Source organism: Notolabrus celidotus, chromosome 12 (genome assembly GCF_009762535.1).
Source record: "Notolabrus celidotus isolate fNotCel1 chromosome 12, fNotCel1.pri, whole genome shotgun sequence".
NCBI lineage: Eukaryota > Metazoa > Chordata > Actinopteri > Labriformes > Labridae > Notolabrus > Notolabrus celidotus.
This window is the reverse complement of record NC_048283.1, coordinates 21,873,847-21,945,935: the sequence shown is the minus strand read 5'-3', so window position 1 is coordinate 21,945,935 and position 72,089 is coordinate 21,873,847. Positions and strand designations below refer to the sequence as shown.

The 72,089-nt window shown below is 37.9% G+C and overlaps 3 protein-coding genes across 6 annotated transcripts in view; 2 read left to right on the top strand and 1 right to left on the bottom strand.

The window, feature by feature from the left end:
• Nucleotides 1–14,458, bottom strand: part of LOC117822922 (F-actin-uncapping protein LRRC16A-like) — a 90,217-nt gene extending 75,759 nt beyond the window's left edge. For 2 of the 3 annotated variants that reach the window (XM_034697878.1, XM_034697880.1), the window contains exons 1-2: nt 13,936–14,458; nt 5,894–5,991 (exon numbers count right to left, since the gene is read on the bottom strand). In XM_034697878.1, the coding sequence (XP_034553769.1) occupies nt 5,894–5,991; nt 13,936–13,975 (138 nt within the window). In that variant the 5' untranslated portion in view covers nt 13,976–14,458. The remainder of the gene's footprint in view (nt 1–5,893; nt 5,992–13,935) is intronic. The other variant, XM_034697879.1, reaches the window with a different exon arrangement.
• Nucleotides 14,459–18,692: 4,234 nt separating this feature from the next.
• Nucleotides 18,693–43,478, top strand: LOC117822370 (protein spire homolog 1-like). 2 transcript variants are annotated; one of them, XM_034697064.1, is made up of 17 exons: nt 18,693–19,243; nt 23,233–23,261; nt 26,380–26,613; nt 28,963–29,088; nt 32,077–32,145; nt 32,287–32,451; nt 33,141–33,227; nt 33,506–33,635; nt 36,608–36,658; nt 37,645–37,811; nt 37,902–37,995; nt 38,208–38,350; nt 39,665–39,802; nt 40,184–40,254; nt 40,359–40,386; nt 41,751–42,025; nt 42,139–43,478. In XM_034697064.1, the coding sequence occupies exons 1-17, from the start codon at nt 18,898–18,900 to the stop codon at nt 42,392–42,394; spliced, it is 2,409 nt and encodes an 802-aa protein (XP_034552955.1). In that variant the 5' UTR covers nt 18,693–18,897; the 3' UTR covers nt 42,395–43,478. The 2 variants fall into 2 exon arrangements, with proteins under 2 accessions (XP_034552955.1, XP_034552956.1); XM_034697065.1 differs by lacking the exon at nt 36,608–36,658.
• Nucleotides 43,479–50,659: 7,181 nt separating this feature from the next.
• LOC117823104 (CCN family member 3-like) lies at nt 50,660–61,614 on the top strand. The gene is made up of 6 exons (XM_034698168.1): nt 50,660–50,850; nt 57,947–58,236; nt 58,725–58,953; nt 59,102–59,356; nt 59,888–60,117; nt 60,313–61,614. The coding sequence occupies exons 2-6, from the start codon at nt 58,189–58,191 to the stop codon at nt 60,604–60,606; spliced, it is 1,056 nt and encodes a 351-aa protein (XP_034554059.1). The 5' UTR covers nt 50,660–50,850; nt 57,947–58,188; the 3' UTR covers nt 60,607–61,614.
• Nucleotides 61,615–72,089: the final 10,475 nt, after the last annotated feature.

Here is a 72,089-nt window from a genome sequence, read left to right as displayed (position 1 = left end):
GCCATTGCTCCCTTTCCATCCCTTCTTCCATCTACCCCTCCCCTTCTCCTTCCCCTGAGTGTGTTTCATGGACTGATGTTATTATCTCTACCTCCTTCATCCTTCCATCTTCAAAAGAGGTGGATGACTATCTATTAAGCTGTAGTGTGCTTAAGAGATGCCTGGGGCGTTGTCGTGCTCCACTCCCAGTCAAAGAGAAGCTAGGTGGGAAAAGGGGGGGAAGCCTTGAGTATGTTTGACAGACTGATACAGAAATCCCCATACTCCTTCTTTTATTAGATGTGTATTTTACAGTTCAGGAAGCTGCTCTGTGCTGTCAGCAGTCAATTAAGTGCATTATTTTATGTGAATGTAGTCAGTAGTAAGTTCAATAAAAGTAAACTAATAACATTGGGCCTCATTCACCCACCCTTCTTTAAAAGACATTTTTTTATTAAAAAAAAGAAAACCAACCTAACTCCTGTACTCTGAAGCTAAACCTGAATATTTGAAATCATCATCATTTGTTATGTTATGGTGAAATGTACTAATTTCAGAAAAAAAACATTCTGGAAGACATCTCACGACCCTCCATTTGTGTCTTGCGACCCCCCAGGAGGTCCCGACCCACACTTTGGGAACCCCTGACTTAGATGGTTAGACCCTCTGGCTGTTGAACATCCAACTCCATGCCTCCAGTTTGTACCTCGTGTTTTCTCTCAAATATTTGAGGTTTTAAACCCAAGCTGGGGATGTCACCAGGGTTACTTTGAAAATATGTAAAGCCCTATCCAATGCTTTAGAGGACATCAAACAGCTGACAGGACAGTGATCTCCATATGTGAGATCTCTGGAGTGATCTTTTAACATTTTTTAGAAACACTTTATTCTGTTTTATTTAACAGCTGACATTTCTTTTATTGCAGCATTCAAACTCAAATCAGTCTGTAAATATATACCAGATACAGTTTTGTTCTTTCAACATGTCTAACATGAATACTACAACATTCACAGGCTACAAGTCCCTGACATGTTTGTGTTCTCTCTCAGCCATTTCCTCTATAATCGGTTACTCAAACCCTGTTTCTCTGCAGAACAACAAACAGAGGTTTATTTGTCTAGTGCGGTCAAGTGGAGCGTTGATACAAAGTCACCGAGTCATTCTCATGCTCTGGATGAAATACCAGAACCACTCTACTGGAATTCCTCACTCCCCAGTACTGACTCCCACTACTTTGCATTGTTTTATATGAATTTGAGAACTACCAGCCCTTGTTTCCAGTTCCTACATTGGCATCATTGTTGTTATAACCACGACGAGTTAATAGTGATTTAGTCCCAAAGTGGGCTTTACTTGCAGTGCAATTGTGTTATTTTTCTGCCCATGTCTTAATGTATTCCTTTTATTGTATCTGTGTTAAATATGGGTCACTTGTAAGGAATACAGCAAGCAGTATACTGGCAGGTTGCCCAGAACAATATCCACATGCAATTTGCTAGGCTATTTTTCAATTTCTTTAGATTGGATTAAAAGACACGATTTTGCAGTGATATATGTAAAATGCAAGTTTATCTGGAAGATATTTAGTGGCTTACAATGCTTTCCCTGTCTGTTTTGAATTTACAACATTTCAAAACAAAGATGTGAGTAATAAGACTAGTTTAAATATACTTGAATACCCTTTTTGATCAATGCTTTGCTAAATTATATTTGAGTACAACAAAATAAACATTAGGTAGTAACATGTCTCCAATGAATAAACTACATCAAAAGAAAGGCAGTGATATTGATAGCTTTTCAATGTAGCCCAGGGGCAGTGATTTTAGTAGGTCCATGGGAAATGTATTGGTCCCCAATAAAATGTATGCTTCTTGAGAAATTGTAGGGTTAAAATATGTATAATTAACATATTCAGATATGTTCAAAATGTAACTGAAATTTAGAAAATAATATGGTATTCTAAATAACAATAGCAATATGTTCAATTTTTCTCCGTTGGCCTTTGAAAGTTGCCTTTCACTACTTACTGAAGAAACACTTTGGATTTTAAAATGGAAAATGTTGTCTGAGCATCAGATAGCATCTGCAATTGTTAGCACTATTCTGAAAGCCATACAAGTATTGACAATGAATTCTAAAAAATGATAGCTTCCACCAAGAAAAATCTGCCTTTGGAGAAGGAAAACTGTCTGATGCTTTAGTTTAGTTACATGACTTGGACACTGACTTACTATCTATCACAATATCCAGCAGCAACAAACCGGCGAACGGTTGCAAAAACTGGTTTTGTTGTCCCTGTGATGAACATCAAACAATCACTTATTTTCCCACCATGATCACCTCATTGTCTCTCTGCTGCAAGCTTATTCACAAACCTTAAACAAATGCCCGTGGTTCACTGGATCCAATTGTCGTGATCTAGTATCCCTGGATGGTTTTGAGGTCATGCCCTCAAAAATGTAACATTTCTTACATCAGTCCTTCAGTTAATTAGCTATCTATCATACATACTGAGGTGAAATGTCAGTATGTAATTGAACACACACACAAGAGACTGAGGGGGCATTGACATCAAGTTATAGCTTTAATAATAAGCTGAATGCTTCTTAGCCTTTGAGAATACATTCAATGCTTGAGCCTAAGCAGCCACACCCCTGCTCAATGCCAGTACTGCAAATGTATTGTCCTCAAGTGACAACCTCCGATCTTAAAATATGAAGCCCATGCGGAAGTGCTAAAAACTGCAGTTCAACGAGCGTCCGCTTGAGGCTGGCTGCAGAAACAGTGGAAACCACACACACACCCTTCAAAAAAGACGACCTTTACAGTAATAATAAACATGTTTACAGCCTGGTTCAAAAACAGTTTAGGTCTGAGTGGCTAATTTCTCTATAGGCACACACTACAGGGGTGAATTATTTTTATAACTAGGTATTTTTGAAGATATTAAACTTACAAGTTTTGCTCAAATAAGGACATGGCTGACTTGATTGACAGGCGGGCAAACTGTAGCTGTTAGCGAAAAGGCTAAAGGCCCGCCTCTTTACCTCACACTAGCTTGGACAAAGTTTGGTTGTGTTCAGAATTTCCAATATTGCACAAGCTGAAGACTGGCTTCAAAACAGCGCTCAGGAACAGATGGGTAACGTCACAGATACTACATCCATTTTTATACATTCTATGGTTGACACCGAGTTATAGTTTTAATAAGCTGAAGTAAGCTAAGTCCGTGGGATGCATTGGTGATGAGTTTACTGTTTAATGAGTCAGAGACTCAGGACGCTTACCTAGCAACATCACTGGAAAGGTACAGTTTCTTTGCATAAAAGTTTGCTTTCTTCTTGCCTTCCACCTCTAAGTGCTCCCCGATCATTTAGTGAGAATAGGAGGTGCAACAGTGAAGCTCAACATTTTGTCTCTCACCTCTCCTCTGCTTATGATATATGGAAGCAGGTATAAATTAATATAAAAGTCTGGAGATAAAAGTTAAACATGCCCACAGGCCTAGCTGGTGCAAAAACAAAATCTCTTTTTAGGCCCATTCACAAAGCTTTTCTGTCTTTTCTTTGGTGTATTCCTCACTGCGCTGTAGAGGTAAAAGCTTCATTCCACAGAGAGTTGCGTGACTAAAAGGCTTCTGTCAATCACACATACACACATCATTCAGATTCATTAACAGCAAATACATCAAACTCTATGGACCCTTCTTAGACACAGATTTACATGAGGGACTGTTCTGTCTCAACTATCTCTAGCTTCTGATCTGTTTTAAGCCTAGAAAAAGCTCATATGCATTTTTAATGATCTACCAGGTATCAATTATTCAGTATTCATTGGATTTACCGCTCAGTGGCCAGCAGATAATGATCTGAGCTGCTATTTCCTCCTGGTCACTAGACACAGTCAGAGATGACAAGATTTGTAATGCATGAGGAACAAAATTCAGTGAAATCCCTTAGGAATCAATAGAAAATGTCAGAAATAACTTCATCATCACATCTTAATTTTTACTTCAGTATGGCAGTAATTTTGTGATCAGTTAGTCCAATGGTATACTTAAAACATACCTAATTCTTCATAATAGCTAATTTCTCCTTCCACTTAGACTGATGAAATATATATATATATATATATATATATATATATATATATATATATATATATATATATATATATATATATATATATATATACAATAGCTAATTTCTCCTTCCACTTAGACTGATGAAATATATATATATATATATATATATATATATATATATATATATATATATATATATATATATATATGTATATATATATATATAATAGCTAATTTCTCCTTCCACTTGGACTGATGAAATATATATATATAATTTTTTATTATAATTATTATTTAAAAAGCAAAGCAAAGCTAAGCAAATCTTACAAATAAGAACAAGCTGGTTGCAGAAAAAAAATACTTGGATCAAAACCTTAATTTTTGTGATTTTCAGTTTTTGATATCTAAGTTTAAAACATGTTTAATGTTGTTTCCTAAAGCCTAACTTACTTAGGTGCTGTGTCCACAGCCATCATTTTTTGCTAAAAACAGCGGCAGTGGACACAGCGTTACATTTACTCTGTTACATGTACGTGAGAGTATTTGTTTTGCAGAGCACTTTTTATACTTACTCAAGTACATTTGTGTTGAAAAATATGTACTTTTACTTCGTTACATTGGGCTGTGCATTTGCTACTTTTCCCATTCCTTTATTTTGTTTACACTCAGCTGATCTCTCACACAGCTCCTTCTGTCCCAGAGCTATAAATAGTCTCAACACTGAATGAACAGAGAAGTAGCTTCGCCCCCTCCTCCACCAACTGCGTTATACCTGCGTCGCCTTTGGAGGAACATGTAAACTCTGTGCCCAACATCCAGACTCTCTTATAACTTCCAAATGACGAGGAGCAACTGTCACATTATGCGCTGTTTACTTTGTTCTGAAAGGTGGAAATCTTGAGCTTCAACATAAAACAATGAAATCTTAAAAAGCAAGTTATGGTCAGTAATCAGCCAGGCAAGCTAAGGATAGTTCTGGTTAATATTAAATCTTAAAAAGCATGTCATGGTGAGGAATCAGTGAGGTAAGCTAAGGATAGTGCTGGTTAACATTACATCTTAAAAACATGTTAGAAATGTTGGAAAGTAATCTAAAGTAACTTATAAGAGCAGTAAGGTAGCATGCTAATAAAAACAGCTCCTTCTGAAGCTCAACAGTCACCTCAAAGATTCTTCCTGACTGAATTCATGGTCTTTTTAAACACTTTAGTGTTCAATGTTTTAGTACTTTCAAGTTTTTAAGTAAGATGTACTGAAAAAGTGAAAAAGTCAGAAAAGAAAGTTTGGAAGGCAAAGATATCTGTTTTATTGGAATGATGGAATATTAAAGATTTATAGATCATTAAATGCCTCATGTTCTGATGACATCTCAGACACAGTTTGAAGTTTCAGCTTGTTTTAAAAAATGAAAGTGAGTACATAAGTTTGTGCACAGTGCAACTCCTCTTTTTTTAATGTTTGAAAGTAAACCATGCCTAACAGCATTCATTTTGGCATTTTCCTGGTTATGTCACTTTATTAAAGGCAGTATGCTCTTCACGTTGTTATTACTTGAGTCATCATCATTGTAAAGTAACAATACTTTTACTTGAGTACTGTTTCGGTTTACTCTACCAACCACTGGACACGGCACCTTAATCATTCACATATTTTCTAATCTAAGTCAGATTCATTATACTGCAATAAATCATTCAGATCCAGAGAAATACTTTCTTTTTCAATGTGTATGGGAGTCTTAACTGTACATATCAAAAGCACAGAAATGTGTGACAAAATGACTGACATCCCCCTTTAATGAAGAAGTAGCTTAAAAGCAAGGGTTGACTCACCAACACTCTGTTCTCTGTCTTATCTCCTTTGATCTCCAGTTTGACTCTTTTCCTCAAAGACAGCTTCACCTTCCTCCCCACTGCATCCCTCACGCTCTCTGCACACAGAACAGGAAAAGAAGATGAAGAAAGGAGACACACTGCAGTTTAGAAAATACTTGGGAATTTAGTTGTGATGAGTAACATTGTTAAAACAACAAATAAGATATTATCTTGGAAGCTACATCGCACAACCCTGGACAGTGTTATAAACCATGATAATCTGTCTTCTATAATTCATTGAAGCTGTGGTGTGTATCATGAATTCTTTCAATAGGTAAGCTATTTCTGCTCTTTGTAACTGATCTGGGATCTCTTCTTGTTTCTGCTGGGATGTGATACTGAACAGTGGTTCTGACATGAAATAAACATACATATACAAAATAGGGATGGGCATTTCAGGCCAAAATACTATTCAATAATCACTGGCATTTATTCAGCGATTATTTTTGTTGTGCTGCAGGTGTAGACAGTAAAAGAAAACACTCCACTACACACCTGTCCCGTTAACGGTCCGTTTGTGTGGAAGTCGCGTTAACCAGCACCGGGACAAGGTGCTGCTAAGTGAGCACTGTCCCCAGCTTTATGTCTGTGTTTCTGTGACGCAGCAGCGTTGCATATGTGTTTACATTTTACAGCCATGCTTAGTGTCTGCTAGTGTCTGTTTCTGAATCTCACACCACTACACACATATTTCCAGCAACTGTCGCTAATGTTTTCTTCTTCTTTTGCTATTTAATGCAGTTAGAATTCTTCTTCATAGATAGATAGATAGATAGATAGATAGATAGATAGATAGATAGATAGATAGATAGATAGATAGATAGATAGATAGATAGATAGATAGATAGATAGATAGATAGATAGATAGATAGATAGATAGATAGATAGATAGATAGATAGATCTTTATTTGTCCTTAATAAGGAAATTTGTTATCACTGTCTGTACAAAAAATACATATATAAAACACAAATAAACAATAAACATGTGTGAAAACTGAGTAGATGGGTGTGTTGGAGGTCCAGTGATATGTTGCATGCTCTGCTTATGATGGCTCTGTTGTTGAGGTCAGACAGGTTTGGGTGTGGGGAGGTGAATGATTTTTGTGGCAGTGTTTGTGGTCTGTGGTTCTTCTGTTACTTAATGCTGTTAGTATACAGCTTTAAGACGCTCTTAAGCCACCGTCTGGCAGGGATACCCTATTACATTCAGGCACCAGTGAAAATGATGAAAATTTGAATTTCAAAAGGAGATAATACTCACAATAATGCTTAATAAGTGAACACATTTTCAAGCATTAAATAATCATGACCCCTCTCTAATACAAAAATCCAAAATATGCGAATAATGTTAATAATAATGATGGGACAAAATATCAATATTGCCAACATATTGTGTTCCTGACTTGTTTGATACAATTATCAGTATTCCAGCACTAAATATCAATCAACACGTAGATCTCAATATTTTATTTGAATGACCACAGTGCTCTAAACAGACTCCCCTGCCAATTTGATATACAGCACCACTACTTCCTGACTCCGAGCGGTGGTAGTAATGGATGGACTTCACAGCCATGGTCATTATATTATTGTCCTGCAATAAATCAGTTATCACAGTGCTGTAGTATTCTGATATGAATTGTTATCATGGGCTATGTATCACATGTTGTATCCTATTGTATCATATAGTATCCTATCATGAATCATCAGGCAATTCCTGCCCACAGTTCATATCCAAACATTTTAGTAAAATAGCAGTTAGATCTACAAAAATGAACAACACCACAATTCTGATAATCATCCAAAACATCAATCAAGCATAAAAACTAGAGGACTTGTGAACTGATGCGGCTCTTAAGTAATCATACAGTGAAAGAAAGCCTAGGACTGATGCTCAAAACAACAAAGCTGCAGAAGGATTTTTTGCAAGAATATATACAATCATTGACTTACTCACAGACCTTGAATTAATACAAACTTCATAAGTAAAATTGCACTTTCAGGCTTGCCTTAGCTTATTTTATTTGCTGTTTTTTTTTTTTTTTACCGTTGCTATCATTGCTGAATGTTTTCCAGAAACCACATACATACATACACATTCAAAAAAGATGATCTTTACAGTAAAAATAAACATATTTACAGCCTGGTTCAAAAACAGTTTAGGTCTGAGTAGCTAATTTCTCTATTGGCACACACTATACAAGGGGAGAATGTTTTCCAAAACTCATTATTTTTTAAAAGATATTAAACTTACGAGTTTTGCCCAAATAAGGACATGGCGGACTTGATTGACAGGCTTAGCTGTTAGCGAAAAAGCTAAAGGCCCGTCTTTTTACCTTACACTAGCTCGGACAAAGTTTGGTTGTGTTCAACATTTTCAATATTGCACCCGCTGATGATTGGCGCTAATTTTTTATACAGTCTATGGTTATACACTATTTTTACTATGCATCGTGTGACTCGAGTCCCTTTATAGGGTACAGTGTTACTCATTACAGTATCACTAGTGGACTATCGCCCACCTCTACTCACTGCAAAAGTTGAACTTGTGTTGAAAATGAACAAAAACTTGGTCATTTTTGTTTAATAGTTTGAGTCTTGTGAGCGCCATCTTTGCAGCCTATTCTCAAGGGCTGATTCAGCTGAAACCAAACCTTGAATGAGAGCCAAGAGAGTCATCACAGGCACACAGGATGCAGCGAGAAACATATATCATTTTGTGATAGCACTTATGAATGTATGTTCACATGTAGCTCCCCTTAAAGAAGCCTGTGATTCAATAAATCACTATCTGTTGATGACAGCAGATAAAGATGTTTTAATAGTCACTGTAAGTTCAGTTCTCAGTACATTGTAGCTTCTAACTGAATCTGTGTGGTTTGAAGTTTAGTCCCTTAGCTGTATACCTGCTGAATATGTTCAGACATTGGCTTTTATATTACGGTTTAAGGAGTTGTATTATGTTCCTCCTGCTTAAATAAATACAATGTCCTGATACGGCTGTTTCATTAGAAATGTACTCAAATAACATGAGTTCATCATCTCAACTCTGCATTCAGCTGTGTAAAGAGTTACATTAGTCTGCTACTACGTCATCACATGCACATTCAAACAGGTAGAACTGTTGTAATGGAGATATTGGTCCCTGCTAGGGCTGGGCAATAATTTGATAACGATAATTATCGTGATATAGTTTTTCTCAAAATAAACATAACAAATGTTTGATAAATGTTTGATGTATTTAAACCTGCAATTACACCCTTCAACCACTGGAACTGGAGGGGATGCTAATGTGCCATCAGCACTATTTGCCACCCAACATTACACCAAAAAAGAAGATGGCATTGAACAGCCAATTATGTTGCAGGGTAAGAGGTGGGCAGGCTTAAAGATCTTTGGAGCGGAATGTAAACACAGTCGTTAGTCTAACACTGTGTTGACTCTGCGTTAACTATTAACTTAATAAACTTCATTAAATATACTTTCAGGATGTGGATAAAGGAAGAGCACGGAGACAACTTCTGCTGTGCATTTCTAACATGTTTAGTGTCCACCTCGAACACTGAATGCTCCCACTGCACTGTGGGAAAGAATACCACTCGACCCATAACCCTTAGAAATCTTAATGGGGAGTGCAGAACTCAAAACAATACTCTGAAAAACTGATACATTATATACAATTAGATATATATTTTCTTGTAAGTTTAAATCAAAATATGTAAATTACCTGAGAAACAAATAATCTACAAACAAAAACTTCACAGAAAAATCTGATCTTACACAAAAGACCTGCTCCTTGTTGGCCCTGTCAGAAATGAGGGATTCAAGAAGCTTAGGCTAAGAACTATACCCCAAACACAAGCTAACAAACCATCTGGTTTCTTCAACTTTCACTCAGGGGCATAAATCTGCTTTTAAATCTAAAATAAATAATGATTTGATATTTATTGTGATAATTATCGATATTGACTTCTATGAAAATTTTTATCGTGATAACGTCTTTTTCAATACCGCCAAGCTCTAGTCCCTGCTGTGACCATGTCGAGTCAAATCAAGTTGAGCCATTCTAGCACAAAGCCCCAGACAGACCCAAAGAGTCGATGCAAGTGAACACACCTGCTTAACGCAGCTGTTATCCGCTGACATCAAACTTGGAGAGGAGAGAAGGCAAATTTACCCAATTACTGAGCCACTAGGCTCTTTCACTGTAAACATTAACATCTGCCTTGACACAAGGAGCATTGCTCTTTGATCAGAAAGCATGTATGTCCGCCTGGCTCTGCTCTACTTAATATTGTCACTGTATGATCAAATTATGACACTATTTTATCACAAAAAAAATGTATACCAGTATCATTACTGCATGATATGGCACACCCAGGTAGTGATTGATTTCAGATGCATAAATGTCTTTCATAAAGATTTTGAGGAAGTTGGTATAACAAAAAATAGGCTGTTTTACATCAAAATCTTTGGATTGTGGTCACCATTTTTCCGTATTTTCACTCAATCCATAAACATAATCAACAGATGAATCAAGGATAAAAAATAACTATTTTCTAATATTCTAACTCTGTTTTGCTGTCCAGATCAGTTGTTCGCACAGAAGGTGCCTCATCTGCTAGGGAACTGGCTTATTGAGCAGATTTGGGTCAGCCACCTCTCCACGCTCCTCATTCACCACCACACAGTGGCTGATACAGTCTGTGCACAAGTGTATGAGACAGAGGGGGATTCTGTGTGTGTGAACATCTGCAATGGCATGCATGTACCCTTGCTTAGAGGCTTCCTCAAACCATCAACAGATCAAAGTGAAACTAATAATTAGAGAAAGTGCACACGGTTCTTCTGCCAGCCTTGCTAAGAGATCTGTGAAAACCAACTCTATTTCTGCAACATATCTAATACTGTGGCCGTCTTCTACAACCAATAAGTCACAGGAAGGGCTCCAGTAGGTTTCTACATTAAATTAAACCTTTTATTTTAAATGAGCCTTGGTAGTTTTAGGTCTAAGACTGAATAAAATCTTCTTGCAGACTCTCGTATATCAGTTTTGACTGACTCAATTGTATCTGCTCTTTCATTAAAACTGTTTAAATGTGGCTTTTAATTTGAGGTCATTGTAATAGCCAAGATTTATCTCATTGCTTTTACAATAGTTTTGTTCCTATTTTGTATCGTTTGGAATTGTATTGATTCTTATTGTTTTGGGAGGTTTTCTAATCAATGACATGCCACTGTTTTTAGTCTTCAAAATATGATCTATCGTACTCAATTTCTGTTCCTAATTGCAGTCCATAGGACCTCGGATTTGCTGAAAGGTGCCATATAAATTAAGTTGGGCTTTAAAAACAGCATAAAGTTCTTGAGCAATGGAAGAAGGTCATGTGGTCTGACAAGTCCAGATTTACCCTGTTCCAGAGTGATGGGCGCATCAGGGTAAGAAGAGAGGCGGATGAAGTCATGCACCCATCAAGCCTCATGCCTACCGAACAAGTCTGTGGGGGCAGTGTTATGATCCGAGGTTGCTGTAGCTGGTCAGGTCTAGGTTCAGCAACGTTATGCACTCAAAGACTGAGGTCGTCTAGCTACCTGAATATACTGAATGATCAGGTCTTTCCATCAATGAAGTTTTTCTTCCCTGATGGCACGGGCATATTCCAAGATGACAATGCCAGGATTAATCAGGCTCACATTGTGAATGAGTTGTTCATGGAGCGTGAGACATTTTTACACATGGATTGGCCACCACAGAGTCCAGACCTCAGCTCCATTGAGAATCTTTGGGATATGCTGGAGACGACTTTGAGCAGCAGCCCAACTCTCCCATCATCAATAAAAGATCTTGGGGGAAATTAATGCAACTCTGGACGGAAATAAATGTTGTGACATTGAAGAAGCTTATAGAAACGATGTCAAGGCGAATGCACGCCATACTCAAAACTGAAGGCGGTTATTAGAGTGTGCAAAGTTTTTTTGGGACAGACAGTGTATATCAAAAGTTCTGTGTCAAAGACATTATGTAGGATGTCCCCGCTGCTGTTATTCTGAGCAAGTCAACATTTAATGAAAACCAAAAGCCGTTCTAGCCCTCCTCCATCCGACCCTCTTTTCTAGAAAGGTGTCTTTTTCTTTGGCACACCTCTACAGGAAGTATTTTACATCATTGGAAGAAGTTTTTTGACTTTCTATTGTTTCCATTCTAGCATGACTATTTGCTGGAAACACAGCTTTAACCACCTGTTTAACTCTGAACCCTTTTATGAAATATTAAGATTATATTGAATATCTTTAAGCAAACAAACTCATAACTCAATGTAAACACTATAGCTTTAATAAGGATCTGGGACAAGCTTAGACTGCTTATGAAGCAGGTTGAAGCAGTGCGCCATGAACACATTTAAACTAAATGCAAAATATACTCACATCAAACAGGAAAAAGATACATATTTCTGTTGAGTGAGTGTACAGGGATAAAAATACATGAAACCCGGGACACTTTAAAATAAGCGAGTGATTGGCTGAGAAATTCCATGACTCAGTGGATAAATAGAGAACAGACCATGTGACTACATGACCTGGCAATTTCCTTTAAGTCTTATCTATATTCTGCTGCTGTCTTTGTGTCTTATGTGGAAGAAACTGAGCCAAAAGAACACTGTCGTCTTGAGAGCGTCCACAGATGAGCTTGTGCTTGTCCAACATTGCACTGAGGTGTCAAAAACTGAGCTACTTTGCCAAACCAGAAAAAATCCTTGACTTCAGTCAAACAGCCAGCAGGACTATATGGTGTATATGTCCAGAATCATTGCAAATAAATCACAAGGAAAAGGGCAGACCTCAGCTAAAAGGATAAGAGACAGTTGGGCTATTAGACAAAGTTACAAGGGGGGGTATTCCTAAGCTTCGTGAGGAGGATGACAGGTTGACCACTCAGATCTAAAGTATTTAGCTTTTCTTCCAAGTACAGACTGAGGTCTACATTACATTATCATTAACAGTACAGGCCCCTTGTTAGACAAAAGCATGACTGTATGTATACACAGCTTAAAGCCAAGTCTGCTTTTGACTGTAGAAAATGTATTAGGAATGCTACTGAACTTTTACAATAATAACTTACAAATAAAGCTGTCTGGGAGCCGGATACCCTTAATACTGTAGCCATTACAAGTTGGCCATGATTGCCGGGAATAAATGCATTGCTCTAATATGGAAAAGCTCAGACCCTCCTACTCATTCTATGTGGCTTAAATAACTTTCCTCTTACATGGCTTCAGAGAAAATGATGTTCAATCTGAAAAGAACACCACACCTTTTCGATAAATGTTGGTCTGATTCCAGGAACCTCATGTGTAACACTTGATAGTCGTTAGTGAAGTGATAGCAAACGTTTTGGTATGTACAGGCACTATCATGTGTTGACATACACTGCTGGACTTGTTTGGATTGTATTGTACTCTTTTTTTTCTTTTTAATTAACCCCTACTTTGCAATATGGCCATTGTCTTGGGGTGGGAGGGACTGGTCATCAGGGTTTTATTTTGTCTATTTGTTTGTTTGTCTGTTTGTTCTTTCTTAATGTATTTCCATTTATGTTTCTCTTTCTTCTCATGGTTATTATCTCATTGTTGCATGTGCAAATTACTTCTGACCTCATTTGTTTTTTGTTCTTTGTTATCTATTTAGTTATTTATTTTTCCTTTTCAGTTGCTACATGTACAAAACTAGTTAAGTGTGCTTATCTGTTTGTTACTCTGTCATAATTGTAAAAAAACAATAAATATATTGTAAAAATCAAATAAAAATACTGTATCCATAAATATTCTAGGATAAATATGTTGACCGAGCCAAAATACTGTGGCTTTAAAATAGCCTATTTGTGTACCAGCTTAGTAAGGCTACTAGCAAACTCCCACACCGCACAGAGATCCATTAGTGTCTGTATCAGTGATTGTTCCAGTCCACACACATGGCTTCAAATGATTCGTTTCTGTCCTTACCTAGCAGCTCTTTGGGAACCTCTGACACTTCTTCGCTCATTTTGCTGAGGGTAATATCCAAAATGATGAGCAGGGTCCAGTCAACACATTCAAAAGCCTCAAATCAAGAGGGAACGAGGAGCGCCAGTGAGAGAAGTCAGGTGGTGCCGCCGCCGGTGTTCGTCTCCCGGTTACATGCTCCTCTCCTGCTCTCGCGGTGTCCGCAGAATGTATCCGCGTGTTGTATCCTTTTTGTATCCTTTCTGTATGTCCAAACAGCGCGCTGTTTGGAGGTTTCTGTGCTTCAAAATAGCATGAACAAATCCCGCTAGAGTCCCCTCATAACCATGGTGAAAACAAATATATTCAGCGCTCCAAGGAGATGAAAGGAACACCATTCACGTACATCCTCTCTGGCCGCTGCCCTACCGTAAAGCTGCTGTCGGTAATACAGTAGCAGCCAATAGTGAGAACCACAGCCCCTCCCCGTTCGGTGATGCGACAGCCAGGGAGCCGATACGATGCCAGGGCGGTGTGGCGTGGCACGAGGGGGCGTTGGTTGTGGTGTCAGCGAGATAATAATAAGCAGGATGCACCAGTGCTTCCAAAAAGCTGGGAACAAGGGACCTCTAGCGGTTCCTAACAGGGGCTTCATGCAGGCAAAATTGTAGGGAGGAGCACGGTGAGAGTGCATGTAATTTTCAGTATTTTATACAGAGCCGGCCCTAACCGACTTGGTGCCCTAAGCAAGATTTTAACTGGTTTCTCTTGTATTATAACCAACTACAACAATCACATCACATGTACACTTAAAGAAAACTGACATCCAGATTTGTGTTTTACAGATTTCCTTTGCTTTTAAAAAAAATGACCTGTGAAAGAACATAAATAAAATGGTAATAACAGTGATATTTAGCGGGAAAATAATTATACAATTTCAAAATGCATAATGTTATAGTAGAAGAATTTATTCAGTCATTATATAACACGATAACTTTTTCCAGTGCAGACACTTTCAACAAAGCAGTACAAAACAGTAATGTATAGTGATGACTGAAAAGGCAGAAGCAAAATGCTTATTTAAGCCTAGCCTACATTTTCTATCTTATTAAGCTAACAGCTTCCAAAATGTAAGGAAAACAACAAAAACAAAACAAAAACAGGTAAATCATGAACACTTAAAGACGTCAAAACAGATTTGCATATCATTATTTTTAAAACAAAAAGTGAATCACAAGCTTTGAAATGTTTACTGGCATAATTCTGCAATTTAATCCAAAATTAAATTAGATAAAACAATATTGTTTTTCCTTTTATCTTCAAATTTTCTTCCTCACTCATTTAGCGGCGCCCCCTATGGATGGCCGGCGCCCCTAGCATTTGCATATACTGCCTATGCCTCGGGTCGGCCCTGATTTTATACGATATTAAAAGACATACAGGGTATAGTTTTCTTCTTAGGAAATAAAAACCCTGTGGTATTTATATAATTAGTGCTAACATATTTTCTGTTACTTTGATGTAGGCCTATCACATCAATGTATTACGTTCCTTTACTACAACCAACGCTAAGTGACTACATTTAAATAGTTCTCTGACCACTACTACCAATACTGATATGAACTATTTATTTATAATCATCACCTTGTTGTTATCATCATTAGGCTTTTCATGTTGACCTGCCTCCTCAGCAGCTTTACCTGCTTGATGAACATGACCATCACTCTTCCCAAAACAGGTCTGAAATTGTTATTTAAAAAAAGAAACAAAGCTTTAAAAAAATTACCAGTGGTAAATGTGAATAAGTACATATAAATACTATGTAAGTAGTTTTAATTTTTTTAGTAACAATTACTTAACATTTCATTTTTTGCTTTATGCCTTTGCTTCTCCACATCCCAGAGTGAAATAATGTTGTTGCTTTTTTGTTATTTAAGTACATTAATCTGTGTCTGCATGTTACCTTTTGGATTCAGATGACATTTTTTAAAATATGAAATAAGCCATGTGAAGTAAATTGCAAGTTACAGTACAGTTTAAATGAGTGAAGTTGGCTCCATCCTTACCAACTCACTCAAGTGAAAAAAAAAACAATAAAATTGTAACAAAATTTGATAAAACAGATGATTTTGTTTAAAGGCTGGTAAAGGTGCTGAGGAGGAAAGATACATTTTGCTCCTGATGTGAAAATCATGAAAAAGAAAGAAGATATGCTTCTGCCGCAAAAAGCATACAATAAGTAAAAATATTCAAGTCTCACAATACTTTGTTCCATTATTTTTGCATCAGGTGAAAATAATTTCATTTTTTTTTAAATGCAAAAATCATGAAATAATGTAAAAAATTTGTGGAAAGCATGAAAAAACTTCAAATTGATTCTGACACGAAAAAACTGAAAAACAGGAATTTAGCTTCTGACATGAAAAATCATTTTAAAAAGTACATATTTTGAATCTGGCACAAAAAGCATTAATAAAGTAACCTTTAGCAGCTGTAGCAACATTTTTACCTTTTTCATTATTTTCTCACTTGAAGTGAAATGTTTACTTTTTTCATGATGGATGCAAAATTGTAATTTTTTTTACAAAATTTTTAAGTCCAAGCAAATTTTATTGGACTTTTTCAGCCTTAACTTTGGAATGACCATAAGTGCCCTACCTGAGGATCTAAGGCCACAAGATGGCTTGTATGGTGTCAGCATTTCCACAATGTAGCTCGTGCAAGACCCAGACGAGCTATAAAGGTGGTCAGTAAAATCTTAAAATAAATTCTAAAATGCACAGGAAGCCAGTGGAGAGAAGCGAGGACAGGAGTGATGTGATGTTGTATGTTAAAACCAGTGGGAAGTCTAACTGCTGCCAGTTTGAGGCGAGAGAGTGGTTTATTGGTGATACCAGGGAGGAGGGAGTTACAGTAATCTAATCGGGAGAAGATGAGTACATGAATAACTTTTTCCAGACTGGCTTGTGACAGAATTTATTTGATTTTGGAGATTAATCTTAAGTGAATGAAACAGGACTGGATTCTTTTCTTAATGAGATGATTGAAGGTTAATCTGAATCAAAAATTACTCCTAGGTTTCTCGCAGTTGGTGTGATGTTTGATGACAGTGGGCAAAGGGAGCTTTCAATCTGGGCAATGTGTGAGTTTGGATAGATGAACAGTATGATTACTGCTTTGGAGTCACTAAGCTTTAATAAAAAACTTTGAGCCGTATGACATTTAATATCCTTGAGGCAGTTATAAACAGCAGCTAGGCTTCTTTGGTCGTCAGGTGTCAGCGGTGTGTCATCTGCATAAAAATGGATCGATAGACTGTAATGCTGAATGATATTACCAAGTGGGATAAATAGAAAATAAAAGTGGACCTAAAATTGAACCTTGTGGTACACCACAGGTAATCTTAGAGGTTTGGGATGAATGGTTACCTGTCGTGACCGCAAAGGATCTGTTTAAAAGATAAGAGTGAAACCAGCTAAGTGCAGTGCCCTTGACCCCACCCAGGTCTTAAAATTGCACGATCAACTGTATCAAATCTGCACTTGAATATAATAATTAAAATTGTGCTCTCTCCTCTATCAGAAGCTAAGATAATTTTGTTTGTTACATGTACGATGATCCATGTAATGGAGGTTGGGAGTGAGGGCAGGAGAGAAAGGAGTTTATCTGGGGGTTGGGGACGGTGGCACTTGGAAGACGTGTGTTGTGGTGTTGAGAAACGGGGTATTTATATATTATGGAATCACCGATGATGAGAGTTGTTTGAGTAAAAGAGAGGACGAAGAGGTGGTTAATGTGGCCTTCCATGACGGCCTCTCACTGCTCTGCTGGTGGCACATCCTGCGTGGTTCGCTCCGAGGGAGCTGCCTTTCCAGCGCTCATTACAGTTAGAAGTGAGGGACCAGGGAGTCGGGGAGTCGGGGAGCCGTGGTGGAGTGCTGATCCAGCTGGACCATGCAAGCTGATGGTGACGGATGGAGAAGACGCAAGCGGACGCTTGGTGAGAGAGATGGACTTTGAATGTCAACACTACCCCTCCCAACTAGATTTCCTCTTAACCCCCCCCACACAGATCTGTGTGTGGAATCATGATAGTGCCGGACTCATAACCAATTGGAGGATGTGGTAGGGGCCGCCCCTTAACCAACCAGAACGGAGGATTGGAGATTAGCTATGATTGGTCCGTCATAACGGGAATGAGGGGAATAATAACATTGCTTGATACAAAGGCATTGGAAAACGCAGATATTTTGCAATAGTCTCAAATTACACCACTTACCGATAAGTACTGATGGGTATTATGACCTTTTCTCCAAACCAAGCAGAAAAAGAGTTACGTTTTTAACACCATTCCTACCAACAGCAGCTTTAAATAAAAGTTTGTATTTTACATAGTGTTGTGTCTTTCTTGATTTCTGTCCTCAATGTACTGGTTTTTCAGACCAATATAGTTAATCTACTTTAAGCTAGGTTTATCACAATACAAAGACCCTCTGCTGTTACTTTAATCAACAATGATCCCGACACATTAAGTCCCAATTATGTAATCCTCTTTCAGCACTCATGGATTGCCTCTTCTCCAATCAGATCTCATGCTTTGGCATTAACTGCTGAAGAATTATAAGTATTAACGAAGCAATTAAATGTAGCTAAACAATAGAGAATAAATTGTGTAGCCTATCTGTTTGTGTTTAAGCGCGCGTGCGCTCCTGGGTGGGGGTGGGATCATATGATGGAGGAGTCTGGCGTGATTGTGATGAAAAACAGAATGAGGGCTGTATACAGAAAGGAGCACACCGTCATATGACTGCTGAGAGCGAAATCTGAACGAGGCAGACGGAATGACTTCAAGCGCTTGCTGCTTGCTCCTGCTAATGCGGCAGGGGGGATGTATCAATGCCTCCAGGTTCCGGGCTCCTCTCATATTTTAGTTTGGACCTGTTGTCGTCATCATAGGGCCTCCTGCACTGAGGCAGTCACAGGATGGCCGAACACCGATGCGGGAACTCCGGTGGGCTGATAGCTGCTGCAGAGGCTGAACGGAACGAGCAGCAGCCTGAAAACACAATGACAGCGGGAGACAGAGGAGCGGATAGTCTCTCTTTGGAGGAGATACTGAGGCTCTATAACCAGCCTATCAATGAGGAGCAGGCTTGGGCGGTATGTTACCAGTGCAGCAGAGCGTTGGCGAAGGGAAACATGGGCAGGAGGAACTCATCCGCCTCGGCCGGAGCTTCATCAGACACAGCTATGTGGAAAATATCCGGGCTGGGGGATGTGAGGATACAGATAGACGGGTCCGTGAGGGTCGAACACCAGGACAGTAAAGGTATAAAATCATTATCAGACCGTGTACACCTTAAGCTGATCTGATATAGGCCAGCCTTGAATTAAAAAAAGGAATACCTCAGTATTATAGCTGCCCTTATTGTAAGACTGAAATACGCATTTAGGCAACGCAACATCAAGTAAAATGTCCAAAAGCAATATCCTATATTAGGCTATAGTGTTGCTGCAGCACACATGTGTAAGCATGAACATAGTATTTAATACTGCTTTGAGGCTTTCTGCATTTCTGCTCATCACGTGCTTGTTTCAATTCCATGATGTCTGACATCCGCACAAGGACCATTACAGTCAGCATTGACTCTAATATGTTCAATGAACATATTAGACACACACACACACACAGGCACGCACGCACGCACGCACACACACACACACACACACACACACACACACACACACACGGAGAGACTTTCCAAGACACGTGTGTGAATCATGTGGGTTCATCATGTGTCAGGTTGACACTTCATAATGGCATGTTGTTTGTTCTTCATCTCATTTAAATCACTGATTACCAGAGACTGTATACATAAGGTGATTATTGATCATAAATGGAAACAAAGAGATTCGAGGATAAAGATGTAGCCTCAATAAAAGAGGGCACGTTCACAAATTAAAGCTCCTGTGAGGAGTTTTTAGCTGGTAATGAAATACACTGAAATTAATACTCATGTTTCTTTATGAGCTACAACAGCAAACGACACCATCAGAAACATGATTTATTATTTCTGTGCATGCTGAGCCTTTTGTAGTGAGTGACACACAGGAAGGTAAAAAGACAAAGTGGTCACACTTCATGTCAGAAACCACGACCCGTCCAGGATATTGACAGCTAAGATATAAGATGGACCCTTTTGTCCCCAAAGTCAACAAAAAAAAGAAAGTTCCTCACATCCTCACAGTTTTAACTATACATTTGTGATATAATGAAATCTGGTGCATTTGAAGTAGTGAAAGTATGAGAAAAAAGAGCCATAAATTGGTAAGCCTGTAAGTTATTTTGAAGAGGGAGCTCAGAGGAGCAGGAAACCACCTGCACTTAAACAAGGAACATGGAGCATCTTGTGAAGATATACTTTTGGAAAGCTTTCATTATTAACTGAACACGCAACCTTTCTCACAGTAATCAGGATTCTGAATAGACAGTACAAGACACTGAGTCTATTATGAGGAAGATCTGACCACGCCTCTGCAACTAATGTTTGTCCTCAGCTGTTGAGAATAACTATTATATGAAGAGAATTCAAGCTCCTCATTTTAGTGTGGGTGGCTCGCTGCCCTTCTGATATCATCCTGTATGTTATTTTAGGCTACACAGGCTATAGAGTAACTATAACCCATAATTGTAAAATGGAGGAGACAATGGCAGAAAACTGCCAAATGATAATAAAACCAAAATATTCTGGAACTGTCCCTCTAGGGATCAAAACCAAAATGGCTACACAGTGCTCTCATAGGGACTCTGTGTCTCTTTGGGGAGGGAGTGACAGTGTTGACTGTCTGGTACCTATGTTACAAGTGATTTTAGGATCATAGGATCAGTCAGGATTCAAACAAAACCAAAATCAGAATCAGAATCACATACACTTAAATTTAAGAAAAATCAACAGATGACATGTGATGTGTCTGTCACCATTTATTAATTTCAGCTAGGTGACAGACACATCACATAAATAACAAGCACATAACAGTGTTTAGCCTCACTGAGGCTTGGTGTGTTCAACATTCAATCATTGAAACTGACTGAATCTCTATCTGTTAATCTCTTACTGAATCTGTAAGAAATGGTAAACTTACAAGAGGGCATGGGGGATGGGCTGTTATCAAGCGATGCACTGGTGTCAATGCTTAGGTCAATTCTTATATTCCTTTTTTAAAGAAGTGTAATTTGACAGCAAAAACAAACATTTTTTGAAACTTTTCTTTAATTGAAATTCAATTTCCTCTTTATATCAAAAAATATTGACTGTTTATGAAAAAACTTTTAGAACTGCACTGAAGGAAAAATCCTGGCATAGTTCTTTATAACTCTTGGTGTTGTCATTAAATTATAAGCAGCACACTGCAGTCTGGAGTCTGCTCACAGTGACACACAGAGTAACAGTTGACTGAGCCATTAATGTTGTTTCTCTAACCAAATGCAGTTCAGCATTTTGTTTTCAGTGGGAAAATGCCCTCTGCGTTCTTTTTTGTCGCTGTGTTCACAGTGATCTCGGTGATCTCAGTTCAAATTACTTCAGCTTTTACAACGCTATTCCTTGTCAGTGTTACTCCTTGATCAATGACCATCTGGAGGGACTCCAAATACATTATTTGTCAACAACAATAGCAGAGGTCTGCACAGAGTAGAAACTAGCTACAGTTGCTTTTTCAAGGCACAATTTCCAGGTCTAGAGTTGCTACTTTAAATTATTATTCTATAAATTATTTTTAAATTTTCTTTGAAAATTGAATGAAGAAAATGTTAAGACAGTTTTAACAATCACAACTTTGGGAAGCACATTCCCCACAGGTCTTTCCTAACGTAGTAACAGTAAACACTGTTGAGAAGTGCTCTGTAATTGAGGTAATGGGCACATCCAGCAAAGTACAGTATAGTTTGTGTTAGAGCAATAACATTTTTCACATCAGTCGATATTGATAATTATCACAATAAATATCAATATCATTATTTTCTTTAAATTAAAAGTCAGATTTTTGCTCCTAAGTGAAAGTTGAAGATGTTTTTTTAGCATGTGTCTGGATTTAGTTATCTGATAAACTTCCTGAATCCCTCATTTTTTTTGATGGTGCTAACTGGAAGCAGGACTTTTGTGTAAGATGAGATTTTTGTTTAAGTTTGTAGATTCTTATTTTTTTTATGTTGGGTGGCAACTGGCTTTAAGGCACACTAGTGCCCCTCTCTTTCCAGTGGTTGGGGGATGTAATTACAGGTTTAAATATATCAAATTTTAATCAAACATTTGTCATATTTATATTGAAAAAAATTATATCACGATAATCATCGTTATCAAATTATCGCCAAGCCCTAGTTTGTGTTGACATTAAAACTGCCGTTCATGTACATTTGAGATTGACACCGATTGACACCTGTATTTGAGATCGTCCAGTCACTGATCAATGATCATTTCATCAGGCTGAAAATGGTCTGATTCCGGCCCCCAGATCTGTGCACCCCTCTCTTTTATAAAGTTTATTTTTGGATTTATAAATGTTTTATTGAGGGGATAGGACAGTTGATAGAACAGGAAACTGGGATAGAGAGAGCAGGGAATGTCATGCAGCCAGGTCAAACCGGTGCCCTGGTGCACCACTGCTCTCACCTCAGCCAGTTATACAAGCACTTTATGTAAGGGATAACATATGGTTAGCAGGTTGCTTGTCTCACCCTGTCAGGATTATTTTTCCCATAACAACCTGCTAACCATACATTATCTTGTTTATTACCCGGCTACTAACTTAAACGTTTTAGCCATATTGTTTACCAATATGATGCCAACGGAAGCTAACTGTTTTACCTCACCTTACGGTCTATGGTGTCAACAAGCAGAAGCTAAATGTGCCGGATCTCTTTTCCGCGGATTGATTTGACATGATGTGTGATCAGTTTGCCGTCACTTCTTCACACACTGTAATGGTAGTTTTTCTCTCACAGGCTAAAAAATTCTTGAGCAGAGAAAAGTTGCATGTGAGTGATGTGCTAACAACGACAATTTTTCTGCATGGTCTCTATGAATTACATGCAGGTTCCACTTCTCCTCATGCAAGGATCTCGTTTGTTTGCGCATTCAAAACGTATTTATATGGCCAATCAAATGAAACATTTTTCACAACTACTGTTTGTGTGTGCAAAGCTGGACCTCTGTACTGTTGGTGGTGGGGTGAGGAGAGAAGAAGGGGACTGGCATAGAGCTAACTACTAAAACACTGCATCTACTGCTTATAATAACGTCTGTTTTCTCTCTTTTGCAGGTAAATACACCCCCTGCACAACAACAGAGGTGAGTAACTGCATTGTATGATATTCATGGCCCTATTGATGTGTACTATTCATGTGTAATAAGCATGTTACTGTACCTGCTATGACAAGTAAGGAAACACTAAGAACTTATAAAGCATAGTAATATAAAAAAATCTAAACTTAGGCATGCTGTATCAGAAATTCTGAGTCATTTTGAATGCAACCAAAGCCATGTTGTTGGTTATCATACATTGTACATGGTGTGTAAATCTACACGTCTGCAATGCAGCTTACGTCCTTATTACTATTCACAGATTCTACATAAAAATGTAGAGCCTATACTTGGGGATCTGGAATGTAAGCATGGGAAGACCTCTGGGTTCTTGCACATTTGCAGTCGGAGCAGTATTGACCGGTCACATATCAGCAGGCATCTCTCACCGTCCTGCTGTAGTGCTCTCTTTCCTCTCTCTTAAATGCGTTGAATAAGAGTTCAGTTGAATTAGGCGTTCAGTTAGACAGTACTCCTACTGAACACAGGTTTATTTCATATAAATTCACAAAGAAAAGCTGGGCTTACAGCAGCAACTCAAGGAACAGGAAAAAAAACACGCCTAGACGCTCCCTGAATGGAACAGATGGATGAAAAGGATCACATCTGTTGTCAGTCTTGACATGCATTATCTCACTTGGTTGAAACCCTAGTGATATCCGGCAAATGATGATGCTGTGTGTCAGATGATGTTGTTTTCCTCCAGGCTAATTAGCTGAGTTCTTGGTAAAGTGTACTACTGTAAAAGGCTCTTTGTGCTGGCATAACTGTGGCTAATTCTTTGGAAATTTGATAGCCATTTTTCCCAACACAACTTTATTCCTAAGTTTCTTGTTTATTGACCCCTCAAGCCACGCTAGATAGTCTCAAATTGATTTTACATGCTGGAAATATGTGTTTCCGATCCATTTTTAAAAATATTAAAATCAATAACATCTGAGCTTATCATACTATCAAGTCTTGTGGCACTCATGACGTTACATTATATCTTGAGTTGATCCATGTCTGTAAAATCAAATCCCTGATGCACAAACATGCATCAATTGTCCAACAAAGTTATTGAATACAATTTAAGTCCTAGCAAACTGGTGGTCAGTATCTTGTGAGGATGGCTGAAAGTGTTGAAAGAGATCTACTGTTTGGCTGAATGCCATACCTTTGAATGTTTTCATTTTGAAAAAAACATCAACTGCTGCTGTGGGAAAGTCTTCTTCCTCCTTCTCTCAAAGCAGCTGAGGTCTCTCACCCAAACTTTCTAGCAAATCCCAAAAATCGAAAATTGTAATCCAATGTTGAAATCTGTTAAAATTGGCAGGATAGAGGTTAGTAAGCTAAGGAAATGTTACATTAAGAAGTGTTCAAGGTTGGACCAGGAAAATGACTATCAGGCAGAAGTATATAAAATGCCATTATGATGAATTCAAATGCTATATAAAGAAAATGAAAATCAATGAAATGGCGAGAACGTTGAATAATTCTGTGTTTTTGAAGGAGATATTTGTATTACCAGCAATTAAAAATAGATATTATAGATGAAATTACAATCTTTTTAACTTCCCAATACAAACTCTAATGAGTTCAGTATGGTCCATAGTTATCTCGCGTTTAATTGAAAGAGGAGAACTATGCTTGCTATGTGCAAATCTATGCTTATTGTTTTTGCAATAATCCAAAACAATGACAAACACTGTCCAGACAATGTTCAAGAATAATCTCAAACTCAGCAAGCAACAACTGGGCACTGATGGGCAGATTGACCAGAGTGTAACATGAATATTAAAAGTAATAATAATACAATGTTATGTTCAACTTTACACCTGTAATGTTTAACTCAATACCCCCTGCAATTGAATGAATTTGTTTTATTATTATTTTTATATTTACACATGTATTGCTGATTAATATTTATTTAAATTAGTTTTATTGAATATTTTATTAGATTTGACATATTTATTACTTACTTATTTACTTTATTTTCTGAGTTTTTATTCTCATTTTTTATTTATATCATTTTATTTTCTTGTTAAGATGCAACCCGTACAGAAAACTAATTTAGTAATGTAATTATTTATCATCATGAATACTAATTTATTTATTTATGTATTACTATGACTATTATTATTATTATTATTATTATTATTATTATTATTTTGATTCTGATTCTGATTCTGAGTGTTGTTATTATTATTATTATTATTATTATTATTATTATTAATATTAATATTATTAATATTATTATTATTATTATTATTATTATTATTTTGAGTCTGATTCTGAGTGTTGTTATTATTATTATTATTATTATTATTATTATTATTATTATTATTATTATTATTATTATATGTTATTTTCTTAAATCATATTAATCATATTCTTATTACTTCATCCTCATTATTTAAAGTATGCACATGTTTAATTTTTTTAAGATAATACAGAAATAAGCTTTACACGTACATCAAGAATGCATCCACTTCAGGTAATACTCTGAAACCACATTGCATAAACAAAGGAACACAGGAATAAGGCCTGGGTTTCAGGGCTTAAAGCAAACTGTCCTCTGTTATGATTTAGGCAGAATTGGACTTATCTCTATACTTTTTACGTCTGAAGCATACAACTTCTGACCATAAAGAGTGGTGGTAACGCCGAAAGTTAACACCAGCGCCTTGCTCGTGCAACGTTTTCTCACTTGCAATGTAGCTAACGCCTATGTAGCTAATGTTCGAGATGGCCCTCTATCAGCAGCAGCGCCTGAACAGCCACATTAACCTGGCAGAGAATCCACACCGTGACCGAAATTTCCATGTATTTACTGCAAAGCTACAATGACAATATAATATTCAATCAATGTACCCACCTCTAAGGACAACCATTTCAAGTTTTCATTTTTACAGTCATTTTTTTGCCCAATAGATGAGGCAGAAAAATGAAGAGAAGGGAAGAGGAGCTTAGTTCATCATGCGATGTCTCCTGCAGATCAATCCATTAGTATTTGAACTATGGGCTGGTCCTGTTTAGCCTGAGCTTGCCTTTACTATGCTCTATGTTACAAGAAAAGATTTAAGCCAAATTTTCTTTGTCTTCTTTGTCTTCTTTCCTTTTTCAGGTGATAGAGTCTCTGGGAATCATGATCTACAAGGCTCTGGATTATGGGCTTAAAGAAAATGAAGAGAGGGAGCTCAGTCCTCCTTTGGAGCAGCTCATCGACCTTATGACAAACATCGCAGAAGCTGAGAGGGATGCCTGCCCTGATGAAGGGTATGAGGCCACAGAGGAAGAAGATGAGGCTGATGACCCTGACAACCTCTCCAGTGTTCACTGCTACAGAGATATCCTCAAGGTACTGATTTCAGAAAACAAGCAGTGGATAAGAAGGCTGACCTAGTTGTAATAACTGCATGGATTAAAATAATTAGGTTTTTGGGTGACTGAATCTCATAGATTATGAGTTAGGTGTACATTGTAAAACATGACTCAACAGTTGATTTAACATACTGGTTAAAATCTATTTTTTACAGCTACAATCAATCAATCTTTATTTTCATAGCACCAAATCGCAACAAACGTTATCTCAAGACGCTTTTACAAACATCGCCGGATTAGACCGTGCTCTATGTTAAATTATTAACAAAGACCCATCACCAAGACAAGATACTCCGCTCTTACTGACATGACTCGATCTTATCTCATCTTAATCCACCATGTGCATTGAACCTTGCAGTATTTAGCTAGTTACAGCGGCAAGGAAAAACTTCCTTTTAACAGGAAGAAACCTGGAGCAGAACCAGACACGTTAGACAGCCATCTGCCTCGACTGAGTTGGGGTTAAGGATAAAGGATAAAGAAATCACCAAAACTTAACTGCCTGAGAAACTGGACAGATGAAATGAAAGGAGAACACTGCTTAACATTAGAACTCTTCAGCTAAGTTATTAGCTCAAAATAACTTGAAGAGGTGAAAAGACTTATTTTTTTAGACAGTTGAGCTTATAAGGTTTTTCGTTAAAAGGTAGATCTGAATATCTTGCTAAGCCTTATTCATATAATCAAAATGAGCACATCATAAGAAACCACACATGTACATTTAATGTTATAAAAGCCAGAAATGTTTTTTTAAATACCCTCAGGTCAGACATTTTATCAAGACGGTACTACAAAATCAGCTACAGTCTTTAGAAGACTCGCCTCTAGATTATTTTATATGTGGTAAACAGGGAGCAAAGCGTTTATATTTTACATTTATTCAGGATAATGCAACTCATTGGATGGGAAAACCTAGGAGCAGAATGCAAGAGGACCTGTGTGTAACTTTAAACAGGATGAATGGGAAGCTATCTGCTTTGGCTGTCAGCATTTTTCCTTTAATACTAAAGTTACACAGTACAACCCAAGCGGCAACCTCCAGCAGCGAGAATTTAAGCAAATCTTAAAAATATGTTTAATATTAAGAGTTTTCCATAAAGAGAGGCTCAGATGACTTGATTGACAGGCAGGAACACTGTAGCTGTTGGCTAGGAGGCTCAAATCCCACCTCTTAACAACAAGTTAGGTGAGTTCAGCTTTTCCAATATAGCTCCCGCAGACTAACAAGGTCTATAGTATTGTACCAGGGTTTTGAATGTGTGTCACACATTTGAGAGTCTGCAGTGGGTTGCAAGTGCTGAGGCAAAAAGTCTTACAACCATTCTTTGTCTACCCTACAAAGGAAATAAATGAAATGTATACATAGGGGGATGTGCAAAAAAACATGGAAGAAATGTGGTAAAATGTGTTGGTGAGATTCACAGAGACAAGCTAGATTTGAAAGAGAAGAGGCTTAAAGAATATATTTAGAGGGAAGAAGCATTTAAAACAATTGCAAATCAGGAGGACAAGAAAGGGATGAAAAAACAAGGTAGCAATGGAAAGCCCACCAGCAAAAAGGAAAGGGACAAGGGAGACTGAGACAGAAAGTGAGACATAGAGATAGACAGACAAAACAAGTTTTAAAACTTTAGTAGTCGTAGTAGTTTGTGTGTGAGGCATACACACACACACACACACACACACACACACACACACACACACACACACACACACACACACACACACACACACACACACACACATACAGAGAGTTAGTGTATGTGTATGTTTTTTAATGAGCTAGTTATTTACAGCTGTGTCTGAGATCTAAGGTTTCCATATTGATGGAACTTGAAAGTGACTGATTGTTAAGACAGTTGAGTTACTCAGGTTTATAGGTGAGTGCTTTTTAGCAAAGCCCTTGATTCATATCATCAAAATGAGCACAATGGAAGAATCACGACAGTTTCCTGAATGCATTGATTTTTTTTTCTCCCTATAATGTCAGAAATGTTGCCAAACGTAAAAGGGAAAAAGGGCTTTCATCTTGAGAGTTCCAAATCTCTGGGGTCATAGTTACATAGGAGCAGATGGTGTAATTTGTTCAGATCATGTTGCATTTTGAACTTTTTATAGAAATTATGTATGTGGAGTTAAACTTGTAAGATTGGGAGACAAACGTTTGAAGAAGTTTTTGGTAATGTTTAAACTTCATCTCACCAACATGGATCATATTAGCCATTAGTTGAAAATGAACTTATGTGTCACATTTATGATACACAGGACTGTGTGAACTGTGAATAGAAATCCTCTCTTTCTCTGTGCTTCACTGTCTTCCTTTTAGCTGTGCAGAGCTCATCTACCAAGTCTATCAGATGCTCCCAGTCACTACCAGGCTGTTTGCCGGGCTCTGTACACAGAAACAATGGAGCTGCACACTTTCCTGGAGAAGATCAAGAGTGCCAAAGAAGTAGGTGATATTCTAACATAGAGTTTTTTGTAATGCTGATAAAAGTAACTTAGGTTTGAATCTAGTATGAACTTTACTTAAAACTTAATGAAAAAATGAAGAAAAAAAAATGCAATACTAGTCAATTTTTCAGCTTTTAAGAATAAGTTTCAAATTCTGAAACCAGCAGAGAATGAAGGTATTATCCAAATGAGCCATCTCGCTATAGTGTTAGTGACAAGTCATCACTTCTATATTTCAAAATATTCTTGTTTGTCTTAAAGTATATATGTTTCTTTCTAAAGGTACTTTGGACACGGAATCATTTCCATTGTATTTTTCCATGTAATGCTAGAGCATATATTTTTTGCTTGTTAGAGGTCTCTATTTTTTGATTTTGCATGTCATTTACCACAAAGAAATCCTCTATTTCATTGATTTGATGATTCTATATGGATTAACTTGACACATATTTGTGTGAATATGAAGAAATTGGGCCTCATTTAACAATATCTTCTTAAGATTTTTCTTAAATTTACTCTTAAGAAGGTTTCAGAGAGAAGTCTACGTCTGATTCATGAAAGGTTCTTAAACACCAGAATTGTTGGCACCTGAGTTCTTCCAAAGGCAGTGGCTCAGCCTCAGCAGGGACTGTGGTTAAATTGGGAGAGTGTAGAAAAGAGGAAGCTTAGCTGGAGAGACCTGTGGTGCATGGAGGATAACCGCATTAGATTCTTGTTAGGGGCAACGTACGATGTGCTATCGTCACCCCAGAACCTGAAACGTTGGTCTGAGGGGGGATCCATCATGCCCACGAGTTGGGGCTTCTCTTTACGTTGATTTGTGCATCCTGGCATCTTCTCTCCTCCACTGACCAAGACATCCCCCTCCCCTCGATCTTCCATATTCTTAAATACGCCTCAAGGGAATGAGAATGGAGGAGACAGCAGGATTCCAGTGGAGCTCTGAGTGCGAACACACATGTGGATCCTATGATGATTCTTTTGACCCAAGACATAGATGAAAACCTTTGCCTGTCACTTGAATCCAGCTATTGGTTGTACTAGGAAGTTAGCACTGCCCCCTTTAGCATAACCTGCTTCCCCTTTCAATGTACTCAAGCTCAATCTTGTTTGATAACAACAGACTGGTGTTTGAAGGGAACCCCTCCCCTCTCGTGAATGCACTTGCATCCACGAGATTTTGACGTGCGAATTGAGTGAGTAAACATAAAACATTCTCACTATTGCGTTCGCACCAATAGCATGATTTTTTGTGTTTGGTGAGAACGTGACATGCTGTTCACTGACTTTAGCTTAGCATTGAATATAACATCATCCCTCGGTCAGTGCACATCGACAACAGAATATCAGGCTCAATCCCGCTGAGTACTATCACCCCCCAAGGCTGTGTGCTCAGCCCACTTCTGTTCACACGGCTCACCATGACTGCACTGTTAAGTCGAAAGCCAACCTTATCAAGTTTTCTGATGATACGACATCAGATTCGTTGTGTGCTTCATCAGCAACAATGATGAAAACTCGATCAAAGAGAAGTGAGCCACCATCAGTCGCTCCTAGTAGGGAGGGAGGGTCAGGAGCGCAACTATTCTCTGTCTGCATCTCTCCGACAACCTCACCAGCACAACATCTTCACTTCCTGAAGAGACTGAAGAGAGCCAGCCTATCACCACCTATCCTCACCACCTTCTACATGTGCACTGTAGAGAGCATCCTTGCCAACTGCCCCACTGGGTGGTTTGGGAATTGCACATTGAAGTCCCTTCAGTGCACAGTAAGGACAGCTGAGACGCTTATAGCTGTATCTCTCCCCTCCATCCAGGACATCTTCCAGTCACACTGTATATGCAGGGCTTCTGCCACAGTGAAGGACCCCTCCCACCCCTCACAGACTGTTTGCCCCCCTCCCATCTGGCAGGAGGTTTTGCAGCATTCAAACTGCTACAACAAGGCTCTCGCTTTTCCCCCTGAGTTGTGAAATTCCTCACAACCCTGCTACTGCACAAAACCACCTCCATGACCTCCACCCCCTTTGAGCCCCACCATCTCAGACTGAGCTCCATTGCCCCCTACGATAGGCATGCACCTGCGCTATGTACTGAACCTTTTATCACTTCTGTGCCTTCTCAATGAACATTTGTACTGATGCTTTCAGATCCCTTTACAGCACTGTAATCGCAGGGCCCTGCCAAAACGTATTTATAGTACTACATACAGTACATTTAATTACACTGTTGGAAATATTGATCACTTTTTATTCTATCTATATTTATGCTGGTGTATTTCATTTCAATTCATGTCCCTATCTTTATATTCATGATGTCAATAGCATGCTAACATTCCACAGTATTCTATACTAGGATACTTTGGTTTGTATTCTAACCTTTATTTAACCAGGTGAGTTAAGTGAGAACCAATTCTCATTTGCAATAACAACCTTGTATTTTTTGTCTCAGCACCTAATGCCTCTAGGGAGGGCTAGAGAGACAATTTATTACGCTTATGTCCAAAACCATTAAAATATAAAACAGACCTGACAACAGGCCCGACATCCCTACAAATTTTTATGAGTTTTTGACACATTTACACACTGCACTGTTGTGTATATTGGCATGTAAAAGTTTGGCCCCCGAATACAAGAAGATTCCAATTTCTAACATGTATTTCAGGTAATACAAAAAATGTCTTATGTTCTGACTAATATAGTTATTTTAATTGGTTGAGACATACTGTGGACCATTTGACTAACCAGCCGACAACTTCTTTGGCTGACAGCCAATATTATGGCTATATGTGTAAGAGTGGTGTTAAAGGGCTGCAGTCTTCCATCGATTACCTTTTTAAAAATGAAAAATCTTTTTTGCAAACAAATTCATTACGTAAAGTTATAATGATACTTTTCAATTATTAGACAGACCAGTTATCTGTAGGTGCCACCATTTTTGCCACCTCAATAATCTAGCTCTCTTTTTTTTCTCTCTTTCACCAGAACCTTCGCAAGATGGAGAAAAGGTCAGCAGAGGGTCAAGACCTTGATAAGCTAGAGAACACTGATTGGGTAGGTAACTTGACACTTGGCCTTTGATGTTAATGCTTGGATATAACCTGGCATCGCCAGGCCAATTCACCTTGGTGAATTGTGCTATGTTTATTTTCACCAAGGTGAATTTCCTGTTCATTTTCCTTATTAACCCATCAGGCTCGATTCTGGGTTCAAGTCATGAGGGACCTGCGAGAGGGAGTCAAGCTGAAAAAGGTCCAGGAGCGTCAGTACAATCCCCTGCCCATCGAGTACCAGTTAACTCCCTATGAAATGCTTATGGACGACATTAGGGCAAAACGCTACAAACTGCGCAAAGTCATGGTGAGTGCTTACTTAGAAATGAACCGGGGTCCAATCTACGTCGTTGCCAGTCACATATTACTCTGCTACGCTGCTATGTTTACCTGCCACTTCACTTCTATAACATATATACATAGTTGGCCTAGTGCCCAACAGTTTGGGAAGCACTGGGTTACATGTTCACACAACTTTTAATGCATTACAAGTTGTTTTTTTGTTGTATTGTATTGTTTTTTGTAGAAATAGAGATGGTAGTGATATCTAAGATCAAAATAGAAAAAGAATGAAAATAGAGTAAATATAGATAGTAGAGAAATTAAAAATAGAGTTAAAAGAGATAAACAAACAGGAAGATAGCAGTTATAGATATATAACAGATATATAACAGACAAGAAAAAGAAAGTAATAAAAGAGATAGAAAAAATTATAGAGATAATAGATACTGTTTTCTTAAAATTATTGCCTATGTACCTCTAAAAAGTGTAACAACAGCACTTTTTATGCTGCCTATTTGTTTGGTTTTATTTCTTTCTCTGTATGTTCTGTCTTTGTAAAACACTTTTGTCTGTGAAAAGTGCTATATTAATAAACCTAACTTTACAGTCAACAAGTTATTTATTTATAATTTATAGTTTAATGGGATAAAAGTTGTTACAACCTTTTTAGAGCAGGTTTAACGCTAGTGTTTTTAACCTTGTGCTATTTTTCAGATAAGTGGAGACATTCCACCCAAGTTAAGGAGGAGCGCTCATGACCTCATTCTGGAATTTATCCGATCCAGACCCCCTCTCAACCCTGTAAGTGCAATTTTAATTAACCTTTGATTTATGAATTTATTATCAAACCGGATTATTCATAATTAATTATATGAACAATGACCTTTTTCATTCTCAGAGCAAAGCATTTAGAGAGCATATGGGCCTCACAGCAGAGCAGTGCTGGTGTTATCCACTTTTTACACATACAGGATCTCTGAATCACCCCTATAAGTTTTGCTTTAAGTGCACTGTGAAGATACCCTTTTTCTGTGTATCTAATAATACTCCCTCAGTAACCAATCATTAACTTGCACCAGGTGTCAGCACGAATATTGAAGCCACAGAACCAGCCTCCTCCAACGTTGCATGAGCGTATTCTGGAGGAAATCAAAGCAGAGAGGAAACTTCGACCAGTGTCACCTGATTTGATTCGCAAGAACAGGCTGGGTAAGAAAAATCATTGTTTTATAAACTTGTAAAATTGGATCACATCATCAATGTAGGGATGCTATATATTGGACTTGAGCCAATATCCTGTATGTCAGCATTTTTAATCTAATATTGGCTGATATTAATACTGATATACTGTATATACACACCAAAAGACACAAGTCCCTCCTGTAACTTTATTGATTCCACCATAAATAATACATTTATTCTTCTCTCATATTAACATTTAGTGGTGAAAAACAAGGAAGTAATTTTTCTTGTGCATGTACATTACATGAACACCATATGCAAAATGCATTTTTAACTGAGCTTTGTGTGCTTTTTTAAAAGCTACTCACATTAAACCAACCTGGTTACAGACAGTAATCTCTGCAGTGCACAAAATAAATAAAGTATTGACAGTAATGCTTAATTAAATCAATCAGCACAGACACAGTTCAAGCACTGTCAAATTACTGCCTCACTGCAAACAGTAGGATGGTTGCGAGTAGAAGTGGATCCTCTGAATGAATCCAGAAGATCCACTCCTCCCATACTTTAGTTGTATGTCTGGACAATAGCTGGGCACCTAACCTGGTAAGGCAAGTTTATTTGTATGGTCTACAGAGAACAGTAATAGCCTGAACTTAATTTTACTGCAACCAACATCAAATTTATCTTGGTCAAATTGAAAAGATCAAAACAAAATTAGGCTGAATGGTATGCTTTTGAACATACCAAAATTAACAAATGCAATTGTCCATAATGCCCTCAGAATTTTAACAAGTTTCCATGATCTAATTAGCAAATAAATTGCATTAAACTATCAAAAATTAAGGTTTAGTCTCCTATTAGTGTGAATATTTTTTCCAGATGGGAAAGGGCCAGGAAACTATGTTTTCTGAACATTTTTGTTGGCAAAGCTGTTTCCTTAGAAAGAGTCTGCAAAAAAGTGTTTCAAGATGACTTCCTGAAAGTCATGTGACAAATTAAAGCATTGTTATTGTTTCGCTATGGTTTCCTTCTTTTTTAAAGTGTTGCATCATTCAAAGGGATGCATTATGGAGATGTGACAGCCCAAAAATGGGTTTGTTGCCTGAGGACAACACGGTACCATAGAGGGTTAAGTGCTTTACACAAAAACAATTACAGTCAATCTCCAAAACATTTTTTTTTTTGATGAAAAAAGATTATAAATGAGCAATCAAAACACATGAAGCTTACATGCCTGCTTAAAGGCTAATATTTTCAGCTCATGACCAAAACTACTGTCCATCATGAGCTTCCCCACTGTGTTCTAAGACTCATACACAGACAGACACTCTCCCATTACAAATACACAACCATATGATTCAGCTGTAAACAACAAGATCAAGGTACATTTCTTTGACAAAACGAAAAATGCAGAAACCTGACGAGACGGATCCCCTTTTTTTTCAGTTTAAACAGAAAATGAGAAAATAGACATACAGAGTTATTCTTTCATGTTTGGTCAGAAATAAGGAAAAGAAGAAAACAAACTATTACAAACAGTGGAACTTTGTTTTAGTGCAATACTTACTTTTTTGTACTTTTACCATAATGAATTGAACACGGATAAGGGACAGTAACATGACACGGAAAACAAAGTAAAAATTGAAAACCCCTTGAACAGAATAAAAAAGAACCTAAAGAGATCCCAGGTAGACCCATTGCGGCAGCAAATGGGACTCTTACTAAACAAGCTTCACAGTTCAGTGTCAATTATTTAAATTCCAAGGTTCAGAAGCTACCTTCATTTACTCGGGACACAACAGATGTGTTAAAGAAATTGCGCGATGTGGAAGACATGGTCCGAGACTTACAATGGATGTTGAGGCTTAATAAAGTAACACTGATCACTTTGATGGCGTTAGGGCAAATTTGACATTATCTGTCAGATAGAGGAGTGATGACACCTCCAACTGTTTTTTAAGTGGAACCAGCTGCGTGGGTACTGAATAATAACATCGATCTGTTTCAAGACAGATTAGCTCAACAAAGGGACCAGCTTGGGGGCTAACTTAGCCCCTGAATATGTGTGCCTCTATTTGGGACTGGAGTAGGACATCCTGGGAAAGCTGCAGCAGTTCATTTTGAATGGATACAACCGAAAAGAGTTCACCCCCTCCCTCCAGGCTTCGCCTCCAAACACATGAACTGCTGTGGTAGACTACTGCTGGAAGATGTCAACAAGAAGCGGTGGAGAGACGAGCGCATTACATTTTTATTATATGATATGAGTCACAGGTGTAAGACTGGCATCTCCAGAATCTGGGACCTGACTCCATCCTCAGGGATGACAACACTTTCCCCCACAGAGCCAGAATCATCACAGACTAACTGCAGAATTTGGAAGTGGAGAGGATGGACTGGCCTGCCGTGAGTCCAGACCTCAAGCCAATTGAACACTTGTGGGATCAGCTTTGGCATCCTGTACGTGCTAGAGTGACCAACACAACCAAGCTGGTTGACCTTCAAAAATCCACCAAGCAACTCAAAACAAGAGTGAATACCAACAGGATAATATTGGAGGGGATTTTGGCACATTTTTGGGGAGGCACTACCCACTCATTCAAATGTGTTGCTCATTCCACAGAAGCACAATCCTTACAAGTTATACCTTGTTGTAAAGGTGATTAATAAGGCTTTCCAACAATATAAAATACAATACCAATTGGTATTATTAAAGGGGAGAAATAATTGACAGTAATACAATTTCCAAACTTTTTCTGAGGAGTTTATTTTAAGGTGATTTTTATGTGTTTTTAGCCGCCTTCAATGGACACCAACACTTTGGCATCAATTGAGGGACAAGGTTAAAAAAGGAACAAACCAGGTGGAGATAGGACTGTTACACTAAAAGAGTCAAGTTACCTATTTTACATACCTGCAATATAAAAAATGCTGTTCTGACACACGATGGGTGAAATCATTGTAGCCACCCTAATGTAAGAGATGTCCCTTTCCAGGTTTTGGCAAAACTCACAGTATGCCCCAGGATTTGTTCCGTACTGGATTAGGTAAAGTATGAGCAATGCAAAGCTTTGTTGACCCTTAACAAACAGCCATTGTCTTTCTGCTTCCCTGATTTAAAGCTATTAACTCTTCTTGATTATCTTAACACCGCAACCTATCCAAGATGTAGGTACATAGTACAATTTTGCCTAACTATGGCCAATCCTGTTTCCCTTTCTCCCTATCCCTCTCCCGCCATCTAAACCCTCTTCACCACTATAGTCGGTCGGGTACCAAGGCAGAGGGTGAGCTCAATGAAATGTATTTTAAAAGTAGACCTAATTAATCCTTTCTCAGTTGTTATTTGTCCCGTGTTGTTTAACAAGGGAATTCAGTAAAAAAAATAATTTTATTCCTATGACTATACCATGACAATTTCATGAAAAGTAATCAACTTTTGGCTTTTCAGAGTTTATACACTTTAGGAAGGAGGCATCCATCCTCTCCAAATACTACCAGTCGGCTTCTCTGACCATTCTTTCCAACTTCTTTAACTCTGGGATTGATTTCAAACTGATGTCCTTTATATAATATTCATGGTCTTTTTTTCACCTGTCTGGTTTACCAATGTGTTACAATAGTTGGTCCCGTTAAAACACATAGTTGTTGATGCTGTGGGTGATGTTGACATTCATAATGTTTAATATAAACTGCCTCTAAACTTCTTTTGCATGGCCTCTAGCACTGCATGTAAGCACCTGTGTCTGATTGAACTTGGAGCAGCTAGTGACACTTACTCATGTCGTTCCCTTCTGTCTACGTAGATACTTGCTTCTCATGTACTTACTCCCAGATTTGGGCAAAGGTGTCTGTCAAATGAAATTGTTATTATAAATATATAGTATTAATATAGTATTATAACATTTATTATACTACAACAATAATCTAGACAGATGGATAAGGAAGTGTTTTGAGATTTGTGTTTACCTTTGTGTTTGCCTTTCCTTGCTTTCTACTTTCAAATGACTCTCTTGTATGTGGTTTTTTGCAGGTGACTTTAGTCCATACATGGGAAGGCGGGTGTCCAGCTCCCTGTCTCTGATGAATGGATCAACATCTCCCAGAGTAGAACCCTCAGGTTCTCAGTCTGCACCTCCAAGAAAGAGGCTTCTTAAAGCTCCCAGCCTTGCAGAGCTTGATAGCTCTGACAGCTCTGATGTTAGTATGAACTTGTCTTTAAATCTGATGAAATTACCACTTACCAGGAATTACAGGAGTAAGTTGTCATTTTCCCCCCCTTTCACCCAGGATGAGATAGTTGGGCGGCAATCTGCCACCAGCTCCAGCATGGCTACATCCATGATAGACGGCAAATCTTCAGAGTCTGTGCTGGGGAGGAAGAGTGAGTAAGAGTTTTCCCCTTTACAGTCTACTCACAATTTAAGTTTTCACAGCCTGTGATAGTTGACTTTTAATTCTGAAGTCTCAGCAGCCACTGTTTAGTCTGGTTTTAGATCAGAATTCCTTGACTCCCGAATTAACTGATGAGTAAAATCTTTTCAATCAAGCCACCTTGTTTTCTCCCTACCTTTCTTCTCTCCTTGTGTACACTAGCTCCCCCCATGTTCCTGCCCATTTCCTCAACTCCCCAGCCAGAGAGGCGTCAGACCCAACAGAGAAGACACTCTATTGAGAAGGAAACTCCCACCAATGTCCGACAGTTTCAGCCACCTTCCAAACAAAATTCCAAATCTCTGGTCAGTCTGATATATTTTGGCTAACTATATACTCTCAGACCAATGAGATCAATAATGCATAGCGAGGTCAGTGCAGCTTGAGTTGCCTGCCTGAACCTGCTCACAAGCCTCACTTTGTGTGGCAGCAGAAGGTTTGAATTGTAAAGTGTATATGTAATACGCAATCTCCAGTTGGTTCTTAGCTATACAAGGTATGTGTGTGCTGGATGGGATGATGTGGGTTTGGTAGACCAAGTATTTACTATCCTATTTCTCTGACCTGATAGCCAGGGGACAAATATGTGGTGTCAATGGGGCAGCTACCCTGTTTCATCTGTTTTCCCAACTCTGCAATGGTTACAAAGGTACTGACAACACTATGCTGTAGAGGATGTAGGCACTCAACACACTGCGTTCAACACAGTGTCTTAATGGCTTTAGTTTACATTTAAATACCTGTTTATTGGTATTTATTTTTATTTGAACATCAATTTACCATTTTTTTGGTTTTGAAAATTGAAGTACTTTTCTAGTCCTGGCTAAGACCTGTTTACTTTTTTGAGCAACCTTTTTGTCTCCCTCATTGAATGGTGAATTGAAGTTTGCCCTGATGAAGTTTTGCACAGATAGTGGGCCTCTTAAGTATAATAAGCCAAGTATTTCCCTTATGACTTGTTGCATTTTAAGTGTTTCACATCCTTATAAGATTCTATTTAATTTACTATGGAACAAAGCCACTAAGTGACATCGAGTAATGCATATTGCAGCATATTCGAAAGTCTGCCGCAGCTACTTATTTCTTATCTCTTAGGATTAGCTTGGTTCTCTGAATTGTTGCCACAGGTTCAAGGCAACAATTGTGTTCCTGTTTCTTATACTACAGTCTCCCTTTTGGATACATTTGTTGCATGTTTTTCTTGGTGTATGGTTATTTAATTTGGGGTAAGTGTGAGAGTGGTTGATTGGGGAACCATAGTTCTTTTTGGACATGTTTTTCAGTTCCTATTTTACTCAAATGTAATGTAATTTGAGTTCTGACAATTTTGATCCGGACACACCTATTTGACTGCAGTAACGAGCAACTAACATGTCGCTCATGTTAGTGAAAGTGAATCACTGTTGTGAATCACTGGTTGTCAAGGGTGTTTTGACCAATCAGAATCAAGCATCTTACACAACCGGAAGATCAGTAAGAAAGCCGGGTAATAATGCTGATTATTAGTGTTGCCCTTTTTTATACTGAATGATAAACACTGAGCCTGCTGCGTGGTCTGCTGCTGCTACTAGTGTCAGTAACCACTGCGTGTGTGCCCTTGTATGTTTGTTTCATGACAGGAGGAGTTTTGTTTCCCCGTTGAATGCCTGTCGCTGACAGTGGACGAGGTGATGCACATAAGACAAGTACTGGTTAAGGCAGAACTGGAGAAGTTTCAGCAGTACAAAGACATCTACAATTCTATGAAAAAGGGAAAGGTATTTGTTGCCATTGTTTTACATTCTTAATAAATGAGTAAAATATATCTGTCATACCCCCCCTTACCAGCAGTTGAAAGTCATTGATCACTTTATTAAGTTTTCATGATATAAGAGCTATTATGGTCCCAGGACTACCTGTGAAATGTACTTCAGTTGTGAACTGGCACTTGGCCATTTGCAATGAACTGGCATGGTGACTTCTATAGATAAATCTTACCTTCTATATCCCACCAGATCAGAACCACTGTTGAAATGTATAAATGGGTCTATTATTATCAATGATCCATCAATAAGTTCTAAACAAATATAACTCTCAGCACATTGTCTGCAAAATTTTATATTCATAATGTCTTCTTTTTTTTTCTCTCCTTTTGGCAGCTGTGCTTCTGTTGTCGAACCAAAAGGTTTTCCCTTTTTACTTGGTCCTACATCTGCCAGTTTTGCAAAAAGTAAATAATCTGACATGATTATTTTTAATTCAAAGTAAAAGTTGGAAGGAAGTGTGTGTTTTGCATTCCTCATTAACTCTGATTTCTCTATTCTCACTTAACAGGCCGGTGTGTTCCCAGTGCTGCAAAAAGGCAAGTCAAAAACATCACTCAGCTGCATATGCTTATTGTGAAATTTTGCTGTGATATACTCTGTTCAGCAAGTCCCATTCAAAACTATTCTCCAAAAGCAAAATTGTTTTTCTTTTAAAAAAAGGAAACGGCTAACAAAAGATGCAATTCTTGACATCATAATTTTGAAACCCATAATTCAAATATAGCCAAATTAAACTACCTACCTAAGAGCAGAGAAACTAATAAACGACATCTTCAAATAAATCAATACAGTAAAAACATTATTATGTTACTTACATTTTCCTGAAAATGGTAAGGGTTTGAGGGGTAGCAATATAAAACAACAACAATATAAATATAATATGAAAACACTAACACAATATCCCCCAAACAATGACCAAAAATACAAATAAACTCTACTGCTCTCTCTCTCTCTCTCTCTCTCTCTCTCTCTCTCTCTCTCTCTCTCTCTCTCTCTCTCTCTCTCTCTCTCTCTCTCTCTCTCTCTCTCTCTCGCCAATTGAAGGAACATTAACAACTTGAAACAATAATCTTTAAAAAAAAACACTATAAAAAAAGAAGCTGAACTTTCATAAGCAAAATCCACATAATAACAATTAAAAATTACAACAATGACCAGAGACACAACAAATAAACTCTTAAGGCCAAGGCTCAAAACCCCCTCCTTCCAATGGAGTAACACTAATGTGGAAAGAGGCTGAGAGGGCAGCATCTACTCAAGTACACTAGGTGGGGGTATGCACCTTCCTAAGTCATGGTTGCAACCTGGTATAAAACCAAAAGAAGAAGAATAAGAGAAAAACACAACAAAAACACACCATAGCACGTAACATTTTAAGTGAAGAAAACTGTCACATAGAACGCACAGTTCAACTTTTGGACTGCAGAGGCATCCACATGCTGCCTACCAGCACCTGTGTTTCCAAATACTCACTCATTGGTGAGCTGGCTACCTTTGTTGACTTGGAAGCTTCATCCCTCCAAGAAGGAAAGTCAGTTAGAAGAGAATTGGAGAAGCAGAGATTTTGTTCTACTCTGGTACAGTTACACCATTGCTCAAAAAAAGATCTTCTTTATTCATGTCTGTGTACTTTTTTATTGCAATCAAGATTTAAGATAGATTTCTTGTATTGCATCATCACTTTTGAAGAATCATTCTGAGACTAATATTTAAGATTTTATTTAAGACCAAGATTTTCCATTATTTTGTTCAATATTGGGCCCAACAGTTTGACACTAGAACACCTAGCCTCTGCGTCATGAAGATAATCATCAGTTTTATAAAAATAAAGACCTACGTTTTTCCATGAAATGATTATGCATCCTCTTTTTTTCCATTCATGTTTTTTTCTGTTCAACAGATGCGTCTGCCTTCAAAACCATATACAAGCTTGCCCATTTTATCTATTGGCACCAGCACTCTCCCAAGAGAGAAGATCAGCACGATGGCTTCAATTGGACAAGGACTCTCTGTGACTGGAGGGCCAGTGGGAGGGGCCACGGTCTACTCTAATTTGGAGGCTGCACCAAGTGTATCTAAAGAAAGTGAAAGAGCCTCTGGATCAGATGCTGCAGCAAAGTCTGGGAAAAAAACCAGCAGCACACAACGCCACAGCATTCAGAAGACCATGTCCAAGTAAGAGCTATGAACACACTCTTCTTTTATCTTTCTTTTATCTAAAAGTAAAGTTAACAGAAAATGTCTCACTAGTCTTGTCAGCATTAATGGTCTGTTTCTGTTCCATATAGGTTTTCAAAGCATGGCTCCTTAAAGTCACATGATGAACTGGAGCTTCCCCAGGAGCTAACAGAAGACTGGTCCACCATGGAGGTGTGTGTGGACTGCAAAAAGTTCATCTCTGACATTATCACTTCCAGCAAGCACAGCATGTCACTTGCCACCAAGAGGGCTCGCTTGAAACGCAAGACCCAGTCTTTCTACTTATCCTCTCCTAAAGGAAGGGAGGAGTATCTCCCCTCTGAACAAACAATCAAGGAAATCTGAAACCGTCAATCTCTTTCTGTTTCAAGCCAGCAGATGGTAACACTGGATATCTTACTATACAGTATATGTATACTTAAGTCCAAAAAAGCCTGGCAGGGTGCCGAAGTTAACCTTGACATTGGGGTTTAAGTTGCTGTGTCCTGATCATCATTTTTAGCTTCTTAAGACAGCGGCATCAATCATTTTTTGAACCATATTGTAAATAATGCTCAATTCTCTTACCACAGTTTTTGAGAAAAGAGACAAGAACTGATGTGATGACCTGTTTCATTGTCCTGAGGCGCAATGAATGACCTCCCCTCTAAAGCAGTGTGTTCAAAACCAAGTAACGTTCAAAACTTAAAGCACAAAACAAAAAGGACTAACATATTTTTAACTTACTTATTTGTAAATGAGAGTGATACTTGAGAAAGTATGGAGTGTGAGAGGTATATTTTATATTGGTTCTAAAAGAGTTCATAATAATTGTTTAATCATCAAAAAAAAATCACCTACTGTTCTTGATTTGAAGTTTTATTTGGCTGATAATGCTTCATGAGAAGTTACAAACCATCTTTACAACATATGTATAGTGCCAAATTTTGTTTTTCTTATCATTATGCCACCATGTTTTCATCAGTCTTGCAATGGTATGATGAAAATTGCCTATCCATTGAATATTGTCCGGTTATAAATGCTACTATAATACTAAGGGACACATAAGACACATGGCATCAAACAGCCTACAGCGCATCATAAGTGTTATCATTGTGCAGCCTGTGAGTCAATTTCCAAATATTAGTGGACAACTTGGCAAGAGTTGGACTTGGGGGGTTGGATTATGTCCCTTGATTATTCATTGGTATGTTTAAAGCAGGACATAAGCTAGGTGACAGCTCTTATTCCCTTTTAAGAGGCAGGTCTGTCTCTAGCAGACTAGTTACCATATACAGAACTTATCCCAGTGTCTTTCTAACTTAAGAGTGGTGCTCATATTACGCACAAGGCACAACACCGCAACTTTATTAATTATTTCAATTTCTGGATATGTTGACAGGATTGCACAGTTCTGTGTCCTTGGCATAAAAAATGCATGTGTAATGGGCAAGTGTCTATCATGTATTACTCTGGCAACAAGCATCACAGTGAGAGCACAGGATGGGGGGGCTTTGGTGTTGGTCTTGAGCTGGAGTTTTTACCCTGTGCGGGGCTTAGGTAAAGCAGGTGGGAGTGGAGGCAACAGCTGTTAAGCTTATCAGCAAGCAACAAAAGAACAACATATTTAAAACTATTAAGACCGTTTTAAAAGAGCAGTTACAAAAATATCTCAACCCATATGCAGACAGACTTTCACTCGAATACACAGACACCTACACACACACATCATATTCATACACTGATACCATCCACACAACCCTGGCCACCAGGTGCAGTTGGGGTATTAGTTTCTTGCCAAAGGACATTCTCAGCATGTGGACAGCAGGACCTGAGATCGAACAAACAACTCTACCACTGAGGCACAGCCACCTCTTAATAATGAGAAACCAATGCACCTTGTGCTAAGTGCCTAATATGTATTACTTAGCCAATTTGAGATATACGTGATATAAATAAGAGAGGAAATGTGAAGAAGACAAGGATGAGTATTTCAGAAATACCCCCCTCTCAAATAATAAGCTGCTTACAAGGCACTTTTAAGCATGCTTTTTTATTGTATGATAATGATACCAGCCCAGCTACATGTTATATAGCATGCAAATTACCAACTCATTCATATTTTAATTAGTGTGTGAATACTATTATTTTTGTGCATTAGTAGGCTTTCAGTAAGAAATTAAAGTTTTTGAAGTTTTCCCATAGATCTTTTTTTTTACTGGAAGTCTCTCTAAAAAATTATGTTACCTAACTACTTTCAGCAAGAACCCAATATAAAATACAAATAGAATAATAATAATTATAATGATGATGTCACGAAGTGATCTGGATCAAATCATGTTTCTTAATAGATTATTAATTCTGTGTTTGGTTGATATGTTTGCCCTTTGGTTTACAGCACATAGCACAGAAAACAAGAACCAGGTGAGAAAGTAGACAAGTAATCAAGACCACAGGAGTTAGTGCCAAAATAGCTTCTGTTTTCATTCACTGTAGTTAAATTAAAACTGATTTCACTTAAGAAAACAGTAAGGGCTTTACTATTATCATAAATGTGATGGTCAGCTATAGTTTAGTGTCTGAAGATCTCATTTGCCCTTGGCTTGGCTCTCAGGCTGGAACTTCTGTCCAGACCTCTGAGGGGAAGCAGTTAAAGGAGGCAGCAGTAAGCATGTCCTCATCTCATCTCATCTCATCTCATCACTTCAATTGCCTGATTCCTAAAGGAGTGTGATATCCCCCTAGTAAAGTCTGCAGTCCAATCAAAAATGTTGTTTACTATTGCACTGTTATTTCTGTTGTCTCAAGTTAGCAATGCATTTTATTGCATCTAGCCCACACATCTTTTAAAGAACTAACTACCCATAGGCACACAAAAAATGTCAAGTGAGGTTTACTTAGAATAACCAAAGTTACAATTTCCACATTTTCTATGTAATTTTACACAGGCTATTCATTGAAGACTGTTTCTTTCAGACTAGCTAAGTAACCTTTACAACTGTTTTTACAAGTTAATTTCAAAGTGATTTTCACAAAGTCTTTGCATTGATCGATTCAAATGTTCTCTTTAAAATTACTTGGCTTTTCAGCTTTTGTATTTTGCTCATCTTTGCTTTTTTTAAATAATTTTAAAGGAATATTTACATATACATTATTTTACACCAACCACTACTCTCATATGCATTCATTGGCTTATTAGAGGGCCACCAAAACATTGAACTACAAATTATTTTAACATCACTTTCATTACATTTTCCAGCAAACAGAACAAAGTCAAGTGCACTGACATAAAAAAAACAACTATATCTCATGCCAACAAATTTGACACATTTTGGCTAAATAATAACCCCAAATTCTTAAATCAAGACACTACACCTTTCTAGCTGGTTTAGTTTATCACATAACTCTTCTGAAATATTTAATGCTTGATGAGTACATTTTCAGTGACAAGCATTCATTCTCTGATAAAATATCCAATGAAATTGAAAAGGGACATCTGTATTGTGCAGTAAGCTTATAAAAGATGTACAGTTCAATCACTCACATTTCACTTCCCTTTGTCTTAAAGAATGGTTACAATGAATGTAAGAGTTCTATGATGGACCTTTAAGGACAACACACTACAAATTCAGAAAAGACAAAACAAAGAAATGCAAAAAGAAATCTCCACCTAGGTGTCAACACATGAGCAGCATTTTAAAAGAAGGGAGCTCAGAAAATAATAAAATGGGGGGTGAAGTCTAAAGTTTATTCTATAAAAAAAAACAGAAGCCAAGTCATATTAAGACCATAATGGAACATTAATGAATGAAAAACTACTCAAAGTTTTTCCTAACATCAGGAGAAATGTTATTCCCCCCGTTAAGATATTCATATGAAAACAGTAGGCAGCACTTTACCTGACTGAATGAATCCAGTATGCTTTCTTTTGAGTGCCTGGACCCTGCCTGTTGTCCCAAATATGCACTGCAGTTTGTCAAAGAAGCTTGCTTCTCATGATTTATCATCCTAATGAAATATCTGATAAATTACATTAACTCATTTATAGTACAAAAATGTCCCTCTCTCCTTCCTCACTCCCAAGGGCAAACAAACCGGCCAAATCTCTGCAGTCCAAAAAAAGTGCAAATTTATTGTAAAACACAATATCACTTCACAAAACTTCTGTGGGAGTAAAGGCCAACACAATAAACAAAACATCTTATCTGGCATACTACCTTACCTCATAGAACAATAATAAAGAAAAGACAAAAAACTAACTGACCTTCCCAACTGAAAACAGGAGAAAATGAATACACGAAAGAAAAAGGAAACTCTCCCCTACCTCTAAGCTCGGACTGCTTAAGGTAACATGGGCATATCCAAAACTACAAAACAGGTCTCCATTCACAAAAATGTACCACTCGCATCAACTACACTGACGTGTTGGAAATTAGGAAGACGGGGGCCAAGAGTTGTTCTGCGTTCCACACTTTAAACTGAGCGCCTTCAGCTTTCCGTCCAATCCGCGTGGGACAGCTGCAGCACATGATAGGGAAGTAAAACAAGAGATCACACACACAAAGGAGAACAGCCCCACATCCGATAGGGAGGCATGATAACCAGATTAATTAACAATATATGACCCACAGTCATAACATAGGTCATTTGTTGTTCTACCATTTTAACTGTACTTTATTCTCCAACTAATTTTAGTGTGTCCACTAACTCCTTTCGCTCTTGTCCTCACTTCTCTTTTGCAAACACACACACAATTTGCAGGTTGCCAGGTCAACTCAATCTTGCCAATTATAACTCACTGAGAAAAATCAAGAAGTTTGCAGTAAATTCACTGAAAAGGTGTTTGCTTGTAAAATTTAAACATGAAATCAAAGTAATATTTAGTGGACCAAAAAATAATTTGTATCAACACAGTTGAGTAAGGCACATGACAAAGACAATGATAATGGCAAGGAGTCAGTAGGAGTCAATAGACATGTTGAAACAGAGCTTGATGAGCTTTAAAGAGAGTTCAATGTACTGCTTTAATGGAGCCATGCATGTAGCTATTTTAGGATTGTCAGCATTGGTGGTGCATGATTGGGGGTGAAAAATACTCCCGTTATTCACTTGTTGACATGTGACAAGTATCAGTAAGTCATTAGTATTATGTTACATATCATAATACATTCTAAAGTTCTACAGTTAAGAACAGATATTAGAAGACCCATGTCACCCTCCAGCTCTACTTTGGATACACTTTGTGCTCTTTTAGAGCCAGGCCAGCATTGCTGTCATCTTATTTTTACTAACATTTATCCAACACTATAGAGTCTTGTTGTATTAACTACATAAATAGACAAGTGAGAGTCATGCAACGACTAAAAGACACGACTGACACATGGTGTGCCCTGATCGTTTTGGTGCTATTATTAATCTCAAAGATAAACTATAAAATTGAAAGGACTGTTAAGGGTACTGGCAGCTGGGAAAATGCCCCAGTACAGCATACAAGCCCTGGTACTCCAAAGGGTTACATTTAGAAGTGGAAGTACCCCGTACCAGTACCCAAGCCCACATTAAGCACTGGCTGTCAGTAGACAAGCTTACAATCAATCAATCAATCAATCAATCAATCAATCAATCAATCAATCAATCAATCAATCGGTATTTGTATAGCATCCAATCACAACAAACTTTATCTCTGGACGCTTTTACAAACGTAGCAGGTCTAGACAGTACTCTATGTTAAATTTGACTCCTGTCAAAGAGGGGACAGGATAAGATCCAGTCCTCTCTTACTGATAGGATTCTATCTTATCTCATCTTAATCCACCAAGAGCATTGCACCTTGCAGTATTTAGCTAGTTACAGCTGCAAGGCCTTTTAACAGGCAGAAACCTCAAGCAGAACCAGTCTGATGTTAGACAGACATCTTAGACTCACTACCTCCTCCCTCCTTCCCTGGTTTAAGGAAGATTCATGCTTGAAACCTGCTCAGGTCAAAAGCTCATGCCCGAGTCCAACATCAAAATCGTCCTCTTGCACACGTTACATATTCAAAACTAAGTAGGCACCATTAATTGGAGTATGAAGAAACACTCAATTACTGTGCTTCATCAGCGCTGTATGCATATGATTTGATCTAACATGGTAACTTTAGTACTGTCTTTAAAAAGAGGGACTTGTGAGAAACACATTTTGAAGAAAAAAAAAATCAAAGCTTTAAAAGCTAAGAGTATTTAAGCTCAGAGATGGACCGTGTTTGTATACAGCCAAAAATATGGCTTACATTTTCTGTAATGCAACTCCATTAGCTTTGGAATAACTATTTCCTTGCCATGCCTTTTTTTTTTTTCCAAGCTCCAGTTGGTAACGGGTATTTTTTGTCATGAGCTTGCCTATGTCAAGGGCTTCAGTCATAAAACACTCATAATGTACTTAGACTCTCTTCAGATCAACAGTAGACGCAAAAGAACATTTTACTTCTCATTATAAGCAAACTATGTCAACACTTTGTGGTGCCCTTCTTGGCAAACACCCTCTATCTTTGATTGAAATATAGCTCATCTCTGATTGAAGTTCATGGCATCCACTGTTTCACAAGTGCCACACCTAGTTCAGTGAAAGGAGCACAAACAAGTCTTTCTTGTAAATTAACTAAAATCTTGACACATAATATTGTTATATTGGACTTGACTGCTTCAAGATAGACAAATTTTTTGTAAGAGCAGATTGTTTAACCATACATTCACATTATATTTTAATGTACAGATAACTGAAACTTGAAATACCTTTTATTTTTTATAATTTTGCATTCCTACATTTTCTTTCGCTTTGATAAATACACTACCAGTCAAAAGTTTGGAAACACCTTCTCATTCAAGAGTGTGTATTTATTTTAATCATTTTAAAACTTTAACTGTAGATTAATACTGAAGACATCAAAACTATGAAAGAACATATATGGAATTATTTAATGAACAAAAAAGTGTTAAACCAGAATATGTTTTATATTTTAGATTCTCTAAAGTAGCCCCCTTTTTCCTTCATGACAGCTTTGCACACTCTCTGTATTCTCTCAGTCTGCTTCATGAAGTGGTCTCCTGGCATGGTTTCTAATTGACATGAGCCTTGTCAAGAGTTCATTTGTAGAATGACTTGCCTTCTTAATGTGTTTGAGACCATCAGTTGTGTTGTTCAGAGGTAGGGTTAGTACACAATGGATAGCCCTATTTGACTACTGTTATAATCCATATTATGGTAAAGCCAGATTATTTCATAGTTTAGATGTCTTCAGTATTAATCTACAATGTTGAAAATAATTAAAATAAATGAAATCCATTGAATGAGACGGTGTGTCCAAACGTTTGACTGGTAGTGTATATATCTTAAGTGCATTACTTTTATTTGTATCTGACTTGCATTTGTATTGAGTATTAGTCATCAAAGAACACTTCATTCATTTCACTGTAGACATGGTAAAAATAACGTACCCTCTTGTTTTCAAAAGGTACTTTGAGTAAATCCTTCTCGAGGTATTTAATCCCTAAGAAGGGATCTCATATGTTTAGTATCAGGTCTTTGTTGTGTCAATATTGACAGTAAAACAACTGTAGATCTGTGTCTCTGGGCAGAAAACTATCCCAATACAGTATTATCAGGGGAGCAGTAGGAATACCTACTGTATAACAACAAATTGCATGTATGGTGTTGTTTGTATCTCCAGTCTGTGTTACCTTCAAGCTGTTACTCCATGGAAGAACCCAATCAGTGATCACTATAACAATAAACAGTAATGCAATACCAGATGTATCTGAACCTTCAATTTCTTAAATTGAAAATGTGCAAATGTTTTGTCTTTGAAGCCGTACAAGATATTCAGGCAAGATGAAGAGTGGTTATTATTACTTTTTTTGTGGTAAGGGAGGGGTATGATGACTTTTTTCAGGTTCGGAAGTAACCCCCTAACTTCCTGGGTATGGTTACTTTTTCAGGCTAGGGACGTATGATTATGATTACTTTATCTCAGGCTAGTGATGTAAAGGTGGAGTGTAATATTTTTTTAAGGCCTTGGACATGAGGGGACATAAGGTAGGTATGGTTACTTTTTTCTGGGTTGAGCTATAAAGTGAGGGTATTAGTACTTTTTTCACTCCCAGGACATAAGATGAGAGTATTGTTACTTATTTCAAGTTTGGGGCGTAAGGGAGGGGTATTATTACATTTATAAGGTTGGGGAAGTAACCCCCTAACTTCCCAGGTATTATTACTTTTTTTCATGTTTGGAACAGAAGGGGGGGTATGACAACTTTCTGCAGATTTGGAACTTAAGAGGGATGGGGGAATAATAATGCTAATAATAATACATTTTATTTAGAAGCGCCTGTCAGAACACTCAAGGTCACTTTACAGACAGATTAAAACACAATAAATAAAAACAACTTGATAAAATAAATAAAAACAAGCAGAGTTACACCAAGTTAAAAAGAGGCAGTGCAATTAGACAGGAAATGCAGTTTGAAACAGGTGAGTTCTAAGTTTGGATTTGAACAGGGGTAGTGAGTCAGAGTTACGGATGTCTGGTGGGAGTGAGTTCCAGAGTTGGGGAGCAGAGCGACTGAAAGATCTGCTTTCATTTCACCCCTATCTTTAAGATGATAGGGGTGAGACTGTAGATCGTAGTAGCTGTTGCCGCTGGTGTGTCCTTAGCAGCTGCAGTCTGGAATGTCCACAGCAGCAGGCCGTCTATGCCAGCGACTCGGAGGAACCAACGAGACAATGGAGCGTAGGACTCCAGAAAGGTCTATGGTTAACAACTTTAATGTAAAAGGAAGGGTAAAGTAAGTGAGTAAAGTTAGTCTAAGCTTATAGCAGCATAACTAAGAGATTGATTGATTGATTGATTGATTGATGATTGATTTCCTCTTCTTTTCTTGAGAAAACAGCGAATGAGACAGGTGCTGTAAATCGTAACCCTGTGCCCTTCTTTGAGTTGCGTTTCTGTGCCTCTCCTTGGTGAAAACTAACATCCACATTCCTGAAACGTCAGTGACAAATGCTGTTCACAGGACCTGTAAGCTAAACAGTAAACATAATTCACAATGTATGGATCAGCAGGGTCACTGGTTGTCATAGTTTCAGTTGAGCACCTCAACAACCTTTTACAAAAGAAGGTCAGTAGGCAAAATAAATATATATTTTTTTAATTTAAAGAAAAAAGATTAAAAAATAATTGGAATCTTATAAAAATGATGATGGGTCTTTAAAAACATCTCCAAATATCTGCTCAACTTAAATCTGCTTCATTTGGAGCAGGTCCTGAATACGTTTTTATCAAGAAAACAGTTCAAATGCTAGTTGTAAAAAAAAATACAAGACCCTAAAAGAGCAGTATTTTAAACTGATTTTAATGTCACATAGCACTTCAACATTTACAGCATATAATATTTGTGAAAGAGACCTGTGTAAAAAAACAGGTTTGGTAAATAACGCAAAATGAGGTCAAAGTGTTTTATTATGTGTGACGCAAGTCTCTTAACGTGCGTCATTTTCTATACTAGTCAGGCTGTTAGACTGCAGTTAGCAAACACTGTAAATTTACATTTACGTGTTGTCCCAAACAAACCTGGAACAATAGCAACTTCTGCCATGAAGGACCATTTTGTTATTCAAAGAGTATCTGAAACAAGCATCTTGCTTCAAGTCTTTTGAAATTTTCTATATTCTCCAAAATGACATTTAACAGAAAAATCTGAGTATTAATGAATTCTACTGTTAAGTTGTAATTTAGTGGTTATTGTTCACCCAGACATGAGATTAGAAGCCAGAGTTACAGCTGTGATCTGATCCTGCTTCAAGGCTGACGTATGTAATGTGTTATATATTTCCAGCCAGACCTCCCTGGGTTTGCCCTGTTTTCAATTCTGGCTGGGCCAGGCTAAAAATAATACCAGCAAAAATGTGGTCATAAATTTAAATATTTTTTGTTTGTTTACATTTGAGATTTCCCCCCAACTGGCAGCCACATGTTTAGTTCTTCAACCAAGACGATGTTAAACCAAACATCACTGTGGACCAGATGCAGTCTGTCCACGGCTGCAGACTCTGACGCTCAACAGGGTGTCCTGTCAGAGATGCTAAGATTGAAGAAAGTACGTGATGGTAATTCATTTAGGAATGTTATTTTTCCCCAGGGAATCATGTCCTCACCTGCACTGAGATAGGGCAGACTCTTATTTGGCTTACTTTCCCCTTCCCCTTACTTTTTTAGAATGCTATGATCCAATATTTACAAGAAAACAAATTCATATCCTGCTTTGCGCATGGCAAATATCCAAACTGTGTTTCCTGTCAAAGGTTCAGACATCTGTGCTTGTATTCCATGATATTAGTTCTTAATGCAACACAGCAGGCCACCTCATCCTTATTAAGAGTTTTATGATTATGTGTTTCTATCAGACATATATTAAGATCATTTTCCCACATACAACAAACAACTTTTATTGTCTCTTTTGATCACCTTGTTTTTTACTCCTCTTCACTGTCATGTGGAGTCCAGCTCGGCTTTGTCCTCAGGCACTTGCTATTCCCTGTATATTTGCTGCCTCTACGACCCAGTTACAGTTTTAGTAATCTCTATCATGCAGATAATATACAACTCCACTTTTTATTTCAACCTAGTAAAGCCTTAAGGTTATCTATTCCTGACATAACACTTCAAGAGATAACAAGTCTGGACATATATTTTTTAATTACAGTATATAATCTAAAATAATGCAATTATGCTGCAGGATCTGAAGTAAGGCCGCAATACGCCAATATGCTGAGAGGTATCACACAGAAGTTCATTGTACAATGTACATTGGCAATAGAGTCTAAAGTCCCAGATACATGAATTGCTATAAACTTGCAGATATAGGTGTCAGTGTTTTGTCTCCTGCTTTTGAGAATGATAATTTCCTTGTGCAGTGTGGCATGAAGAATTGCATTTAATCACCATCTCTTCTCCAATGATCACATCTACTTTAACTACCAAGATTAACTTCCTAAAACAACCTATTGCAATTTACGTTGGATATTTTCAGCACCCTATAGCTAAACACATGTTGTGGCTTTACCTTCTCTCAGTTACGTACAGGAAGTCAGACTTATTTTCATGATTTTTCACAAATAAGGTTTTCTATGGGAACATTGCTAAAAACACATTTTTTGAGGCACTGGTGGCCTAACGGTCTAAGTGCCCCCCAAACAGAGGCTACAGTCCTCATCGCAGGGGTCGCTGGTTCAATTCCCGGCAGGTTGATCATTTCCTGCATGTCTTCCACAACTCTCTACCCCCCACATTTCCTGTCGATCTTTGGCTGTCCTATGAAATAAAGGCAAAAAGGCCAGCCAAAAATATAACTTAAAAAAAACAACAACACATTTTTATAAAATTACACGTAGACTTTCACAATGATCTACATGCCAGTCCTTCAAGTTGTGGTAGTTCAGATCATGCAGATTTCATATTATGAATGGACGTTCCAGACTCTAGCTGCTGTGGACATGCTGGACTCCAGCGACAACTACTACTACTACTATCCGCCACATCACTATCATCTCTCTCTCTCTCTCTCTCTCTTATTGTCCTGTACCTCTGTCCAACCCCAACTCGGTTGAGGCAGATGGCTGTCCAACATGAGTCTGGTTCTGCTCGAGGTTTGTGCCTGTTAAAAGGATGTTTTTCCTTGCCGCTGTAACTAGCTTAATATTGCAAGGTGCAATGCTCATGGTGGACCCCACCTTAGCCATAAGGTGGGGTCTCCATTAATGGTATTCTTGAGAGGAATATATGAAAGATTAAAGATACAAAACAATAAGATTAAGTCAGACATCTGGCTTAAAAGAGGTGAGAGGTAGGTAGAGAATAATAGGTGGTCAAACTGATACAGCATGCAGTACTCCACAAATGCATATCTATGCTGCATAATTATGACGGTCTGAATGCTCATCTGCCTGGAACTCTGTCCAGGGGGCGTCTTTTGTCTATCAATCAATCTTTATTTGTATAGCACCAATCACAACATACATTATCTCAAGACGCTATTACAGACATAGCAGGTTTAGACCGTACTTTATGTTAAATTATTAACAAAGACCCAACACCAAGACAGGATACAATCCAGTCCCTCCTTACTGACAGGACTCGATCTTATCTCATCTTAATCCACCATGAGCATTGCACCTTGCAGTATTTAGCTAGTTACAGCGGCAAGGAAAAACTTCCTTTTAACAGGTAGAAACCTCGAGCAGAACCAGACTAATGTTAGACAGCCATCTACTTCAACTGTGTTGGGGTTGGAAAGAGGGATAGAGGAGAATGAGAGAGAGAGAGAGAGAGAGAGAGAGAGAGAGAGAGAGAGAGAGAGAGAGAGAGAGAGAGAGAGAGAGAGAGAGAGAGAGAGAGGTATAATAGTGTTGCTTGATATCTTATCTTTATATTGAAGTCCTAAATAGTCTTCATCTTCCAGTATAAGGGACCACTTTAATAATAATAATAATAATAATAATAATAATAATAATAATAATAAATAAAGGGACTACAGTGTTGATTACTCAAAGTCACTTTACATGTAGTGTGAAAAAAAAGAAATAAAAAGGAATAAATACAAAAAACTTTAAATTATGGTTGGACAGTCGTTTCTAAACAGAGACATATTTTACGCTACAAGCCATTAACTCCTGTCTGCTCTCAGCCTGCTGGCTGTTGGTGTTGGACTCTGCTGTAGGGCAGTAAGCTCTCTGCCAGATTCTGAGGCCACACAGTGGATGCAGCCACTGATGGCTCATGGGTTCGCTATGATTCACTTAGAGATGACACCTACAGTGCAGTTAAGAAGAATAATAAATATATATGTCTATTTCTATATATGCAGTTCAAAGACAATTTATGTCTGATGTTTTCCCACAATATGTTTTGGAGTTCACTGTGTGTGTGGTTAAACAAAGTATTGAGCACTAGGCATTCAAATGTATTGGGTCAGGGCTCTTCCCAAGAAACTTCTCAAATTATAACACAGAGTTCAAACAGCATTTATTCTGTCCAAATATTGTATTATTCAGATCATTAAACATTTGGCTTCCAGTCTGAGGACATGTAGCTCTACGGCAAAATATTTCCGACTCAAAGTAAATATGTCAAATACTGAAAGGAAATAAAATCACTGTTGATCTGTCCGTCATGGTGGATTCAAAGTGGGAATGTCAGCTTTACAACCAGTGAGAAAAAACATTACATATTTAGCTGCAGGGAAACATTTTGTGTTGTACTCAAAGTTCACCTCAGGCTGTTGCTGGGTCCATGTTTAAAAAGGTCCTGATGGAAGTGGCTCATGGTCATGGAAAGGATCACATACAAGTGCAGGTAAAAGCTGTGTGTATGGTAACAGTTCGCTTTTTAATAAATACATTTCCTTGCTACTTCCCCCTGTCCCTGTGCCCTATTTTCTCTTAAACACACCTTTTCAGTTTAAATTCATCCTCCACAGATTCACAGATGAAAGTTACAAGGTTGTCATTACTTTACTTTGAACACCAAGTAGCTGTCAGCTGGTGGATTAAACAGCTTGGGAGGCCACCACAATTCTCTCACTCAGGGTTTATTTGATGTACGCCACTATACATGAGCTGAGACACCGAGATGCAGGCAGATGTGTCCTATGGTGGGTGGCAGGGGATGGACAAATTATGGAGCTTCCACGATGAAATAAAGTTACTGTGGAAAAATACCAGGATGCAACTTAGAACACTGAGACGCCTTATGGTCTCCTTCTTATAAAACCATGTGGAGAGAGAGAGAGAGGGGGGGGCAACTTTAGAAGAAAACATTATCAGGCTCTGATAAAAGGTGTTGATTTAACAACATGTTAACTTTTGTTACTGTTGTACTGTAGTTCAAAACTCAAGAGTTGAAAAGTCAAGAAATTTAAAATAATTTGATAACTACAGTTGTGAACATTTCCCATATTTGCTCATTAACTTCACTTTACTCCTACGATCTAAGAAAATTGCAATCATTATATTGGAAAAAAATTAACTGATTGCACGTATGGTTATCTGTAAGAAGTGACATTTTATGTCATTTCATCACTCATATAGAGGCTCTAGTCCTCATTGCAGAGGTCACCGATTCAACTCCAGGCCGCAACCATTACCTGTATGTCTTCCCCCACTGTCTTCTCCCCACGTTTCCTGTCTCTCTTCAGCCGTCCTATCTGATAAAGGCAAAAAGTCCAAAAATATAACTTTAAAAAAAGGGACATTTTATGTTATGTTATGTTAGAAGTTTAGTTTATGCCATTGCAACCTCTCAAACAACTTTGATACAGACCTCTAAGATTGCCCTCTAAGGGCTGAGCAAGGGCTAATCTGACTTGCCACCACAGGTGTCCAAAGCTATAGAGCTAATTCCCTGGTGAACCATTAATGATGCATTGGCAAATGGAATCTGTCTTTGCATTTCAATGTGGCACATTTCCTTTTTCTAGAACTTTAACATTCACTATTATCACTGATCTTGTCTTTCATATTTTTTTCATTTAATTGATGTAATTTGATCACTTAAGTTATTTAAAATTAATGCCCCTTGATAATTCATTTGAACATAATGCATACACTCACATAAATAAGATATACATTTGAATTCATACTTTTGACATATCTTGATCTTTGAATCAATCAATAAATCTTTATTTGTACAGCGCCAAATCAAACGTTATCTCAAGACACTTTTACAAAAGACATGATAAGATTGCCAATTATGAACAACTCATTTTTAAGCTTAATAGCACACAGGAGATGTTTTTGGACATATGGGGCCCCTTCATGGATACAATACAATATTGAATAACTAACTTTGGCATGTTTATGAATGTAATAGGAGTGTGTGAGTAATCACAATGCACTGATCCCAGTGCTTTCCCTGTGAGAAATTATTATTGTTTTTATTACCTTTTGTTTAGTATTGTTTTGTTTTTCTTTTGTTGTTGGCCTCATTACTACTTTTTATGTGAAATGTATTTGGTTTCTGTTTTATTTATTTCTGAATTTTGCACTTGTCCTGTACCGTCTTGAAAAAATAAAAAGTGAATTACAAAAAAAGACAAGATAGTATTCAGTCCCCTCTTGCTGACATGACTTGATCTTATCTCATCTTAATCCACCATGAGCATTGCACCTAGCAGTATTTAGCTAGTTACAGCGGCAAGGACAAACTTCCTTTTAACAGGCAGAAACCTCGAGCAGAACCAGACTCATGTTAGACAGCCATCTACTTCAATCTTGTCATCACAATCACTGTCATACAAACCCTCTTCAAACTCACATTTAGTTTTTGCACCTCTCTCAAAAAATCTGGTCCGCTTCATCCCCTCCATCCACATACCTCTGCTCAAAGAAACCAAAACACATCCCAGACCAGATGTGGCAACCCCACAGTCACCTCTCCACTGACCAAGCTACTGATGAACCAAAGTTTCCACAGTGAAGCTATTTTAGGAAGCTCTAACAATCCTACTGGGGATACAAGGACTTTCCACTTTGACCTCCATGTAGGAGTTCTGCAAGAGAGCCCAAGGGTCAGCTCCCACTGTCAGTGGGACCAAAGAAAGGGAACTCCCAGGCCTCATTAAATGACTTAAGCATGCAGGCCTACAAAAGGATCACAAGTATGGACATTTTAAGTCAATGTCAGTTGGCTGATAATCATTGAAAGAAGTATATAATCTCCATTGAGTCATAAAACATTCAAGACTATGGGTACATTAAAATAAACTGCTTGACATACTGTATGTTTGCAGTGTAAATACAAAGGCAGAACCCTATCTCTGTATGTTTATGGTTGGTTCCCTGTTTGAAAGGATCTCCCAATAAAATGTGACTCTCTTCTTCCTCCAGCACTGCGGGCAATCTCTCCAGCATTCCTTCCTGTTTGTCGTCATGGCGCCAGTAGGACAGCTCCTCTATATAAGGTCCTCCTCTCCTGAGTCCTGAGCCAGAACGACAAAGAGATCACAACCTTCTGCTTCACCAGAGAGAGGAGGGACGATCAGCCCTGAACCAAGGGACTCTTTTAAACGCAAAGAGATACAGCTTAGTTTTAGTGAGACTGCAGATATTTTTCAATTTGCTACAAAAAGATGACTAATATGTCAGAGAGAGCTCTTCTTCTCCTTTTTACAGCACAGGTAAGCATCACTGAACATTGTGACTTCTTTTTTTACCTAATTGGTGTGTGTCTTCTTATTTTAGTTTTAAGCAGGATCTGAGGAACATGTGTCAGAATGTGTTAGAATTACAGTAAACAAGCTTGAATCTTTGAATCTTGAATCCTTTAATCTGACTCAATGAAGGAGGTTTGGTTTTCATTTAAAATGTATTTATTAGACTTCCGTTACTCCTTGACTGATAAGGCTTATTAAAGTTGATCATTTCAAGATATGAAGAGATGAAAACAATGTTAATTTTGGGATGCAAGCGTAATAGGAAAGCATGAAATGAAGTTAATTTGCATTAAGAACAATATGCAACAAAACCCCTTTTTCCACAAGGTTATATAAAAGTTACTCTTCAAAATGCAGACCAGCACACTTCAAGATATTATTGCATTGATAGGTTCAAATAGAAAGCATCTATCAGCAACATATAGCAGTGATTTATTTTCTGTCCCTCTCAGGTTTTTGCACTGGCCCTGTCCCAGGTGTGTCCTCGGAGGTGCCAGTGCCCTAAGGAGCCCCCCATGTGTCCCCCTGGGGTGCCCCTGATCCTGGATGACTGCGTCTGCTGCCTGGTGTGTGCCCGTCAGAAGGGGCAGGTATGCTCTGAGATGAACCCCTGTGACACTCGGAGAGGCCTGCAGTGTCAATACGGTTCCGACATCCACAAAAGAACCGGCACTTGTGTTGGTGAGTTGGAAAAGAGATTACTATTTATATTATACTAAATGTCAGATATCTGATGGTGAATGCAATAGTAGATTCTTAGGTCAGAATATCTTGTAAATGTCATGTTGTGAAGAAATAATCAAATCCTTTTCTTTATTTTGTCCTACAGCTCACGTGGGAAACGTGTGTGTTTTGGATGGTTCTGTCTATCAAAACGGCCAGAGCTTTTTCCCCAGCTGCAAGTACCAGTGCATATGCCGGGATGGACAGATTGCCTGCGTGCCCAGGTGCACCGTAGACGTGATGCTTCCTGGGCCAGACTGCCCCATGCCGCGCAGGGTACAGGTGCCAGGAGAATGCTGTGAGAAGTGGGTGTGTGAGCCTCAGGCTGAAGCCAGTGCACTGGGAGGCTTTGCCATGGCAGGTAAGCAGACTGGGAAAACGGCTACGTTGAAGTGTGCGATATTTACAGACACAAACATTAAACCACCAATTCTTCTTTGACGTTGATGCCACTGCAGTGTGAGACAAAGTTGAAAGGTTATGTACATTTGTCTGACCTGATTGGCACAAGAGAGACAAACCAAGGAGGGGAAAAAGATGAAGGGGTTGAGAGAAGAGGAGGAGGAAACACAGAGGAAAGAGACAGTGTTGTACTTAAGTCTTGAATATGAAACATACATATCAGAACTCTACAATCAAGGATAATTTTTCCTAGAGTTTTGCAATTATGGTTATGAACTTTTGTTTTGGAGGGGTTTCTTAGCAAGAGGAAGTAGCAAATGTATCAGCAATTCCCTACCAAAGCCTCACACTCTTGTTTTGTCGATATTCCTATTACAGCCCCTTGAGATGCAGGATCTCATTTTCAAAGTCTTTAGTCTATGTATTTGTATTTTGTTTACATTTTTTTTACAAATGATTTAATGGTCTGCCGTCTTGTGTGTTCCTTTAGCCTATCGTCAGGAGGAAAGTGTGAGCTTCGACAGTTGGGACCCCAGTCTGAACTGCATTGAGCAAACCACAGAGTGGGGTGCTTGCTCCCAAAGCTGCGGGATGGGGGTGTCCACCAGAGTCACTAATAAGAACAGTCGGTGTGAGATGGTGAAACAGAGCCGACTGTGTATGATCAGACCCTGTGACGACCTGCAAGGCCAGACTCAACTAACACAGCTTGCACCAAAGGTAGGTTGATTGTAGTTGCACTATAAATGTTCTATTTGAGATCCAATTTTTCATTTAGCTTTATTAGTTCCGACCCAAATGAGAATTTTTTTTTTTTTAATTATTCGTTTGAAGTAAGCAATTAGAGAATCAAAAATTAGCTTTTTCAATAAATACAGTACACATTTTTTGATGCTTCTCTTTGTCTTCCCGCAGAGAGGCAGTAAGTGTCAGAGGATGGTGAGGAGTGACAAAGCGGTCCACCTCTCCTATAAGAACTGCACCAGCGTCCAGGCCTACAAGCCTCGCTACTGTGGCTCCTGCATTGATGGACGCTGCTGTACCCCCCACAGAACCAAGACTGTCTTGGTGGAGTTCCAGTGTGGTAACACTAAAACCACCAGGAGGCCAGTAATGGCTATCCTCACCTGCGCCTGCCACAACCACTGCCCCCAAGACAACACTGTGTGGCCGCCATCAGAGCTGGGCATGAGCGGCATGAGGTTATAGGCCATAAAATGAACAGTGGGCCAAGATTTAAAATAATAATTTCTGTAAATGCATGAGTTACATTAACTCTGAAGTGTAAGATCACAAGGCACAAACATCTACAAGCCTAACTTGCAGTATATCCAAAGTGAAAGTGATCATTGGGTTAAGATTTTGGCATGTATTTTTTTAAAACGAGAATCCTCTTTTGAGGTTAAGATAGTAGAGAATTGAATAGCTCTGTATGTCTCTCCTGGAGAGAGTTTTTATTGTGTAAATTCCTGTGGACGAAATAGTGTCGACTGCAATATCAGTACGTAGAATTAAAGCACTTAAACCTCATCAAGTTGCTCCACCTCTGGAGATCAGAAAGAAAATATTAGCAATCAGGTGTTGGTAAGATTGTTTGTCTGCAAAGAACACAAGATTACAGCGGGCTGTGTTCAGCCTAAATTATGAGGGGAAAAGCTTTGGCAACATAGCAATGCCATACGATAAACTTCCTACTTTAGCTCTGTGACACTAAATAAAAAATAAATGACTAGACACAAAGTATAAAAAGCATACTATAGTCCTGTTTTCACATTGAGACAATATGACTATTCTTACAAGGTTTCCTTTCATAGGGACTGCTGTAGAAAATGTTCAACAGCGAGACACGTTCCTGAAATAGCTGGACTATGTACTTTGACCCGGTCCAAACAAAAGGCTCAGCCAATGAAAGAGAGGTCACTGTGGTGACTGAGTGTCATTTCTAACATCTGCCTGAAAGCTTACCCCTGTTGTGGAATGCATAATGTCTGGTCCTGATCAGTAAATGTATGTCTTTTACTTTTAAAGGTAGTGCACATCAACAACAGACATCTCTATGATGACAAAAGTTTTGTAAATGCTTGCTGTATATGTCGACTGTGTATGAAATACACAACTTTGATCAGTATTAATGTAAACATGAATCTGTATATATTGAAATGTGGTATAATTTTGCTTACTACTTGAAACAAATTTCAAACTGCTTGTTCCTGTATCTGTCTGGATTATACAGCAAAACTCAACATTTGAAAATAAATGTGTATTTCTTTGTAAGAGAACCCCGATCTGTTTATTACACTCAGTACTACAATAATACTGCTTTGATTTAGGAGAGGAGTATCAGTAGGTGCATATAACATGTAATTAGGATTTTTGGTTAAATGAGAGGAAGTTCAACGCTGACTTTGTTGGATGAAGTAGATTTAAAAAGGGATTATCTCTTTGATTATTGTTGAAGATTATAGAGGGAAGTAAATATATAAACATAATGAATCATTAGGCCCAAAAAGGTGCAGCTGAGAGAAGTAACTAATGAGTTAATTAGGTAGTCAAATGTTGAAGAAATTTTTAAATATGTTGCTTTTACTGCAAATAAATGATTCCTTATAATATCAACACGATGGCTGCTCTACATTAATCAGCACAAGGCACTTACAAAAATAAAGGCTAATAATATAAATCATGAGGTCAAACACATTAAACTACATACAAATCAAATACATGTATGTTTTCTCACATTGTTAGGAAAAATAAGTGCACATCTTGAAACCTTTACACACCTGTATTTGACCCTCCCTCTGAATTCCCTTTTAACAGTCCACAATGTTTATCCTATCACATGGGAACCAAAAGTTTCTAAACTCTCCAAGTCCCACTAACAGTGGGTAGTGACCTTTGAGCTCTCCTCCTGAACCATACCTTGGAGGTCACAGTGGAAAACCCTGCTATCCCCTGTGGGACTGCTGCAGCTTCTTAAAATAGCTCCTATGTGGAAACTTTAGCTCATCAGAGGCTTGATTCAGAGGAAGACTGACACTGTGGTCCACACATGTGGTGACAGCTCTGTTCACACATCTGTTGAGCGGACTTAGTGTGTGGTAATGTTTCATCTTGGTTGTTTGTGGATCCAAGATTGTGTGCTTATTCTACTGTTTTTCTCTCTACATAAACATAAAAGTAAAGTGAGAAAAAATAAAAATCAATTAATTAATGAAACAGAAAACTGGTATTGCTGGAAGATATTCCAATAGGTACCACTATCTTTGATTATTTTTTCTGTCTCCCCAGTATGAAAATAAGGAAACTGCCAGAAGTCACACTTCGTTCTGACTCTTTAGTTTGCAATACTTTCTACACTGCTTGTATCTAATTTGTGACACCACAGCGAAGCAGATGGTCTTCGGCACTAGAACTGGGCTCATTATTTTAAACATTAATCTAATGATGTTGCACATTTAATAAAATACAGCCTTCTGTCTTAGTTTGCATGTAATTACAGTGTAAATTAGTCCAAAATTAGAGCAAAGATCCAGTAACAAAGGTGTGTTAATATGAGGTCTAGCATTAACTATATGAGGACAGGCCAGTAATCTGTAGATTTTTTAAATAATTTATCATTTTCCATTAAATCACTACCTATCAGTTTAGTGCCACCGACAGGTCAAGTTACTAGAATTAATCTCAACATCTTATTTTTAATGATTGACACGAAATGTTAAAGGTAGCTCACACTATCATTATACCTCAATTAAAAACTGGCCTCATTATTAACAAAGCACAAGTATGCATGCTGTAAGCTGTTTGAAGCTACTTAAAAGATTATCAGGCAGTACGGCTCAGCAATTGCTAAACAGATTACATATCTGAATAACAGACTCAATGCTGGTTTAAATACAAGGAGGAAGGTTGACTATTCGACTGACTACTGACACTCTTACTGACTGGCCACTTGGCTGCAGTGCAAAGTTCCTTACGCTAAGAAGTGAGCCTGATAATTTGGCCAGTTCAGCAAAAAAGGATCCCAAATAGTTCGTCATTCATGTCACTCCAAGCTTTTGTAATTCAATCAAATAGGCAAATATTACCTATATTCACAATCAAGTGTATTATCTAATCAAGTGTAATATCTAATTATTGTTACTGAAAAGCATCCAGAAATAAATGAACCTTATACAATAATACTTTCAACTTTTAAAAAATATCAACCCATTAAAATAATTGTGTCAGTTTCTATGCCTTACTTTTTGAATGACTTCAATAACTACATAACCTTTTCAATAAGTGTTCTTTCACTATAAAAAGCTGTCACGTTAAGTACACATCTGCTCCCAGCTTTACTCTTTATGTTACATCCACCAACACTGTATTTCAGTGCAGCAGTGGTTTGTAAAATGCAGGAGTATTGTAGTAAATTGGGCACCTGCGGTGTCAAGTTATCTAATTTTCATTCAGTGTCCCAACTTGAAAGGACAGTCAATCTGACTAAATGTGACTGGACTCCACTCAAAACAGCACAAGTACCTCATTTTCCTCCTTTTTTTGATTTCTTTCATCTCAGAGTTTTTTCGGACACTGTTTGCACTATTCAGGTGAAAAAATTTAAAAAAGACAAAAGAAATACCTGCATCAAATCGCAAATGCAACATAAGCACAGAGCTAGAAAACCACAAAGCAACATCCAACTCATCTTAAATAAAGAACTGCCTATTATTGCTTTTACCACAGTAAATTATTAAACCAATTTAGCCATCAGGAAATATATCAAAATAAAAAGTTATTTAAATGTAAATATATTTTATTATATCATATGAAAAAGGTAAATTATTCATTAATTAATCATGTATTATGTGTATTTTTTAAACATTCCTAGTATCTATAACATTTTAATACAAAGTTTAACTAAACACCAATCAAACAAACAAACAGCTGCTGTTATTAACAGCTCCTATTCACAGATTTATATTACATACTAACTCATTTATTCATGATTTAGTATATTTATCTAGCCATTATTGTAACACTTTATTTATTTGTCTATTGATTGATTGATTGATTGATTGATTGATTTACTCTGCATAGCAGCATATGTTTAGTTTTACTGAATAGATACTTATTTTCATAAACTCACCCAGGATAAAGTTATAGATTTTATTTATAGTCATTTTAATATATATTAAAGCCTAGTTAATTATAATTAGTGTATTTTTCTACTGTTATTTATTTTATTTTTACAGTTTGACTTGACATGCTGCATATTATACAGAACCAGATTATAAAATATATCATCTCAATCTGTTCATTATTCTACTCATCAGCTTGAAACAATGTGCTTGCTCTGAGCATGTAGATTTTTTTATGTACTGGGAAATAAGTAACATCTCATCACTTAAACATCAGAACCTCTTTTACTCTGCTCCTATGCTTAATATAAATATCCACCTCAAATAGTTATGTCCTGCTCTGCCCTCTGTTGGTAGAGGACTGCCATTACATTCCTAAAAAGTCCTATTATATTAACTTGAAATAGTTGATCAGTGCACTGCAGGTGGAGGAACACATATGTTAAGGGCGCCGTTTGTAAAGTTGCCACACTGAAAATAACAGCAACATGTCTCTAACAGCAACATGTCTCCACATTTAGCTCTTAAATGTCTTTAAAATGTAGCCTATATTTTCAAGTCACTTTTTTCATTACATTTAGAGCAATATTTTTGATCTTTTTCACATTAAATTTTTTTGTGACAAATATATTTAAGTCAGAATAACTGTTGAATCCAAATGCTAAATATAAATATAAATGTTAAGTATAAATCAAAATGTTAAATATCAAATCTAAATGTTAAATATCAAATCTAAATGTTAAATATCAAATCTAAATGTTAAATATCAAATCTAAATGTGAAATATAAGTATATATATAAATGTTAGATGCTAATAGAAATGTTAAATGTTACTCTGTGATCCAAAATATTTGGCTAATATGCAAATTGACACTGCAGCCAAGCTGAACTACCAAGATAAAAGCTTAGTACTATAGACTAGGTCAGTGCTGTCACTGAGACATATCTGAAATCTCTTAATGGCCTCCAAAACTGCCGTTCCAACATTTTTTGCTAAATCAGTGCACATGATGGACAGTTGGCAGTCGGTCTAGTAACTCGCAGGAGTCAGTACTGACTGACGGTTGGGATATCTGCATCGCTTTATAAAGCTTTTATTTTGGTACTTCCCAAGTGTGAATTTGCATATTAACTGAATATTTAGGATCGCGGAACTAGATTTAGATTTAACATTTAACTTATTGATTTAACATTTAACTTTTCGATCTAACATTTAACTTTTCGATTTAACATTTAACTTTTCGATTTAACAAGCAACATTTAGATATAACATTTAACATTTAGATTTAGTTTTAACATTTTTATTCAACATTTTTCATTTAGATTTAACAGTGATTTTAACTAAAATATATTTATCACAACAAAATAAAGTGAAAGGATCACAAATATTGCTCCAAATGTGATTTAAAAAAGTTACTTTTAAAAATTCACACTATGTTTTTATAATGTTTTGGAAGCTAAATATGGAGATACTGTATGTTGCTGTTGTTTTCAATGTGCAGTTGTGCACAACATATTTGTCACGTCTGAGAAGAGTGCAAAAACAGCTTTCTAATGGAAAGTAAAGAGCTGAAAAATGTATAGAGTGAACACCATACATTAACATCAGTGTTTATATGTGCCTTTCATTACCCTTGTGCATAAGTGAGTCAAATTTTTCATTGTGACAGTATCTTTACAATGAAAATTGATTAACACTTCATTTTACTGCTATTCTTCAAAAAACATTTTTTAATATAAAGACATGAATATGAATACGTTATGTGACATTGAACTCTGAAAGGTTGTGACAAGACCCCTGCTCAAGGCAGAGACGGAGACCTTTCATGCAACCTGAATTACTAATCAATTAGTTCTGTTTAATAACCTGAAAATAAGTCGGTCAAATTTTTCATTGTGACAGTATCTTCACAATGATGACCGATGCACTCTTCTGAGTCTGTTGATTCTTGCTGGTGTGCACAGATGGAGTAAAGAAAGCTACATTTAGTCCAGGCCCAGCATAGAAGGGCAATTTTTTGTACTGAAGATTTTTCATGTAATCTCAAAAGGGATTATATTTGATGATGGTGAGCACAGGACTAGCACGCCATGAACCAGAAAAACTTGATGCCATCTGTGATGTTTGGGACAAGTGGGTGTGTCGCCTACAGTGAATGTGTATTGCTGTAGAAGATGTGTCTGGGGATAAGTGCCTGGCCTCCTCCTGAGGTTACTGTGCCTTCAAACACTCGTGTGGCATAAAATCTGAGTACAAAATATTTTATATCAGCTTTACCATACAAGGCCCTGCAAGGCATTCTTTTTCCAACTCTACTGATCATCGTTGCTGCCAAAGCTACTTTGTTTATCAGGAGAAATACCAGCACAGCCAGCAGGCTAATTATCATTGAAACTGCTGGACTGGTTTCTGTTCAGGAGCAATCATATCTCACTCACATGCTGCCTCTAGTGTCTCTGAGTGTGTGTGTGTTTATGTCTAAGAGTCTGTGTGTTTGTAAGGTCTTACTGACTCCAGGACTGTGTAGAAATCCTCACTAATTCCAAGTGAGGTTTGGGTTTTGCATTATGAGACACATTTTGATTCACATAAACTCAGTGTTTGATGGGTGTGTGCTGGGTGTGTGCTACTTCATTCCTCATTCTACAGATGTGATATGACAAATGGTGACGTGAGTGCGGTCAGTCTTTCTGGGAATGTTAAAAAAATATCTTTATAAGATCTAAATATTAATCCAGTGAAAAAAATCACATCATGTAATACTGTTGTATTACAGTTGTTGTACAAAAACCACGAGCACCATGTTTCTACAGTAGCACAGAACTGGCAGACATTGAGACGTTTCAGATGGTAAAAACTTCACAAAGGTAGAACGATACTTATCATGCATCATTATTATAAAAACATTTAAAAAAACCTTCTCTGATGTTTATGTTTCATCCTTTTTCTTATTCAGTCTCCTGTACGTGTTCACTAAGGGTGTTGTTTCAAAGAAACAGGAGCTACCTCTTTACCACAAACAAGAAAGCCAGAGAAACCTGAAGAAGTCCTGCAGAGGCTGAATATGTTTCAGTTTACTCAAGCTTTAGCTCAATAAGTCACAATGTTTGTGCGCGTGTGTGTGATTGACGGAAGATAAATAAAGAGAGAGTATCTGTGAAACTAAAGGAATGTCCAACTGACACAAGGGAGGTGACATTTATGAGATGCTTTTAGTGCAACGCAGTGATGGTTGATGATGATGTGGGTGGGACTGATCTGATCAAGTGCTCCTGGAAAACAAACAAAAGAAACCACAGACACAGTCATAAAACACACACATAGAGCAGACACTCCTGATTTGACAGCAGACAGTTCAGGTTCAGGCAGTGGACGCACAATGACACCTGTTAAAGAGATGCTGCTCAGCCTTGTGCTCCTCTCCCTCTTCGTCTCACCTGGTAAGAAAACTTTTAATTTCACATACTGCAGTGGGGAAGGGGCAAAGGCCAGGGGATTTTTGGACACCAGGGTAAGGCTCCATCAAGACATTAGGGTTGTAGGCTGGGAGCAGAGATATAAAAGGGGATCTTGGGAAGGCACAAGTTTCTGGGTTCCTGAAAACATCAGAGAGGAAGTAAAATTACTGCTTCATTCTCGAAAAAGTCCAACGCAGTATACCCTAAAATGCCAACTGTGAATTCAAAAGGACTTGAAATTTACTCTCTACAGTATAAACATATCAATCAGGTTTTTCTGGTGGAAGTTAATTTCAATACTTGAAAGTGTACAGATTTCTTCAGTGTAAACTCTGTGATTAGGTACTTCTTTTTCTAGTACAGCTACTAATTAGGTTATTTGACATGTGTAGGCATGCCACTTAACCCTCATTGTTTTTATCATTTGTTTTAGAGTTAATGTAGTCATGCTGTAAATGTGCAACTATACCATCTAGTTTAAATACAGACTGAATATAAGTAGGAAAAGTAGCCATCGGGAGTATTAGATGTTTGTTTTTGTTCTTCTTACAGTATTCTCATTCCATTCCATTTACATATTAAACGTGCACGTGCTTACTGAGATGCACTGGATGAACAGAATAGGTTAGCTGAACAATAACTCTGAAAGGGAGGAGCAGTATTCAGCCTCCTTTTAATTCTCACCAGTCTTTATAATTAAAGAAGCAAGCATAACAAGTTTGGACATTCCATCTTTGGGAGTAGCTGTCTTTCTATTTTAGGGGATCTCTTTAAAGCATCTTGATAAACAATAGGCTACTGGAGTTCTGTAATTTTCCTCATCTGGAGCTATTTTGAAAATACCTGGTGAATATCAACCTGATGGAGTCTGAACATAATTCTAACGGCTAAATTTTGGGCATTGTTGTTGACAGAAGTAGATAATAATGGGGATGACTTGTATTCCAATTGCTTAAAAATAAATCCCAAATTCAACCTTTGTACAAAATCCTGTCACAAGGCAGCAAAAACTATAAGCACCAAGCAAGTTGAGTCAATTCTATTCGATTTGGCTATGTTTTAAAGTACCATTGTTGATATATTCTTAAGTCAACACAGACTTCTAGATCATTTTTTTTCTATTTAAAGGCCCTAATGAGGAGTTTTTAACTAGCTGAAAAAACAGGCTGAAACTGATACCTTCTCTCTAGTCATTTTTCATGCATGAAACGGGTCTGAGGGGATAGGTGTCAGAACAGATTATTGACATTTCGCTTTAGAAACACCCTTTTTTGGCTGTTTTCATGGCAAATAATCACATTGTGTGATTATTCGGAATGTCAAAGGACAACAGGATGAGGTTATTGTGTGAAGACAAGAGATAAGAGGTATCACTTTGTCCACAAGGGGGCGCCAGAATCGATACAACCCAAAAGTTCCTCACAGCAGCTTTAGAGTGACTGCAGAATCCACGATAAATCATCTGGCATTGAATCACTGAATGTAATATGAAAGTCTGTATAATCCATGTGAACCTATTCATCAAAAACCAACCAAATAGCTCTGATAAATAACCAAATGCCAGAGCTAGATCTATTGGATTTCTGCTTTTGTTAAATTGTCAATTAAAATGATGTGTACTTCTTGAAATCATGCACTTTGCAGTTATGTCTTATTTTAGATTGAAAAAGAAAATCATGTCTCTGTTTTTTGCTTTCTTCCTCATGGCTGCAGTGCTGTCACTGGACTGTTATGTGTGCAGTTCTTCTGCCACTAATGAGGACTGCAATCAGAACACCCAGGAGTGTCCGGCAATACAGGACACATGCATGACCATAGTCGACATTTCAGGTAACAATAAAAACATCCAAAGCAAATCTGAATCTAAAGTGTCTTCAAAGCACCGGGTCTGGTTGGACCATTCACAGTGCAGTCATTACAACTGTGTGAGCACATATTACTTGAGTCCAAACTTACACCAACATCCTGTATGTGTGTTCGTCGCCCAGGTTTTTCCAGAATCATAACGAAGCAGTGTGCAAGACAGGATTTCTGCTTAGCATCCGCCGCCTCCGCCTCCGTGGACTCAAACGGGAACGGAAACATCGTCAACTGCTGCAACACTTTTAATTTGTGTAACGTCAATGGTGCTGAGGCTATTCACATTCACACAGCACTGCTGCTTCTGACTGTAGGTGTGTTGTTCCTGATGTCACGCTGATGTCAGAGGAAAATGCAATGATGCTGTCTAGAGCTAAAAACTGCTGCTCTGTAAGGAAATATGTTTGGATTTATGTCTGGAAATTGATCCGTATGGACTGCATTATTATGTAATCTTATGCAGGCATGGACAGGCCATCTGGCGTACCGGGCAATGCCCGGTGGGCCGACGCACATTTTTGGGCCGGCCCTGGGTTGTCATAATTTAACCCAAAAAGTACATTGTAACAGCTACTGTTTGTTAAATGTGTTCAGTGCAGATGTTCCTAATTCCTACAGTGTTGACAGTTAGTGAAGGCATCAGTGAGCGGCACGCAGTGCAGCAGGAGGGAGGGGCTGAGGTGTGTGAGTGAGTGTGTGAGCTGGAAGGACGAGAGACAGCGCAGGTGAAGTTGTTAATTCTTTTATTTAATCATTTCGTTTTGTTAGTGGGCGTGGTCACGGCCGACAGGGACCAGTTAATAAACCTCTTGTGTTCACTAATCGGCTCGTCATCATTGCAGCGTCCGGACGGACGTTACAATATTATAAATCATTTGTATCGACCGCGATGAGCCATTTGTTGATTTATGAAAAAACAATGAAATTTCTCAGACTTCCTCGGCCCACCCCTCCCCTCCTGCTTGACCTAGGTTATCAAATTTTGCCATTAGAGCTGACAGGAGTTGGAGAGAAGTTAGTGGACATGGATCAACAACAAAAGCGCAAGGGGGGGGGGGGGGGGGGGGGTACAGAAAAGCTGCGAGATAAAAAGCTAAAAACAAGTGGACAGCAATATGTGCCAAACTTACTGCCATGTTTGCCATTGCCACCTCAAGTTCGACTGCAGGTGGCCCCCTGTCCCCCAGGGGTGTTCCAGGGATGTACCTTTCATTGGTGTGGACTTCTAAGGCATTCTTCACATTTGTAAGTTTACTATACTGTATACTGTTGTTATGTGTTCTTGCTACCATCCACCTGGATGGTCCTAAAGCCTACTACTTTTACAGAGTGACTGTAATGAATGCAACCATCTATTATTGCATTATTTTAAAGACACCAATACTGTCAATGTAAATGTTTTGAAATTGTCTCATCCTCACTCTTGACCCACTTGTCCTCTCTTTCTCTCCCTTTGGAGTGGAGGTTTGCCTTTCCCTGATGTGGAGTTTACATGTGTTCTTTTTCTTTCATTGTGAGTTTATTAAATAACTCTTATTTGCATTACAGAAGAGACAGTATCAGATGAATCTAGCATATCTGACCTCACTTCTGCTTTCTGTCTGTCATGCAGCCTTCTGTCTCAGCATAATGCAAGTACAAAATAAGCTGTTATCTCTCTGTTCACCTAAACATTATTTAAACTATACCTTAACTGATCCCTGCTCTCTTTCTTTCCTTTGTCTGCCTGTCTCTGCATCTCTCTCTCTCTATCTTTCTCTCTCTCTCATTCTCTATGTTTTTCATCCTTTAAGGTGCCACTTTGATGAGGAGCTCTTTATTTTACAGGGATATATGGTCTTACTGTGGTCTTAATTGTGTATTTGTATAAACAGTATATTTCATTAAACATTGAAAAGACATCTCTAGCAGTGTTTCTTTGACATCCACTTTCACTTCAAGATGGGAATTATGACACTGTGGCCATCTCTCCCAAGATGAAAGTCTCTGTGAGTAGTGAAAGAGCGTATCCATTTTTTAACATGGTTACTCTCTTCCATGTGTGCTGCTGCGCTTTAATTTAATTTTTGAAACAACACATATATCCTCTGGTATGTTGTGTGCTTTCGCATATCGTATCATGGTGGGCCGCCATGGCCAAAAATGCCTGGGCCATTTTTTGGTCCCAGTCCAGCCCTGATCTTACGTAATGTAATGTTTTATGTAAAGACTGTTTAGATATGTAATTCTGTTGGAGACACAACTTTGTACAAC

Coding starts and splice junctions, on each gene's coding strand:
- LOC117822370 (XM_034697064.1), top strand. CDS start 18,898: ATGGCCGAACACCGATGCGGGAACTCCGGTGGGCTGATAGCTGCTGCA. Junction 26,614..28,962: donor GCTACAGAGATATCCTCAAG/GTACTGATTTCA, acceptor TCTTCCTTTTAG/CTGTGCAGAGCTCATCTACC. Junction 39,803..40,183: donor ATTCTATGAAAAAGGGAAAG/GTATTTGTTGCC, acceptor TCCTTTTGGCAG/CTGTGCTTCTGTTGTCGAAC.
- LOC117823104 (XM_034698168.1), top strand. CDS start 58,189: ATGACTAATATGTCAGAGAGAGCTCTTCTTCTCCTTTTTACAGCACAG. Junction 58,237..58,724: donor TTCTCCTTTTTACAGCACAG/GTAAGCATCACT, acceptor TGTCCCTCTCAG/GTTTTTGCACTGGCCCTGTC. Junction 58,954..59,101: donor AAGAACCGGCACTTGTGTTG/GTGAGTTGGAAA, acceptor TTTGTCCTACAG/CTCACGTGGGAAACGTGTGT.